At 41.7% G+C, this 72,089-nt stretch overlaps 1 protein-coding gene across 1 annotated transcript; it reads right to left on the minus strand.

Moving 5' to 3' along the window:
* Positions 1–4,714: 4,714 nt before the first annotated feature.
* Positions 4,715–53,328, minus strand: LOC146772938 (uncharacterized). The gene is made up of 6 exons (XM_085638210.1): positions 53,161–53,328; positions 42,169–42,501; positions 38,742–39,056; positions 34,259–34,360; positions 5,760–5,797; positions 4,715–5,650 (listed from the first exon to the last, which is right to left on the minus strand). The coding sequence occupies exons 1-6, from the start codon at positions 53,201–53,203 to the stop codon at positions 5,627–5,629; spliced, it is 855 nt and encodes a 284-aa protein (XP_085494336.1). The 5' UTR covers positions 53,204–53,328; the 3' UTR covers positions 4,715–5,626.
* Positions 53,329–72,089: the final 18,761 nt, after the last annotated feature.

Below are 72,089 nucleotides of genomic sequence, written 5' to 3' on the forward strand. Positions count from 1 at the left end.
TCTTGAGAGAGAGAGAGTGACAGCTTATTTCTGAGGCCAGAAAGCTGCATGAAGTGAATAGTTCTGATAGGAACAGAGCAAGGGCAATGGTTTCTGTTATTATTGGTTCAGAAACTCATCCTCCAGATTAATTCTACTGTTGTTTTAAATTCACACAGATACCTGAGTTCCCCTTGCAGTTTGAGTGAGCTACAAAAATCCTCAAAAATCACTTTGTTTCTCTCTTTTTGTTATGCAATCAGAAATAATAGAGCATAATTATACTGATTATTTAAAAGCTATGTTTTTAGTACCTTCTTCAACATGTCAAGCTTAATATGTGTATTTACTTATGAGTTTAGCAGGAAGAAGGTACTCTCTCACATCATATCTAGCTCTAGCTATATTGTTTCCATGTGTTTATTTCTGCAGCACTAACTGTGTTTGAAATTATTTCAACTAGTAAACTTTATATTGGTTTGTAAATATATTTGGTTTTTTTTATCAGTGTATTTTGAGTTTTTTCTCCTTCATCACTTTTTCAGGGGTAACACTCTATGACCTGTCATATTACTTCCTCACTCTTACCAACTTAACCTGCCTCCTGATCTTAACTTGACCCTTTTTCGGGTCCTCCAGAGTTTTTATCTTTGACAAAAAAAACAGAGGGGCGTAAGGTCATTCATTGTGTGACAAAAGTGAAATTTTAATTTTAGGTCAGCCCAGAGGATTCAACTGCAGTGCATTGACTGGAAAGAGTCATTGAATAGCAAAGCAAGCCCATAGTTGTGCCTAAGCAGGGCCGGACTTGCTGTAGCAGTTTTCTCTGTGTACTGGAAGAGTGGGGCCATTTTTTGAGTGGTGGGGACCAGTTTTTGTTACTGGGGGCTGGTTTTGCAGCAGCACTGCAATATCGGCCCTCTGTAACAAAAGCAGCAGCATTGCTTCTCACTAGCACCCCAGACCCCCATCCCACCCCAAGGGCCGGTCCAACTGAATTGCCAGGGCTAGTTTGTGTTTCCAATCCGGCCCTGTGCCTAAAGCAGAGATTTAAGATGGTGTCACCTGTATACACTCAGCTTCACCACTCTCAGAGTTCTGTTCTGCGTGCACTCTTTAGAGCCCTGTGAAAGAGTTGGTTATCCATCGTGGCTGCCATGTTTGTGAGGGGCAAACTGCAGAGTGCCTGTAGTTTTCAACCAGCTCACCATAAGCGTGGTTGCTATTGTTCTGTGACACCCTACTTCTGCCCTTCTTGCCAATTGTCAAGCATGAACATACAATGTCGAACTGTCAACAGTGGGTCTCGCATAAACATGGATGGTGGTTAAAGGGTGGCCTTGTCAGCACGTCATTGCCTCTATGCCCTTTGTTACATAGTAGCCATGACACGAGCGGATGGCATGTGACTACTGTGTCAGACTTGCATTGTGGTTCTACGAGTCCCACAAAGTGCCAATACTTTGATGATCTGCTTCTGAGCTTCCTGCTGCATCAGCCTTCCTCATTCCACTAAGAACACCAATATTTGGGGGTGTTGCATGTTTCTGTCTGTTATAGGGATATGCAAATGGTTTTACGTAACAAAGTCTACTTTTAAAATGTCAATTATACATTAAAGTCAAATCAGCATTGTTGAACTGATAATGTTGTGTCCTTCATTATTCCCCCAACAATTGCATTTTAAAAGATGTTTCTGATTAAACACATTTTTAAATTCATCTTCCTATAGTTCAGTAACCCCTTAGTACCTCTGAACACTTCCCATCACTCAACCCCTAAATCTCCGACCTACCTTTTAATGGTACCCTTCCAGGAAGCCTAAAGAACATTACTGTTCTTTAATGCTATATTTCCCTGAACCCTAAAAGCCCTTATCCTTTAACACTACTAATCTCTGAACCCTAGCAATCCCATATTGCTATCCTTCCCTGAACCATATAAACCCCTTACTACACTTTAATACTTCCCTTCCTTTTACCTAAAAAACCATTACTTCCTCATAATGATACCCTTCTGTTAATACCAAGACTCCCCTGCTACCCTTTTAAGGTTACCCATCCCTGAACTTTAAAACCTCTAACCATTGTTTAATGGTACCTATTCTTGAACATTAAAAATCCCTCCTACCTCTTAACTCCGTATGCTTACCTTTTCCATTTCCAGCACAAGATCTTTTGATTTTTTTCTAGCCAAAACTTTTTGTAAGGTTTCAGTGGGTGTTATTTTTGACACCAACTTTTTTAGTACAGTTTTTTCCCTCAATATTGTGTACTGCAAACCATGCAAGCACTCTGCAAGACAACTGAAGTAGCAGGATATCTCAGACCTTCTGAGAGCTAAAGAGCCAATATCAGCCTTTCATTTCTTTGCTGAAACCAACTGTAGTGACCAGCTGCTCACTGTTCTAGTCTTTCAAGTTGTATACTTGTACCAACTACACTCTGAGGGCTGGCGTACACTAACACAAACACCCATTTCATCACATGTGTCACAGGACATATGACCCTGTCAGTAAAAGGGGTCGTGCGCATGTTTCTGGGGCCAGTTCCAGATATGGTACTTGTGTGTCATGAGTCATTATTGCAAGTGTATGGGGGCCTAGGTCCCCAACCCTTTACATTGGTGATGAGCGGGTGGACCCATGTGTGCATCCGACTTAATGTGTGGAAAGGGGAAGAGAGTAGCCTGTGGTTAGGGCACCCCCTGCCAGAGGTCCTTAGCAGCACCTGGTTACCCGCAGGGCATGTGGTGGGCCTGTGGGGTGAAGGAGGTGCTGCAGGGAGTGAGAGCCCCGTGGGGAAGAGGGCCTACGTTGTCACAGGGTGGGATAGACCCTGCGAACGCTGCCTGAGTGGAAGCAGAAGAGAGCGCCACGTTGGCATTGCCTTGAGGTACAAGGAGTGCGTCATCAAGTGAAGGAGACCTGTGAGAGGTCAAGGAAGAAAACCTGTGAGAGGTCGGTTGAAGAAGACCTGTGAGTAAGGTAATGTGGTAGCTCAGCACCATCTCCTTTACCTATGCCTGGTGAACTGACCTGGCATAATCAGAGGACCGAAAAAAGGATGATAAAAGGAAATCTTCGAGCAGATCATCGCAGTTGGACTTTGGACAAATTCCTTGGCGGACCTGAAGTTTTTCCTTAAAATCAGAACCAGTTAACGCCAGTGAGAATCTTCACCATGGCACTGGGGATGTCACATTGTGCCCTTTATAAGGAGTAGTAGTAATATCCTCAATGGGAAACAGGCAAAAGCCAATTGTGCAATTCACTACGCCGAGCCACCTATGGCCTCAATCTCAACATCCATGCCAATAGGAAAAGCCTTTCTATTAACCACTGCATGAAATATGGTGGGGAAGAATCCCTTCTCTTGTATCCAAGAGTAACTGAAGTGAAGAAAAGGCTGCAGGTAACATACTCCATCAATAGAGTAACAGCATTCACACACTTTAGGGGCAGGCTGGTGTCACCTGTCAACTTAACCCTGTTGGTTTTACTGAGCAGGGAGAGAGTGGCATGTGTGCAGGAGCATGACTCAAGCCCTGCAGCCCCTGTGGTTACTGCCTAGAATCTTTGTGGAAAACATGGCACCATTTGGTTTGAAAAAGCTAAATCAGTCTTGCTCTTCTGCGTGTTACCAAACAAAGTAAAGAGCTCTTTTGTCAGTCCTTTACATCATTCCATTCTTATACACGATACACAAACGTTTATAAGACAATTTCATTTTCAGTGGAGACTAGGGGCCGATTTAGATCTTAACGGATGGGATATCCCATCCTCCAAAATATGAATCCCATTATATCCTATGGGATTTCTATTTCGGCGACGGGATATTGTCACTGTTGTGATAAAGTAACCCGTCCGCCGAGATCTAAATCAGGCCCTAAGTTAGTAGTGAGAACTTGTAGCCATGGCTTTGAATGATAGGTGGCGGATGGTTGAGGTGAGGGGGGGGTGCATCATCCAAGGGGTCAGGGCCAATTCTGGTCATAGTGTTTGATAGGCAAGGTGAGCAGTATGTATCGCTTTTGACTTAATTGTACAATGCTCCAAATATAGCACACGTGTCCCAGTTTTCTCTTCATTTCGTCCGTAAACACCCTTTTGCGCCCTTGAGGGCTGAGGTGCTAGCAGCATTTAATGACCCAGGAGACACTGCAGGATCTTCCACAGAGGTCTCAACATTTGAGAGTAGGGATAAGTCACATCTAGCAGTGTCCACAGGAGGAGACAGAATTGGCTGTGGATAGGAAGGACACAGTTAGTTTAGTTTCTGCGCGGGTGATTGGTTGATGCCTCGGCGGGTGCACTGTCTGTCCTGGCCTGCGCTGAATGAATGTATGCATGTGTGGTGTGCCTATTGGGCTCCTGTCAGATGATCCTGGCCCTTACCTCCCTTGCCCAATCTTGCCCCACCCTCCCTACTACCTCTTTCTGTTTCACACATTCTAGGCTCAACCATTCTGAACTCACTGATTGTTTACTCATGGTGTTATTTCTGATTAGTTTTTGTTTTCCTTGCATTCAGTAATGTTATGAATCATTATTTGCTGTCAGCCAAAGTGCTGTCCTTCTGGCATGCTACTAACAGTCTTTCCTTATGTTCAATACTGCATTCCATGTGCCTATTGTTGTGCTGTTTCATCATGTGTACTGGGTCATTGTGATGTGGATCATGTTATTCCCACTCCAACTAAGACACAATGAAATCGAGCCAGACAGGCTATTGTCATGTGCGCAATATTTTTTGTTTATTTACTTAATAATGCGAATAAAATAAACACACTTTAAAAAAATGGATATGGTAATTTCTTAGTAAGACAGTCAATCAATGGAAATTATATGGTGATAGTAGGCCTACTAACACAGAATCCACCAGTGCAACTTACTCTGTGGAGGAGATTGTGTTACCACTTCTTTTCAGAGGATTGTACATTAGCCACTTCGTATTTTCTTATACACCTCTCTGGTACATAAAGATTTTCAGGGTAAGCAAAGGTCAACCTATGCATGTCAAAGTTAAATATGCTATTATTTCTTTATTCGAGCTTCTCCATACATTGTTTACATTTCCTTTACCACTTTGCCCTTAGTGGTTACATTGGAAAAACTTATATTTGTTGTATAAATGTTATTACATATGCTGTACAGTGTATACATATATATTTTTTTCTAACAACTGATAAGCAGACATTAGCTTTTGAATTTGTTTATTAAGTAAAGCTTTTTATATAATTCAAGGTTTGCTAACAACCACATTTGAAAAGGCTCATATAGGCTCTGTTCTATAGATGGTGTAAAAATATGTTAAATGTGCCATAAATAAACTTTTGTGTCATTGACAAGAAGTTTCCTTTACAGTAAATGATAACAACAAATCAAAACCACTGCAGTGCATTGAGAAATGTATGCAAAAGCTGATGCTAGCTTTATCACTGTAAAACAGAGGCGAACACCATTCCCACATGTTATTTGCCACTTAAATCTAAATTCACAGTAATATCTGGATTTACTCTTTCTTTTTTTCTCTTATTTTTTCATGGGTCAGTTCAGAATTCTTCACGCTGTGAAAAGAGATGGCATTTCTTGAGCAGAGCCTTGTGGGGTATATGGGTCTCCTGGAGTGGAATCAGGGCAGGCCTTCTATTTTACAGTTGCATAGGCAGTCTGAAATAAACGAAAGAAGAGGCATGAATATCTGATGGGAGCTTGACATGTGGACCTCTAACAGAGGAAATCAGTCCATGTGACTGTAATTCATTATATAGCACCATACCTCAGACATCTCCAATCTGATACTTGGCTGCTTTCTCCCTAGGCAGAAATTACAATAATATTACCATCTCATTGTTAAATAGCATTTCACACTGCACTTGAGACTTTTGTAAGCACAATCGACAAGAAAATATGTTATTTGCTCTGATGGTACTAAATCAATGAAAATCTTTATTCGATTGTGAATACAATCATAATAGAACGTAAGACCATAAGTACATTCATATATCAATTAAAATTCTTTAAAAAGCAACAAAAACCACAGCATTAAACAACAGATAAAAAATCAAGCACTGGGACCACAAAAAAAAATTAAACCAGCTCATACCGCCTAGCTCTTACAGCAGCACGCAAGAAACGTGAAGCTGCAGATAGAACGTACACATTAGGCAGTGCCTGCAGATACATACGCACCGGGCAAGCTTGGGAAAAGTCCATAGCGTTCAAAACTGGGAGGATGAAACGCTTCTTAGGGACACTAAAATATTTACACAACAATTCAAAATGTAGAGTATCCTGGGGGCCCGCCAGGCCGACTAATCCGAGCCAATGGCCTCTGTACTCTGCCTTGGTGAGACGATGCAGGAAGGCTGACGTGAACCCACGCACGTCGCCGTTGTGCTTCCTGTTCACGGAGCCCCGTCCCTTCTTGCCGCACGATGTCCGCCGATGGAAACCGCTGATGCTCTGCATGGTAGCGCTGGGAGAGTTGCGTGTTCGCCTGAGGCTTGTTGTCTGTTGTCGATGACCGGGACAGCCAGGACGGCGGGGGAGAGGGGAAGAGATGGTAGAACAATAGAGTGAAGCGGAGAAGCATTTGGTCTCACCAATGATGGCTCTGTTAACCCAGCCTCTGTCACAGGCATTGTTGGAGCCCTTGAAAGCCCATTTACACTGGAAGCTCCTCGCTCAGCCGCGCAGTTTAACCCACTTTGGCTGGTATCATCCCTTGTTGGGGTACTTATAATTCGCCTCGAGGGCAGAGGTTTAGAAAAAAGGGGGTACTGCTTAGGGCTCAATTGATTCTCGACACCACCTATGGTCCCGGCAATTGTGGCGGTATTGTCCATATTAACCAATTTATCCTCTTTGTTATTTACCTCAATTCTCTCAATTCCTTCAACTCTGTCTCCAACTAACAGTCCACTCAATTCCGCCAATAATTCAGATAGTGACTCTACATCCACTGCCTCATCATCCTCCTCCTCCTCGAAAAAATGGCATCCCTACAGAAGAAAAGTGAACAGAGGGGGACGGAAGTGGGTCATGGGGGGTTACCGTCCACTCTAGCGGGGGTGGGGGGGTGGGTTGGTGAAGGGGGTGTTGCAGAGAGAAAAAAAGAGAGTTCATATGCTAAGAAGTTACTTGATCAGTCAGGAGTACAACTACGGGGGGGAAAAAAAAAATCATTGTTAGCAATGGTCTGTTTTTTCCTAATTGAGTTTATCAAATTCTTTCTTTCACATGGAAGGGTGCCTCCGGATTTGAGTCGGGGGGTTCCTCTACAAGTGATGATTGGAATAGGGTTCAAACTTCCGATAGCTTGTTTATACTCGGAAAGAATTATAAGAATTATAAGATTTTGAGCTTAATGCTATTTGCACGTTTATTGCTGATTTTGCACGACTTTGTATGATTTTGCACGATTTTGCACAGCTGCTTAAAAAGGGGGTTTACATGTATGCATTTGCACTTTACTGTTTGCGTATTTCTGCACTAGAGATGGGTCATTTTCTAAAGTACCTGACAAATGGTCTGAATAACGTTCGTAAGAAAAATGCTATCGAATGTTGGTTAAGAACTCTCAGCCCCGATATTGTTTTCCTTCAAGAGACCCATCACAGATCCTCTTTACAATCTGATAATATCTTAAAGGGTTGGGCGGATCACAGGATTTCATCAGTAGCTGGATTAGCATAGAGGGGGGGGGTGCATTTTAATAGGAAAACACATAGGCTTCCATTTGGAAGGGTCATCTACTGACCCTGGCGGAAGATGGGCATTTGCTTATGGTAAATTAAATTACGTAAATATAATATTAGCGACAATATATGCACCAGTGATAGATGATCCGCTTCCAATTTTGCAGTTGAAACAAGCTTTGACTGGTATTCCCGGGCAAATAATATGGGGGGGGATTTTAAATTTTTACAGAATCCTGTAATTGACTCATCTAAAAAAGACCGGCGCCAGAATAAACCCCAAGTTGCCATCACCCTACAGAGTTGTAAATCGGATCTGGATGTTATCGATCACTGGCGTTCTTTCAATACCCTTAAGAGTCAATATGCCTGTTATTCTGCAAAATATGATTCTGCATCTAGGATAGATTTTTTTCTTTCTTCACATGGGTTAGAAGTTTATAAATGTGATCATCTACCGAATGCTGTTTCTGATCACGCTGCACTTTATATGGAATTAATAATAGGTAAACATGAATTGGCGTCAGCAAGAAGATGGTATTTTAACAAATTAAACCTTTCAGATTTACAATGGTGTTCCGACATTCAGGTAGAGATTGACGAGTTTTTCATACGGAATAGAGGGTCTGCTCCAATTAATATGATTTGGGATGTACTTAAGGCTACTTTAAGGGGATTAATCACTTCCAAAGAAATACCGAAGCAGAGGGCAAAAAGAGAGGACAAAAATATGATACAGACAAATCTGATACATGCGAACCAGGAGCATTACAGGGTAAGATCTTCAGCCTCGGCACAAAAAGTAGCAGAAGCAAAGAAAATGATGAAGGAATTTTATTACGATCTGGCTGACACAAACAGTAACCTCTATGCACAGAAACTTTACGAAGAAAGCGAATATACAGGAAAACTGTTGGCGTGGCCTGCAGATACATACGCACCGGGCAAGCTTGGGAAAAGTCCATAGCGTTCAAAACTGGGAGGAGGAAACGCTTCTTAGGGACACTAAAATATTTACACAACAATTCAAAATGTAGAGTATCCTGGGGGCCCGCCAGGCCGACTAATCCGAGCCAATGGCCTCTGTACTCTGCCTTGGTGAGACGATGCAGGAAGGCTGACGTGAACCCACGCACGTCGCCGTTGTGCTTCCTGTTCACGGAGCCCCGTCCCTTCTTGCCGCACGATGTCCGCCGATGGAAACCGCTGATGCTCTGCATGGTAGCGCTGGGAGAGTTGCGTGTTCGCCTGAGGCTTGTTGTCTGTTGTCGATGACCGGGACAGCCAGGACGGCGGGGGAGAGGAGAGGAGCCGCGGCTGGGCGGGCCGAGTGTCGACGCTGACATCCAGCGCTGGGCAGCTGGGGTGAGAGTTCTTTCAGTTTGCGGACTGTTGCTCTGAAGGACTGGATTGATGTGTCTGCTTTGCCCACGGCCCTCGACGACTCTGGCCATACTTCGACTTGGATGAGCGGAGCTGTTGTGGAGCTGTTTTGTTGGGTGAAATATTCGGGCCGAGCTGAGTCGGGGGCAGTATTGTAGAAAAGAAAAGAAATCTCCTATTTTCCTCTAATTCCTCTAATTGTTGCTGTCTACTATAATCTCCCTCCGCAGTCATGGCAACGAAAGCCAGAGGCAGACAGGTTAAAACAGACTTGGTGAGGGAACTCCTAAAATCTCCATCGGTGGCCACACCAGTACCTGTACCTGCCTGCAAAGGTGAGAAAAATCTACCAGAAGGGTGCAACAAAGAAACGCCCAAAAGCTTAAAGCAGCGGAAAAATATAGACAAAATAAACATCGTATATCAAATAAGCTAATGGGGGAGGATGATTTCGAGGAGGAGGAGGATGATGAGGCAGTGGATGTAGAGTCACTATCTGAATTATTGGCGGAATTGAGTGGACTGTTAGTTGGAGACAGAGTTGAAGGAATTGAGAGAATTGAGGTAAATAACAAAGAGGATAAATTGGTTAATATGGACAATACCGCCACAATTGCCGGGACCATAGGTGGTGTCGAGAATCAATTGAGCCCTAAGCAGTACCCCCTTTTTTCTAAACCTCTGCCCTCGAGGCGAATTATAAGTACCCCAACAAGGGATGATACCAGCCAAAGTGGGTTAAACTGCGCGGCTGAGCGAGGAGCTTCCAGTGTAAATGGGCTTTCAAGGGCTCCAACAATGCCTGTGATAGAGGCTGGGTTAACAGAGCCATCATTGGTGAGACCAAATGCTTCTCCGCTTCACTCTATTGTTCTACCATCTCTTCCACAGAACCAGTCTTCTCCAACTTGCTGCTCGTCTTTAATTGAGGGCGTGTCTCAACTCCATCAGACCCAGCATACCCCGGAGAGACTGTAAAGGTGGTGCAAGTTGTGGGGAAAGTACTATGTGTAAACTCTGTCTCCTCATCACCTCTCACTACCTTGTCAGTGCCAGACTCAGGTCAAGGATTGGGTCCATTACTGACCCAAGAAGAGGCAGTAAGTTTACTTCCTAATGCCAAAAAAATAAATTCGGTTGAAGAGATGCTGGTAATAATACTTCGTGAGATAAGGGATTTTAAAATCTCCCAAGCTGATGAGATATCACAACTTCATGAAAGGCTCACAAAAATAGAGGAGCATTTTGGAAACCTTCCTTTAAGGGTCTTGGAAGCTGAAGCTCGTATTTCAACCTTCGAGGACTCTTTAACTATAATTCAGAAAGACTTATGTGTGGCAAATAAGGAGAAATCCCAACTAGCGGAAAAACTGCAAGAATTAGAAAACTATGATAGACGATCCAATCTACGCCTAGTGGGCATTCCAGAAGGCATGGCGGATACGGACATGGTGAAATGGACAGAGTCCCTTTAAAAAAAAGCTATCCCCGAATTACAAGGAGACTTAACAATCAGCAGAGCACACAGAGTCCCTGCATATAAACCCAATAACCTAAAATATTCTCCTACAATTTTACTTAATTTCTCAGATTATAGGGTGAAAGAGAGAATCCTCAATACAGCCTTCTCAAGAAGAACATTCAATGCTGATGAAGTAAAACATTTTTGGATTTTTTCTGATATGTCAGCAGCATCTGCCCATAGACGCAGAGACTTTGTCAAGATGATCGACTCCTTTAAGGTTAAGGGTATCCAAGCTATGATCGTCCAGCAATCTAAATTGAAGGTGTTAGCAAAAGGGAGATTTTTTATTTTTACAGATTTACAAGAAGCTCAGTCATTTCTGGAAGGTCTGTGATTCAATCGGGTGATGGATAATTAATTGTTTCCTTGAAAAAGTAAGGGCCGGGTGGATGACGGAACAGGAAGCGCAAAAGGATGCAAAAAAATGGCATCCCTACAGAAGAAAAGTGAACAGAGGGGGACGGAAGTGGGTCATGGGGGGTTACCGTCCACTCTAGCGGGGGTGGGGGGGTGGGTTGGTGAAGGGGGTGTTGCAGAGAGAAAAAAAGAGAGTTCATATGCTAAGAAGTTACTTGATCAGTCAGGAGTACAACTACGGGGGGGAAAAAAAAAATCATTGTTAGCAATGGTCTGTTTTTTCCTAATTGAGTTTATCAAATTCTTTCTTTCACATGGAAGGGTGCCTCCGGATTTGAGTCGGGGGGTTCCTCTACAAGTGATGATTGGAATAGGGTTCAAACTTCCGATAGCTTGTTTATACTCGGAAAGAATTATAAGAATTATAAGATTTTGAGCTTAATGCTATTTGCACGTTTATTGCTGATTTTGCACGACTTTGTATGATTTTGCACGATTTTGCACAGCTGCTTAAAAAGGGGGTTTACATGTATGCATTTGCACTTTACTGTTTGCGTATTTCTGCACTAGAGATGGGTCATTTTCTAAAGTACCTGACAAATGGTCTGAATAACGTTCGTAAGAAAAATGCTATCGAATGTTGGTTAAGAACTCTCAGCCCCGATATTGTTTTCCTTCAAGAGACCCATCACAGATCCTCTTTACAATCTGATAATATCTTAAAGGGTTGGGCGGATCACAGGATTTCATCAGTAGCTGGATTAGCATAGAGGGGGGGTGCATTTTAATAGGAAAACACATAGGCTTCCATTTGGAAGGGTCATCTACTGACCCTGGCGGAAGATGGGCATTTGCTTATGGTAAATTAAATTACGTAAATATAATATTAGCGACAATATATGCACCAGTGATAGATGATCCGCTTCCAATTTTGCAGTTGAAACAAGCTTTGACGGGTATTCCCGGGCAAATAATATGGGGGGGGATTTTAAATTTTTACAGAATCCTGTAATTGACTCATCTAAAAAAGACCGGCGCCAGAATAAACCCCAAGTTGCCATCACCCTACAGAGTTGTAAATCGGATCTGGATGTTATCGATCACTGGCGTTCTTTCAATACCCTTAAGAGTCAATATGCCTGTTATTCTGCAAAATATGATTCTGCATCTAGGATAGATTTTTTTCTTTCTTCACATGGGTTAGAAGTTTATAAATGTGATCATCTACCGAATGCTGTTTCTGATCACGCTGCACTTTATATGGAATTAATAATAGGTAAACATGAATTGGCGTCAGCAAGAAGATGGTATTTTAACAAATTAAACCTTTCAGATTTACAATGGTGTTCCGACATTCAGGTAGAGATTGACGAGTTTTTCATACGGAATAGAGGGTCTGCTCCAATTAATATGATTTGGGATGCACTTAAGGCTACTTTAAGGGGATTAATCACTTCCAAAGAAATACCGAAGCAGAGGGCAAAAAGAGATGAAAAAAATATGATACAGACAAATCTGATACATGCGAACCAGGAGCATTACAGGGTAAGATCTTCAGCCTCGGCACAAAAAGTAGCAGAAGCAAAGAAAATGATGAAGGAATTTTATTACGATCTGGCTGACACAAACAGTAACCTCTATGCACAGAAACTTTACGAAGAAAGCGAATATACAGGAAAACTGTTGGCGTGGCAAGCCAAAGAAAATCAAACTCGCAATAGGATAGATCAACTTTTTGATCCAGTCACCAAAGTCAAAGTGAAAAACTCAGTATCCATAGGGGAGTTGTTTTTAAAACATTATGAGGGCCTCTATCAAACAAATACAAGCATAGGTGCTGTAATAGAAATTATTAGGGAATTTTTAGATACGCTCCAAATACCGAAATTACATCATGAGGAGAAAAAGTTGCTGGTCGAGGAATTCACAAAGGCTGAATTAGATGAGGTTATTCACTCTCTCCCCTGTGGCAAGGCTACTGGTGATGATGGTTTCCCGCGTAATTGTTTTAAAAATTTGAGGGTACCCTTCGCAATGAGTTTTTAATTTTAGCAAATTATATATTGCAAGGAGGGCAACCTCCAGACTCTTTTCACACTGCGGTAGTGGTTAGCATTTTAAAAAAGGGAAAGGACAAGGAGAATACGAACTCTTACAGGCCTATTAGTCTATTAAACACAGATTATAAAATTTTCATGAAACTTTTTGCGAACCGATTGAATAAAATAGTAGGGTCCCTTATAGACCCCGACCAATGCGGGTTTATAGCAGGAAGGCACCTCTACACGAATACAACATTTTTATTGGAGGCATTGGATTATTTTGAGATCAATAATGTGAAAGCACAAATCTTTTTTTTAGACGCTGAAAAGGCCTTTGACCTGGTGTCATGGGACTGTCTTTTTGCGATTTTGCACAGTTTCGATTTTCCTATCAATTTTATCTCCCTTTTGAAACAACTTTATGAGAACTCTAGGGCACAGATTATCATTAATAGTACAAATGTTGGAACTTGTCTAGTTAATAGAGGTACACGGCAAGGTTGCCCTTTATCGCTAATTTTATTTGCTTTATTTATTGAGCCTTTGGCGATTGCTATTAGGTGGATATCGATCGATACAGTACCTATAGTCGGAATGACAAATATAAAATTATACGCGGATGATATCGCCCTTTTTTTAAATCCAAAGTCCACAACACAAGTAGCAATTTAAAAAAAAAATCCGATTTTCAATTACTAGGAGGATATAGGATAAATGTTAAAAAAACGGAAATCATTTTAGTTAATTGCACTGTAGACACTTTATTGGCAGAATTTAGGCAGATCTATAATACTGAACCAAAGAGATACTTGGGAATTTTTATCTCTGAAAATTTGGAAGATTTATATTCGTTGAATTATACGCCTCTGTTAAAAAGGGTTGGTCTACAATTAGAGCGCTGGAATCAACTGCCATTATCAATAATGGGGCGCGTCGCTTTAATTCGGATGTCTATTATACCTCTGTTTAATTTTCTTTTTAGTGCAGCCCCTTGTGCAATTCAGACTTTGTTTTTTTTTTTAAATCGATGCCATGTTCTCTTCTTTTCTTTGGGCAAAGAAAACTCAGAGATTAGCACTTAGCACTTTACATTTTCCGTTTACACAAGGTGGGCTCTCCCTCCAAAATATTAGAGAATATTATCACGCTACTTTCGCACATCACAGTTTTAGGTTTTTTTTCACAGAAGATCACGAGGCAGACAATTTCTTCATGAGGAAAATGCTGTTAGAATCTAAAATTATCGATCCCGTAAGAATTACAAAAAATCCAAAGAAGGTCCGTTATAAGTCTCTCCAGTGGCTATTTAAGCAGAAAACCCAATTTATGAAATGCCATAATATTGCTAGTGTAAGTAAGTCAACGAGTTTAGTCAACTTCAATATAGGGGTTGCGGGTTCTCTGGATAAAAATATTTTGAGTCTCTGGAAAGAGAATGGTTTTGAGAAAATTGAGGACTTTCTATTAGGTAACAGATGGAAATCCTGGGAGGAAATCAAGGGGCAGATCCATCATTCAAACACTATATTGAAATGGTCCTTTTTCAATCTCCATGCCGTGTTTAACGAGGTAGATATGGATAAGCTATTTCATAAAAGCGATATAACAGAAGAGTTGAACAATCCAACGCAAAGAAAGATTAGTTTTTGGATACAAAAATTAAAAGCTGATAATTCAGCGGAATTGTATAATAAAGTCAGAGACAGATGGAAAAAGAGGGAAGATATTGAAATTGATAGATCAATGTGGAATAAAGTCAATAAATTTAATAAATCTATTTTTCGAGGCTCTAACTTTACACGCGTGCAATTCTATAGTAAGTGGCTTATCTACAGAACGGGGAACAACCTTTACAACGCAACTGTTACAGCGCACTACACTTACAACGCATGACACTACAACGCATTTTTAAAAAATACCTTTACAACGCATACCATTACAACGCCTACCATTACAACGCATAATATTGCACTACACTATCCAACACTTACCCTACTGTTGCACCCCCTGGAGTTAGAATAGTAATTTTTACCCCTATACTATCCAACACTTACTCTACTGTTGCACCCCCTGGAGTTAGAATAGTAATTTTTACCCCTATACTATCCAACACTTACCCTACTGTTGCACCCCCTGGAGTTAGAATAGTAATTTTTACCCCTATACTATCCAACACTTACCCTACTGTTGCACCCCCTGGAGTTAGAATAGTAATTTTTACCCCTATACTATCCAACACTTACCCTACTGTTGCACCCCCTGGAGTTAGAATAGTAATTTTTACCCCTATACTATCCAACACTTACCCTACTGTTGCACCCCCTGGAGTTAGAATAGTAATTTTTACCCCTATACTATCCAACACTTACCCTACTGTTGCACCCCCTGGAGTTAGAATAGTAATTTTTACCCCTATACTATCCAACACTTACCCTACTGTTGCATCCCCTGGATTTAGAATAGCAATTTTTACCCCTATACTATCCAACACTTACCCTACTGTTGCACCCCCTGGAGTTAGAATAGCAATTTTTACCCCTATACTATCCAACACTTACCCTACTGTTGCACCCCCTGGAGTTAGAATAGCAATTTTTACCCCTATACTATCTAATACTTACCTTAAATGCAATTAAATATTATGCGTTGTAATGGTATGCGTTGTAATGGTAGTTTTTAAAAATGCGTTGTAGTGTCATGCGTTGTAAGTGTAGTGCGTTGTAATGGATTATGCATTGTAAAAAATGCGTTGTAAGTGCATGCGTTGTAAAAGTGTGCGTTGTAACGTCATACATCCCTACAGAACACCCTCATTCCTTCACAGTATATATCCCCAGGTTAAGGATAAGTGTTTCCGCTGTGAAGAAAAAGGTACATGGAAACACATAATCTGGGAGTGCCCTAAAATACAGGAGCTCTGGAAGGGGATAGGGAAATATCTCAGTAATATCATTAAAGCCACTATTACTTTTGACAAACTAACTTCAGTTCTTGGTTGCTCCTCGACCTCTACTCCTAACGATGAGGCCTTATTTATTGCATCTCTGATAGCAAAATCGCTTATTTTGCAGTGTTGGAAATCAGAGAAAGTACCAACTTTACAAGCATGGAAGGCAAAATTATCCAAAATTCAGAGAAGGGAAAGAAAATATGCGTTGAGATCAGGGGCGCTGCGGAAATATGATAAATATTGGAGTATGTTCGAGTGTTAGATTTCCTCTGCTGGATAAAGATTTTAAGGGTTTTTTCTCTTCGATTGTTAATTGACTGCACTATGCACATTGCACTTTATGAATACTTGTTTTATATATGTTTGATTTTGAATATATATATATTTAACTGTAGTTAGCTTTAGCTGATCAGGACATGACTTGTATTTTGTACCTTCCTAACTTTATTGCTAGGGGGGAAAACATATATGATATGTTTTGTAATGTTTATTTTTGTCTATGAACTCTCAATAAAAAAATAAAAAATAAATAATGTAGAGTATCCTATGGAGACACATTGTAGCAACCACAGGGCCCTAGGGTGCCTGAACTTGACCATCCACTCTAGGAGGCGAGGAGGTAATGTATCAAATTAAACCTAAATCGAGCCACCACAAATGTGTCCCTTTAGTTGGATAACAGGGTAAGATATGGCTCCATCCACCGAACAGATTTTAATAAAAGATGACCCAGGACCATAGGTTTCCCAAGTTCTAGCTCGTCACGTTGATTGTACTCAATTTACTGACCTCTGAATATTTTTTTTCAATGGTGCGTAAGTAGAGATGGACAGTGTTGGGACATCGGCTGTCAATCAGCAAGTGTTCCGCTCTGCCCACCTCATGGGTCCTCTATCTCAATTAGAGTCAGCAGAACCAATAGGTTTTAATGGTGCAGCCTGGTGTGGGAAATTATTTGCCAGACATTCAGAATAGTCGTCTTGATGCTGATTCTCCTGTTGGTAACCCACCCACCCGTGTACAAGAACAATTTTAAGATGTCCCCCGCACGATTTTTCAAAAGGAAAAACTAATGCCAAGGGGCCCATCACCTCCAGATTGCAAGCTCAACATTACAATCCATCGGGAGTGCTCCTGCTGTGTTGGCTGTTTTTTGTTCTTTAAGTATAGCTGACAGTGTCCTCAGCAGAGTGAGGACTATCTGCCACTTCTTAATTTGAGCTGGTCATTGCAGGTGGGGCCAAGCGACGTTCATTTTTGGGGACAGATTTATTTTTCCTCATCCTACTTTACTCAGAAAAAGAGAGAAAAAAACACAAAAAGGGGAAAGATGAAAAAAGTGAAAAATGGAGACGCCATGGATGAAAACGAGCCTGCAAGAGTGACTGAAATAGACAAGGATTTATAGGGCAATAGAAAAAAAGCCCTGTGGGGACAAGAATTTATAGGGCAATATAAGAAAAGCCATGTGGAGACAAGGATTTAAAGGGCAACAGAAGAAAGGCCATGTGGGGGAATCAAGAGTACACAACCAATGGAATTCGGCACCACAAACTTCTGCAGTGCTTCTGAGCAAAGGTTTGGGCTCCACCACTTGTTATTTTACAAATCATACTGGAAATGACCCCTGAAGTCTTGTACAGGACACAAAAAATATATTGTCAGGCAGCAGTGACGTAAGAGAGACACTGAACAAAAACCCTGAGAGACATAGAACAAAAACCTTGCCTGGGGCGTGTTAGAGGTATGCCTGGAAAGTGGTGAAGGACATGGGATATCATTGAGTATCATTGGGGTATATGGAAGATTAAATACATGCTACGTAGAGCACATTGTGGTAATTAAGATAGTTTTAATTAAAATCAATTGCAAAGAAAGCACTAGCTAAATTACAGTTTTATCTCATATGCTTGTAAATGGTCCATATTGCAACTCAACTCTCATAAAACAGGGGGGAGGTGCCAAGATGGCGATCGGGACGGCAGCGTAGGCTCCCGGCTCCGTGAACCTCCACATCCCGCACAGATATCCTGCATGAGACCCTTAGCCTGCGCTACATGCCCGTGTTGGTGGTTGAGAGTGGCGACCGATCGTGTGATTCTGAAGTTTCTGGCGGCGGTACCGCCGGAGAAATGTTCATTTGAAGTTTGCGGCCTGTGCAACCCTGGAACCGGGACCTCGGGTGGACAACATGGCCGGGTAGCAGTTCAATAACAGCGGCCATTGGTGACTGGGTGGAGTCGGAATACCGGAGCGGTGCGAATACTGGCCTGAATTTCGCTGTGGTCATTCCTGCCACTGAGCGTAGCGGAACGAGTGCATGCCCGAGGTGGCAATTCCAAGATTCTTCGGTAATTGCCTGAGCCCTCGCCAGTGAGCTGCTCGGACGCTGCCTGTAACTCGTCCCGATTTTCGCGGGCTACTACCGAATTTTCACGGGTACTGGTCCAGGGTGAGGATGGCTGTTACCTGTGACCACACACTGGACACATATTTTGCCTGCCCCCGGAACCCTGTTTGCAGTGACATGGAACTGGATGCGCTTGTGCCTGAGTCCCGGTCCCAATCTGGGGTGGAACTACCCTGCGGCCATCTTGATAGGATGGAGTCTATCATCCTGTATACTGGGTCTCAGCAAGATTGGGAGTGTGTGGCGAAGAGGAGCGTAGCGGAGCGGGCACGGGGAGCTGTGCTGGGGTACGGCGACCTTCTCGAAGCTCTCGGTGCCCTTCATTCCACCCTGGTTCACGGCGCCCGGGTATTGGGGAGAAAGCTTGATGGTATCGCGTCAGCGTCGGAACAGTTGCGATCTGCCTGTCCCCAGGTACACAAGGACTTGTTTCACTTTACACAGGAGGAAAGTGTCGTGGCCGCCCCTGTGAATAAGGGAAAGCTGGAAACTTCGGACAATGTGGCAGCGTGTGGTCGGCTGGCTGTGGGTTTGGTCTGTTCCGGAGGTTTTAGATTTGAGCAGAAGGTGGTGACTTTGTCCCGCGCACGGCCTCCGGCGACCCAGGCAATATTCAAGCAACGGTCGCCTGCTCTGGCTGGTTCCTCCTTCCTGGACCTTGTGTGCAACGCATGTCCTGGGGCAGTACCGGGAAAGATGATCCTCCATGATGATGACTGTGTTGGTATTCAGCGACATCCACACTACATGTGTGTGTCGCTTTCTGGTCTTTTTTGGACGCTCCTCTTCCTCGTCACATTAGACATGGCAATGGGTCGAGGGGTATGCATTGGTGGATTCGCAAAGAGAGGCCAAGGATAAGGCTGATCCTTCAGAGGTTGTCATTTAATAGGCGGGCGGGCACGGGGGATGCGTGCTCCCACGGCATAACTAATAGTGTAGTAGGTGAATAATGCTCCCCATTTCTCTTTGACATGGTCGATTTTTGTTGTTTACTGTTTACCTTGGGGAGGAACATATTGTGCGGGAGGGAGAAGCCGGGGGCATGTTTGAAGGCCCTCCTCCAGTTTATTAATAATCTCTCCATTTCCCCGTCAGGTGGGGTTTCCTTTCTTTCTCCTTTTTCTCTGTTTCTTCTATATTTCGGGTCTGGTTCTGGGGCGACAGGCACACTGCTGGGGGGGGAGCCGTAGTCATTTGCAGGGGTGCAGGGTGGGGGGTTGGGGGAGGGGATTTTTTAGTTTTTTACTTTGTTTCTATGGCCTCCTTTTTCTTCTCTTATCCTTCTTTGTCTTTTCTTTTCTGGGGTCAGTACGGTAGGTTTCCTTCGCTGTCAATCACTGCTTTTTCATCTGTGCCTCAATTTCCGTGGTGTTTTCTGGGTCTTAGGGCAGGGGACTGCAGGCGCAATTGCTCGTGATATTCCTCCACATCCTGAACCTCCTGTTTCAGCGCCATTGACTTGATCGATTGCTGTTTATTGTTGACGTTTACTATTCTGCCTGCCATTTTTCGCTCCTGGGAAATTGTTTGGCACCTGACCCTTCCATCCTCTATTATAAAATGAAAACCTTTTATATCCTGGTTTCCTACTAGTGCTGTTCAGTGGCCAAGAGTATACTAGCATGGAGAATCTGCTCCCCGAGGTGCTGCATGTGATTAAACTTTGCTTTCTGTTACTCTAACTGCTTAGCGGCCGGCCCCGGGGGTTGTAGGCCCATACTTGTCTTTGGTTGAAATGTCAATAAAGGTTTTTAAAAAAAAAAAAAAAAAAAAAAACTCTCATAAAACAGCTTCAAAGCATAAATCTAAGGCATCACTACCCGCTCCTTAACTTTTTGGTTACACCTCATCCGCTGCAGCTGCATTATTCCTGTGTCTACTCAGGAGGGTACTTGGACAAGTGAAAGACAGTGAGAGGAGAAGACAGTGCAAAAGCACGAAGCCAGACATTTGAGGACACAATGTGGAGCAGACCTGCCAACTTGATCAATAAAATTTGCATTGTGAGAAGGGGCAACTGCCAGAGAGGCTGTGTGCCCCCGTCTCCTGGCCCCATTGACCTCCTTCTCCCTCCCAAAAACCCCCAAAAGGTTGTTGCAGCTGCTGCCAATGTCTTGGGGTGTTGCCAACCCCCTTAATGGACATCAGCTACTTACAGCCTCCAAAGACGAGCTCACAATCCACTCTTTGCAGTGGTTTCCAGCTCACAGTCCATGCCACTGTATCATTTCGGCCCCTCACTGGATGAACGTGTGAAGGGAGCCATTATCGTGTGACACACATTGTCACCATGTGAGTTGGCAGGTCTCATGGAGTGCAGAAAATAGGAAAGCAATTTATAGGCAGAACACCAGGAGTGGATGCAGAGTTTAACGTGTCTTCTCCATTTATGCTAGATGAAGGGTCAATGATTAAAACATAAGTAGGAAAGCAATGATTATTTAATTATTGCAGGCTTATTTTCACAACAATATATGTCAACAAATGAGTGAAGGGACGAAACATTTGCGTCAAACTAACCTCACTTATTTAAGCTAGTGTTATGGAGACAAACAGAATGACTTCCATCGTGGTTCAGCTGATCTATATTTCTGCCAACAGATATGTATATCTGCATGTCCTCAACATAAGACTCACACTTCGAGTTCCTCCCATTTATTAGCCTCAAAACCAGAGGACCATGAATACATAAGAGTGGACGAGGAAGTGATACTATAAGGACCCAACAATCAACTCTGTTCGGAGGGGTGAAGAAGGAACCAACTTTGGAATGAGTGTTGAAGACAAAGTGGAATTTTCTAAGGCCCGTCTTACTTACATGCATCCTTCTCTAAACCCTTCAGCCCTTCAGTTGAGGTTAAAATGTTGTCCCTCATGCAAGACCATATGGGTCACCTCATTGGGACCGAAACCAGACGTAAAAGGATGTAGGATGTTGCCTAGTTCCAGGAGATGTGATACCTAACAGGTTTTTTTTAGGATTCTGGACAGCAACAGCAGAATAGGGAACAGTTGGGGGTCTGATTCACAATAGTAAACTTACACATTTGTGTAAGTTTATGATTGTTTTCTATTCACAAAGGCACTTACAAGTAGTATATTTATGAGTATGAAGTCTTTCCACATAAAAAGATATGACTGTCCTAAGTTTACCTCTGTGAATCAGCCTCAATATTTCATTGAGTGGATCCAAATGAGGCTTTTTCGTCAGTTACTCAAGGCAGTACTAACCAACAGGGAACCACGTCTATTGAAGACTATTACTGCCAAGTCTCTGGCGGGATACATGTTGGATTCCCTTGCCATCGCCAATGCAAGCACCATAGTCTCTGGTACCGCACCTGAAGCTATAGGACGAGCCCAAAGCACCAGTAACTCTGTCCGACGTGTAACCAACTGTCACCAGTCCTGATCTCGTTGGCATGATCCCAGGTCTTGCCTCTCTAGCTTGGCATTCAGTGCATTCCCCTCATGGATCCATTCCCAAGCCTCTTCCTTGCAAGAGAGCTTGTTTGAGGGAACTGTGCACCGGTCCAGAGCTCAGCAGTGGTTCCCACATGGACCTGGGTACTACCAGTTGATAACCTGTTGTAATTGACAAGGCTTTTGCGATTGAGATCATCTCACCACACCAGAGAATGAGACATCTGTGCCTCAGTAGGAGTAACAGTTTACACCACCAAAGCTAGCTATGGACAAAGAGCCTTAGGGTCTCACACAGTCTGCCATATTTGCCAATAAGTGCAAGCCTTTAAAGAAATTAAGTCTCCTAGGAGACATCCAGTGTTAAACTCTGGGAATTCCCTATTTGTGGAATAGTGTCAGCCATCAAGGATCATGTGATGTCCTCACGTGTGGACAAGAAGGCCAACTTCTTGGAGATATTTGGCAAGTAAATGTACCAATTCTGTCACCTCGGCCTCAGCCAAGCAAGTGCTAATGCCAATATATATCGAGTTGCAGTCTCTAACTCTAGCAGAAGTTGAATGATACACCTAATTGTTCCAACACTATTCCCAGAAGGAGTCTAGCTTAATTCTCAGCCAACAGAAGTAAGCAGAAGAACATAAATTTAAGTTTAGCCATATGCCAGCAATTCTGACTCAAGTCAGTGGACATGAAGCCAAGACCCTGGAAAAGTAACTATCCACCATATTTAATGCATGTGAGTCAATTTAATTCTGGGCTTATGGCGACATCCAAAGTCACAGGTTGCTACAGGCATATTGGAACTAATTATTGGCATAAGGGCTCCAATGGCAAAATACAGGCTCTGACATACTAGAAGTAATTCATAGAATGGAGGACCATGTGCAAAAAATGCTGGTGCTTGCATACTGGAGAAAATTCTTGGCATAGGGACACTCGTGGCAAAATGCTGGGGCAAGGACATTTGGAAGCAAACTGTAAGAAAAAGCTGGATCTGAACTACCGAAGGTAGTTTTTCACATACAATCCACCCACATTATATGGGCAGTATCAATGGCAACATTCTGGTACTGGAGTTCTTCACATGGAAAACTCTAAAAGCAAATTTTGAGGAAAATGGGATGAACTCGTGGCAAGTGTTACGCCCCCCACTTAAAAAAATGACCAGCCACCACTGGGCTCTTAGATTCCTGAAGCTTAAGACCTCAAGGTGCTTGAGCTATTAGTAGGCTTCTTGTATACGTGCAGGCTGCGTTTGGACAAAATATTGAGTGCGAAATATCGAATGCAAAAATATAAGAAATAAATATCGTGACACAACAGTATCATGATGCAGAAATATAATTTTTAAAATATTGTTTTTTTTAGGAAATATTATTTTCAAGAATATCATAGTTGCAAATATCGTTTTCAATAATGTAGTTGTAAACAATGTTTTTTTAAAGTATCTTTATGTGTGTTAGTTTATATATACATTTTTGGGGTTATTGTTTGTATGATTTTTAATAATATTTTGTAAGTGATTTATAATTTTTAATGTAATTATAATAGTAATTTATTTTGTTGTAGCAGGTTGCTAGGTTTGTAGGGGTGTAGGGTGGGAAGTTAATTAAGTATAATAAATAATTTTTTTTGATCATGAATTGAATATTGATTATTTAATTAATTATTAAATATGTAAATTGTGTAATAATTCGATTTTATAAGAAATTTGTTAGGTGTGGGATGCTGGGTTTGTAGGGATATAGGGTGGGGAGTTAATTAAGTAATAATTATTAACCAACAATGAACAATATATTAATAATTATGTAATTGATTATTAATTATGCACATTTTGTAATAATTGTATTTTCTAAGCAATTTGTTAAGTGCGGGTTGTTAGGTTTGTGGGTGCAGATGGTGCAAAGGTAATTATTAATTAATGCATTGATTAATACTTAATAATAATTAATTGCCTAATTAATAGCTGATTAAATATTATTTCATCAACTAATATTTAACTCGAAGAAATTTGTGCAGGACCGGATGGCCACTGTACACCACGCCGCATAGCCACAGGTGACCTGACCTTGCCTTGGCCACCCCCCCGTCAATGGAGGCACACAACGGGAAAGTCACGGATGGAGTAGAGTGAAGCTGCTATGCGGCGGTTTCATTCTTGCTTCTTTCCCTCTCGCATTAAGTCCCGTTTTTTTTTCTTAAAAGATTTTTTCTTACCGATAACGGAGCCTACAAAGTAAACGGAGGAGCCAGGGAGATTTGCTTTGTGCGGGTTCACCGAAAAGAATGCGAGGAGTGCGGAGATGAAGAGGCTGTTGCTACTGCTGCTGTAAAACGGGGAGAGAAGGATTCAAGCCTTCAGCCTGCTGCTGGACAATCGGTCACACTCGTGGAGGGCTACAGTAAGATTATACAGATATATGAAGTCCATTTACAGGATTATCCTATAAAGTAAAAAAATATATATATATGGTGGTACAGCGGTGCCTTCTGGGAGCTGGAGTCCTGGATAGCTCTCAGGGAGTTTTGACTGCATTTTTGAGGCAGACCGGGGCAGCTCCAGGGATATCAAGGCTATTTGGCATAAGGAGAAATAAGCAGTCTCAAGGAGTGATAAGGCTTTAACCCTTTCTGGAGGACTATTAGGAGGAATTTGGTGAAAAGGTTTGGAGCCAAGTACTTTGACAGTGAGCTCCTAGTTATTCTTTGGACTGCTCCTCTCTGTGTGGGGTAAGATACCTGCGGGGGAGTTGTGCGGGTTATACAGCGCAGATATGGGGAAAAATCTGCAAACACGCCCCAAAGTAAAAAAACGCATGTTACTTGCCAAAGTGACAAGAGAGCTAGCTCGCCTGTCGAATAAGCAAATTTCGTCAAAACTAATGGACCAGGACTCAACATTTGAGAGCTCGGATGAAGAGATTGAGGTGAGCTTGGGCCAGGTTGACAGTTCAGATAGAATTGGTAAAGATGAAAATATAAATATCGCTCAAACTGCACTGTCCTCGCAGCGATGCAGATAACGGGGAGAAAAAAAAGAAAACAACCAAAGAAACTAGAGAAGCAAAACAATTCCCAGTATTCTTGAAGAAAGTGCGAGTATGTCAATTTCCCCCTTCCCCGGCTTCGGTGGTAGCTTTGGCCCCAGTTTTGGCCTCCACCAAAGGCTGTTTTGGAGTGTATGCGGCCAAATCAGGGCCATCATCCAATGTAGCTGCGAATTCTATGAGTCAAAAGGGGCCACAAGATAATCTAAATGCCATCCTCGAACAGGAATCAACTTTAGAAAATGCAAAAGGATTATCGCAACAGCAGCAGGGTGGAATCAATAATAACGTGTCTTTCCTGGCTCCACAACCACCTAGTAAGCCGTTAATTTCCCCACCTCCTTCACACCCTGAAAATTGTACTCGAGAGTCTTCATCAGAGGTGGAATCAATTTCAATTATGGGGGCGATGGGAACTCAGCCGGTAGCCATATTAGATACCTCAACCTTCCTGCCTGATCTTAACTCCATTACGGAACCAACTAGAGAATTGCAGATGAATATAAAGGATATGCTACACTTAATCCTACAAGAAATTCGGGATCTTAAACAAAATCAAAAAGCGGAGTTGACCTCCCTTCATCAAAGGCTAGGTAAAATGGAGGAGGTTATGCTGAATTTTCCCGCAAGACTAAATGAAGCAGAAGTCAGAAATTCAACTCTTGAGGATCAAATGGTTATCGTATCCGAAGAAGCAAAGCTAGTGGTCAAAAATAAACAAAACCTGGAAAATAAGTTGGAAGAATTGGAAAATCATTCCAGGAGATTGAACCTCCGCATTGTTGGTATTCCCGAAGGATTGGAAGGTTCACAGCCCCTGCAGTGGATTAACTCCTTCATGAAGCAAAAAATTGTCCCTGAATTTGTCGGTGATTTAACAATTACCAGAGCCCATCGGGTTCCTGCCCGCCCGTTCCCCAACCCCTCTAATCCACGGACGTTCCTTCTGAACTTCGCAGACTTTCAGATCAAGGAGATGATCTTGACCAAAGCAATACAGCAAAGACAGTTTAATGTCAATGACACTGCAAAATGTCGAATCTTTTCAGATATGACGGCTGTGGCCGCAAAAAGGAGGATGGAATTTGTAAAAATTCTTCATCTTTTTAAGGCGAACGGGGCACAAGCATCGATTGCTCAGCAATCCAAGCTTAAGGTTCTGGTTAGGGGGAAATTCTTCATGTTCTCTAGTTTAGAAGAAGCACAGAACCTTCTTAAAGAAATCTCCCAGGGTCCCCCCACAGTTTAAAGGCTGATGGCCTCTCAACTATGTTATTATGATAGCTGGGGAGCTCAGGGTTAGCCTTGAGAGGTTCGAAAATATAAAAATATAAAGGAATGGGGGGGTGGAAAAAAAGTCTTTTCTAATGAATGTCTATAAAGGAAAGAAGGGGAAGAAGAAGGGGGGGAAATAAAGAAAACGAAATTCTTAGGCCTCTAGGACCTTAAAAGCACGATCGATTGATAGCTTGAGGGGATCCGTCGTCATCCCTCCTCCCCCATATTTTTTTTTTGAGAGAAGGGAGAATAAAAAGAGAAGGAGGGTATAGGAAAAAAAAAACCAGGAGGGTCTTAATGAATTTTAAAAAAAATAAAAATTCTATTTCTGTTAGTAGATGACGGGGGGGAGGTCATAGATTAGGTCACCAGGGTGTAATTCCATGACACCCAACTTAGTAGGGAGGGGGCGATGTGGATGGTGTGGTGCTGGGTTAGGGGTCCACATTTTGGGAGGGGTAAGGGGCAGTGGGGTAGGGAACGTGGGGGGAAAAATGAAGTCCTGGTTAAATTCCTCTGTTCATCAAATTCAATCAGATATGATACTTGATATGTGGTATTTGACTTTTTTTGTTCATCTTTTGCAATTCAATATGTTATTTGAGGTGTGGTACTTGAGTGTGAAGTGGTGTTATAGTCGGCAAGTGCCCTGGCGGGATAGGTACTATGGCAAGTAAAGAAGTATTTAAGGTCGTTTCATTTAATGTAAATGGTCTTAATAATGGGAAAAAGATGGGGGCAATCGAAATGTGGATCAAAACTGAAAATCCTTCTGTTATATTTTGTTACAAGAGACACGTATCTCTACTAGTCGACTGTCTGATTTCTCTATGTTTAGATCATGGGCCTCCTATCGGGGTTTTTCCTCATCCACTGCTTCACATAGAGGGACAGCCATATTTTTTAATAAGAATCTACAGGCCGAGGTAGTGAAATTTGAAACAGATCGAGATGGTCGTTGGTGTTGGATAACATTCACCTTTAAAGCAAATTCACATTTGTGAATTTCTATGCACCTATTGAAGATCAGTCACAAATTTATGAAGAATTGTTTCAGTCCTTAATCCTGGTCTTAGGTGACATCATAATGGGGGGTGATTTTAATATTCTTATGAACCCCCTAATTGATTCTTTAGGGTCAAGAAAAGGCAGATGAAACCTAGATCTTTTAAAATAGTACAGCAATATAGCGCAACACTAAACTTACATGATCCTTGGCGGGTGGCTTTTCCTTCTAAGAAATCCTTTTTGCGTTAGTCGGGTAGATTTCAATCCTCATCTCAAATTGATTTTTTTTGGGTCTCCAGTAGGCTTTGTTTTAACCATCAGGCATTCCTACCCAATGGCTTTTCTGACCATGCTATGCTGAGTTTACAGATGGAAATAGTTGAAGATGTCAAATGTCCTAAAAGGTGGTCCCTGAACCGGCAATATTTGTTGGAAGAAGACTGGATTGGTTCCATGGCATTGGAAATTAAATGTTTTCTGACACGAAATGTCGAGACGGCATCATTAGCTGTAATATGGGACACACTCAAGGCCTTTTTTCGGGGCTTAGCTATCGGGAAAGAGGCCGACCACATAAAAAAGCTAAAAAGGTAAAAAAAGATCTGGAAAATAAAGTTCAAACTTTATATGCTTCTGTTCTGAATAATCCTTCCCCGACAAATCAAGACCTTTTGGTCCAGGCGAAATATGAACTTAGCTCCAACTACTATGCTCAAAGTGAGGTGTTGTTCCAGAAATCTAATCAAAAAATCTACGAGCAGAGTAATTTTACTGGCAGGTTCCTAGCATGGCAGGCTAAGGAACAAGCCGCTTCCAATCTGATTAAAAGATTAAAATGCCCTTTATCAGGTACATGTTTCGAAGACCCAGCTAAAATAGCTGAAATAATGGTCCAACATTATGGCTCTATTTATAGCTTCGAGCAAAATGTAGATATGAGTTCTCTAAAAAAACATCTACTCGAGAATGATCTACCAAAACTTTCTGAGACCGAAAATCTCGGTATGGAAGGACCCTTTACGATGGAAGATCTAGAAGGCGTAATTAAAAATCTGTCAGATGGAAAGGCCTGTGGCCCGGATGGACTTCCACCCGAATTTTATACGTTTTTTTAAAGTTAATTTGCAGAGTTTTTTCTCCAATTATTAAATTCTATGTTAGAAGGTGGCGAGGTGCCAGAATCCTTCCGTCAGGGGAATATAGTGAATTTTCCAAAGAAAGGGAAAAATATTGAGGATCCAAATTCCTATAGGCCAATAACATTACTTAACTCGGACTACAAGATTTTGACCAAGCTTCTGTCACTTCGATTTAATAAACATGCAGTGAATTTGATACATAGCGACCAAAATGGTTTCATCGCAGGGAGACAATTAGCCACCAATACGCACTATCTTGCGGAAGCTCTTGATTATTTCGAGATACATAAAATACCTGCCTTGGTGATGTTATTAGATGCCGAAAAGGCTTTTGACTTAGTGGTATGGGAGACTTTATTTATGACCTTACACCATTTCGGCTTCTCCAGCAAAATCTTGTCCCTGATCCGGCGACTATATGGCAATGCGGAAGCCAATATAATTATTAACACCTTAATAGCTGGTCAGGTTAAAGTGAAACGTGGCACGCGACAGGGATGCCCTTGTCGCCAGTTCTTTTTGCATTTTTTATTGAGCCCTTGGCGGCTGCAATAAGGAACTGCCCAGTAATTTGTCCCCCAATTCCATCAATGTCAAAACTGAAGCTTTATGCTGACGACATAATGCTTCTGATTAAGCCAGAAATGGAAACCCAAACTAGAGTTTTTCAATTGTTTGAGGCTTTTGAGACATTAGGGGGATATCGCATTAACAAAAATAAAACTGAAATTATTCAATGTGGTGGGGTGACCAGTGATCTATACATAGATATTCGATTTTGTATTAATTCTAACCCGAAAAGATACCTCGGGGTGTATTTTTCGAATTTAGTCTCCGATTTGTACCACTTGAATTATGTGCCATTAATTCGGAAAACTCAAGCTCTGCTGTTGCTCTGGAGCTTTCTTCCCATTTCTATTTTAGGGAGAGTTACACTTATTAAAATGTCAGTCTTACCTCTTTTTAATTTTTTATTCTCGACTATTCTATGTACTTTATCAAGTTTGTTTTTTACTAAAATAGAGTCAATGTTTACCACTTTTCTATGGGCAAAGAAATCTTCACGCATTGCACTAAGCACCTTATACGAGAAGGAGGAACAAGGAAGACTAGCGCTTCCAAATCTCAAGGATTACTATTATGCATATTTTGCACAATATTTATCGAGATTTCAGCCTCCTACACAAGTAAATTTTTTTATCAATAGTTTTATGGATCTTATGCCTAAAGAAAATCAGATTCAATCACTGCTTGCAATTTTTAAATCCCCTAAACTGGTTAGGTACAAGTGCCTCCATTGGGTATTCAAAAAACGACAAGCACTGTTTAAATCCCGGCCATTAACTCAGGTATTCTTTTGGCTGGGATATTCCCCTTAATAAGGGATCGCATCCTCTACTGAACTTACGTTAAAATGGGCTACGATAGGATTCCGCCAAGTAGGTGATTTTCTGCAAAATGGTCAATGGTTATCTAAGCATGAAATGTTACAACGAGCTCCGAGTGATTTTATTCTATTAGGATCGTATAACATGTTATACAAATTCTTCTCAGACTTAGATATTTCCCAATTGAGTAGGTCAAGCCAGTTAGTCAATGATTTACTATTAGTAGCATCCGACAGGAAACCTGGTGAATGGAAACAATGCTTAACCTCGGTTAAGAGTTTGGATCTTGTACAGAAAGCAATCAAAAAATGGTCTGATCAGGAGGATGTTGAAATTTCTATGAATGCTTGGATGACGATTAATAGATTACATTTTAATACACTTAGAGGTGCAAATTGGCGTAGGATGCTTTTTTTTGGTAAATGGCTATTATATCGCACACCTTCTGTTTTGCAGAAAATGTACCCTAATTATTCAGCTCATTGTTTCAGATGTATAAGTCACCCGGCAGCTAATTGGACTCATACTATGTTACAGTGCTCAAAAATGCAAACATTTTGGGAAAATGTCTTTGGTTTTCTTGCAATTGAATGTGATTTACAATGTTTAAGATATGATAAACTGATCCTTATTGGTTATGACCCAGATCTTCTACTCCCAGACCAGATGGTCAAACTGGTATATATCGCAATGGCAGTAGCTAGATCCATTTTATTACAGAAATGGTGAACAGATTTAGTCCCCTTACTAATGGAATGGGTCAATAAGATGCAGGCGGTTAAGCGAAGCGAACGCATATACGTTATGAGAATAGGGGGTCTCAAAAAATTCCCGAAAATATGGTCTTCCTATTTTGACTAAAAAGTTTTGGGATCTATCATTATTATCATCCTTATATAAATCGGTGTCTCAAGAACCAGTGAGTGTGGAGGTAGGATTGGGTCTAGTTTTATGTACATGGATATATATCCTGGGGGGATTTTATTGGCAGCTGAGCCCTGGTTTTAGCGATCCTTTCTTAAAATCTGGATGTATTTTACTTCTTGTATATGCAATGTGTTTTGAATTTCTTGTTGATATTTTTATTTTTTCATCTATCAGATGTGTAAAGGTAATTTGCTTTTGGACTTCAATAACAAAAAATAACAAAAAAAATAACTAATATTTAACTCACTATTCATTATGTTAATTGTGTTACATGTATTTATGTTAGTTATATTTTAAGTGTGGGAGTATAGGTTTTCGAGGGTACAGTGTGCTAAGTTAATTACGTAATAAAGAATGGCCAATTTGTTTTAATTGATAATTCATTATTAAAGTGGTTAACAATTATGTTAATTGTTATTTATTTTTTTATTGTTAATTAATAAATTTTATATTAAGAGTTTTATATTTTTATTAAATGAAAAGGGTTATGTTTCATCTATGTTATGTGTTTGAAGTGAAGTACTTTTCCTACTGTTGCATGGACAGGAGCCGGAAGGAATAGTAAATGTGACCTCTCCAACGCTTCTTTTACTGTTGCACAGACTGAAGTGGGAATAGTAAATTCTACCCTCCTGAACTCCAATGCTTTTCCTACTGTTGCACAGATTGGAGTGGGAATAGTAAACCTTACCCCTCTGGAGTTCAACGCTTCCCCTATTTTTGAACAGACTGGAGTGGGAAGAGTAAATGTTTCTTTTCTGGAGTCCAATGCTTTCCCTACTGTTGCACAGACTGGAGTGGGAATAGCAAATGTTACCACTCTGGAGTACAATGCTTTCCCTACTGTTGCACAGACTCCAGTGGGAATAATAAATGTTGCCTCTCTGAAGTCCAACACCTTGTTTATGTTGCACAGACTGCAGTGGGAATAATAAATGTTACTCCTCTGGAGTCCTACACATTCCCTACTGTTGCACAGATTGGAGTGGCAATAGTAAATGTGACGCCTTCGGAGTCCAACGCTTTCCCTACTGTTGCATTGATTAGAGTGGAAATAGTAAAGTTAACCCCTCTGAAGTCCAGAGCTGTTTCAAAGACTGGAGTGGTAATAGTACATTTTTTCATTCCGAAGTCCATCGTTTTCCCTACTGTTCCACAGAATGGAGTGGAAATAGTAAATGTTACCCATTCGGAGTCCAGCAATTTCCCTACTGTTGCAAAGACTGAAGTGGGAATAGTAAATGTTACCCCTCCGGAGTCCAATGCTTTCTCTACTGTTGTTCAGACTGGAGTGGGAATATTAAGCTTAACCTCTCCGAAGTCTAACACTTTACCTACAGTTGAATAGACTGGAGTGAGAATGGTAGATGTTATCCCTTCGGAGTCCAACCTCTTCCCTACTGTTGCACAGACTGGAGTGTGAATAGTACATTTTACCCCTCCTAAGTCCAAATCTTTCTCTACTGTTGCACTGAATGGAGTGGGAATAGTAAATGGTGCCCTTCCGGAGTCCAACGCTTTTCCTACTGTTGCACAGACTGGTGTGAGTTAGAATAAATTTGGCCCTCTGGAGTCTATCGTTTTCCTACTGTTGCACAGACTGGAGTAGCTATAGTATATGTATTACTCCTAGGTTTTAATATTTTTTAATGTTGTTTAAATATATATAATATTATGTGTTTAATTTGATACTATATATTTATATGAATACATATATAAATATATATATATTTATATATATTTATATATATATAAATATATATATATTTTTCTTTTACCCTAACAAAGGCCTCAGGCCGAAAGGCGTTGGTCTCCCTTTTCCTCCCTACTTACACTTGCACTTTACTGATAATCGAAAGAGTATAAAGAATATAAACGTTTTCAAAATCACAACAGATCCTGCTGCCTTTCTGACCTGATCGGTGCTGCTTTACTATACCCTTGGTAAATGGTGAATGATTTGAAGGAGGGTTAGCATGGGAAACAAGTATTCATATATTTAAATATATATAGCAATATATATGCTTTGTATAGTAGCAAATAAAAACAGATTGTGTAAAATATATTTTTTAATCATAGTGTTTTATTATTTATAAGTATATATAGATTTATATATTTATATTTATGTGTCTATGTTTATATAATACATATTTATATATAGTATTAAATGTCACTTAAATGTATTTAATTTACATTATATTAATATTAAATATGAACATATTTAAGATTTAAAATTTTAAACTATATGTATTAAAAAGCTACATTTGTGTATGACTATACACGATATTGTTGTCAAACGAAGTTTTTTCCCAATTGTTTTGTACTTACCTCTATACGTATGGGGAAACAATATTTTTGGAATCAATATTTGTGACTCGATATTTATGTCCCTTGATATTGTTGGATTTGATATTCCGTCAAAGATCCTACGCAGGCTGCTAAGAGATTATGGGCCCCATGCATCAAACCAAAAGACGGTCGCAAACGGGTAGATGTGCAGAATCTAGAAGGTATTTTTGCATTTGGGAGGCATAATCCCAAACGCAAAAATCACAACTTAAGGAATCGCTAAAATTGTGATTACTTAAATTGCGATTGCATTTAAGGAATCTAAAATTGTGATTACTTAATTTGCGATTGCATTTAAGGAATGGCAAATTGCGATTCCTTAAATGCAATGCATTAGGCAAAAAATTATAGCGATTTCGCTATTAGGAATCGCAAATTACCATCAAACTAAAGTTGATGGTCATTTGCGATTGCGTTGAAAAATGCACTAAAGTGCATTTTTCAAAGTCAAATTTTACACACACACATGCCCTTGGGGCATGTGTGTGCACAACATGTGGAAAAAGGGGAATTTCAGGGGTGCAACAGGGTATCCTTTTGGAACCCTTGTACCCTTGAAATTGCATGCGTAATTTGTGAGTACCTATAGAGTACTTGCAAATTGCGCATGCAATTCCCATTGATTCCTATGGGCCTCTAGGCCCATAGGAATGAATAGGAATCAATTCCTTAATTGCGACTCGCAATTTTCGAGTCGCAATTAAGGAATGTTAAGGAATCGCATTTTTTGCGCATCCTACATGCATTGCATTTTGTGATTTCTAAATAGCGAATTGGTAAAATTCGCTATTTATAAATCGCAAAATGCGGGCTTGATGCATGTACCCCATCATGAGGTTATCAGCCATTCTTAATATGGAAAGTATGTCAGAGGTGCAAAACATCATCCTCCTAGGAGACTCAAGCTCCATGGTCCTTTCCCAATTGGTACACCTGATCTCTGTTCTGGCAGTTCACATTCTATGGTGAAAGAACATGGTACGCCAGATATCTGTTCACGCAGTTCACGTTCTATGGCAGTACAACTTGGTACACTAGCTCTCTGTTCAGGCAGTTCACATTCTACGGTGGTACAACATGTCATGCACTGGTATTCCATAGATTTCATGGGAACTAGTAGCATCCCTAGCCACTTGCAATGTTTTGCATGACTGCAACCAATCATGAGTTATAATTCCTTCCAGATTAGAAAAATAACCACTCCTCTAACACTCACTAGACATTCCAAAATTTTGCTTTGTTTGAAGACGTCAGGTGGGCGCTTTACTGTGTGACATCCTTCATCGGATGTCACCTTTAAGATCTCTTCGGGTATATCACCGACAGTCCAAACATAAACCTACCAATGAGTCTTTTTCTGCAGACCACCAACAGCAGCAGCTGGATCAACAGAAGGGCGAGGCAGCAGGGAATCCCATAATACATTGCAGGTCCGCAGGCCTCATCTGTAGAGAGAAAAAGAGGATGGGATAGGGGAGAGATGTCATGTATGAGCCTACAGCGCTTCCATGATAACATGTGAAGCTCGGGACATTTCTTATGGCGTATGTCATGGGCCGAATCCTGGTGCATTATGCTGGCGCCCCCCAGAGCCGAGCACATCTTTCTCTGAGTTTGTGCTTTATTTTTCCACAGCACAGATCTGAAACAGCAAAAAGCAGTAACTCAGACAAATTTCATGCTAAATGAATTCACTTTATGCACTAAAGGTGCATTAAACAGGTACTCGACTCTGTGCTGAGCCAGCAAAGCTCATAACGCCCATCAATCTAAGGCCCCAAGTCTCAACTTTCTGTTTCTTTCCCATGATGGAATATTTTTTTCTATCCGGCTTGTGTTATGAGTCTACTTTACCTGGCAATTTAAGATGTAAAGAAGGAGAAAAACACATCCAATCCACTGTGCATCAGTAAACAATCCTGGCAATGTCTTTCAGCAGAGGATTAGCAGGTGTTATCCACACTGAGTAAAAAATAACAGAGGCATTTCACAATTGCAGGCACAGTAGTACAGCTTTGGATTGATAAAATGCTATCCAAGACAATCTGTAATAAGAAAAAGCTGCTCCCTGCACAGGTTTTTGCTCTTGCAGAGAAGCATAGATATTTGTCAAGACACAAGGGAGCACCCAGTATAAGTCCAAAAAATTTCCTGACAGGCTTAGCGTGCTGCATACATTGCCAAAGAATAGCAAGACGCTTTGTCAGATTGCTTGCTTGGCATGGAAAGTGAAAACAAGAAGACAAGCCTTTCTCCGAAAATACCCCCGGGGGCTGAAACCACATCTCCTCTGAAAACTCACCTTTTCAAGGAACACTAACCCAGATATGGTGACTTCTCACCCTTCCACAAGCTCTACCTGCCTCCTCAACCCACTCCCCAATATGAATCTCAAATGAGGCTTTTCCCCTGTACAGTGCTCTGTTGCTTGCAAGCTAGATTTGAGTTTTAAAAAAAACATGACCATGTATATGCTACATCTCAAAATGTTGCCACACCTCAACCTTTGCCACATTTTAACAGCGCTAGATCTCCATATTTATCTCATTTCCACAAGTGCCACATTTGCACGAATATTGTATCTCCACGAGATCCAGGTCTTCATCTCTACCACTCCTCTACCAGAGCTGCCGCTCTACAAGTACTACATCACTACCAATGCACATCAACTCCACCGCCACACTTCCACTGCTTCCACATCCCCACCACTGTCATTATCTCCAACAATGCCACACTTCTACCGCTTTCACACTATTTTTACAAGTACCACAGCTTCGCTAGTGTCCCCTCCCCACCAGAGCTACATCTGCACGAGTGCCAGACAGCCACCATTGCTCTGTCTCTAAAAGGTCCACATCTTGATCAGTGCCACATCAACAGAGTAATGTCTCCAACAGAGCCACGTCACTACTATTGGTATATTTCCAAAAGTACCACATCTCCATCTATTAAGTATTTTTACCAGTGCCTCCATGTTTCTTACTGTGCCACCCCTCCACTAATATCACATGTACACAAGTGACACATTTTTAACACAGCCACGTCTTTATCCATGGCACATTTCCAGCAGTGCTTCAAGTCTGTGAATGGCACTTCTCCACCAGTACAGAATTTCCACAATGCTGCCACATCGCTGCCACTGCCACCCTCCATTAGGTATATACATTAACTAGTGTTACATCTACATCAGTGGCAAGCATTTACCAGTGCCACTTTCCAATTGTTGCCAATGCTACATCTCAGTCAGTGAAACATATACACCAGGGCCACACCTTCACCAACGTCACATCTCCACAAGAGCTAAGCCCCACCGCCATTAAAACCTTACTGAGCTCCACAAGTGACACATTGCAACAGTGCCACAACTCTACATTTACACCTCCACATGGTGGAAAACGCCACCTGTTCAATATCACCACAGCGCGACATCCCCACCAATCGGCTACCTCACTGGTATCAGATCACCATCAGAGCAACATTCCCACCAGCACCATCACTAGACTATTGACACATTTCACCAGTGTAAATTCTTCCTATAATTCTGCATGAAGCTATGGATGCATTTCCTCCACCAAGGCTTTGACTTGCTTCCACACATTCTTGCTAGTCTTGCGTTTATTGCCCTGAGATTGCCTGGCTTCCCATCCCTCTTTTGGTACTGCACCTTTCCAGTAGGTATCGCGGTGCCTTTACAAGGCATCATGAACCATACCCAACACGCTATACAGTAACATCTACTTTTTGGTTCAGCGTTGGTTCGTATTAACTTTTTTGGGCCCAGTTAAAAAATATCCGTATGGCCAGTTTGACAGCAATTGGGACACATCACATGTAAACTGTTCTCGAGACACACCTTGGCCTGTGAATATACCTGATATACAGTAATTTTAATGCTAGATGACCATATTTTAGGGACACATTAACACTGCTTTAGGAGCATGTTTTGAGGTCCCTTTGACAGTACATTTTGAACCACATTACCAGTATTTTTGCAACTAAATAAGGAGCCATTTTGTGGCCAATGAGGTCAATGCTAGTTCTAACAGAGGAGACTGTCGATATCAATGAGTTGGTTGTTCAGGGCATAAGTCATGGTGGGCGGCCTGCAGCATGGTGAGATGTCAGATATGGTGGGGATCTTACCACACAAATCTAAGTCCTCTTCCTTCAGCTCTGGTTACTGTCGCATTATTCTGTTTATCCCGTCCTTCTATGTGACAGATTTCAAGGTGACAACTAACAGCCGACAGGGGCGTAATACAGGCCCCTGCAGCCTCCCCGGTGTGGCCCCGAGCTATGGGGGGCCCCCTCAGCACAGTACTCAGGCCTGAGAACTCCAGATTAAATCCGAAGCGGAGGGCCCTCCGTGTACGTTGCAGGGGGGCACTCTCAACGTTTGTTACTCCACTGACAGCTGAAGCACTGTAACTCCTCCCATTCCTTTGGTGTCATTGTAAGTAACGTGTGTGTGGCTCCAGGTTTCTAATCTGTGACAAACTCCTCTCTGGACAACAAAATTCAATTCTCAACTGACCCAGAACAAATCGGTTTTAGAGTATGTACCAAGAAGCAGGTAAACAGCATAGTAGGAGCTTAGTTATAACTGAAGCATTTCCTGATCAGCTATTTCCCATGGGATAAATGCAATGTTAAAAAGTGTGCACAAAACTCCACAGGGAAGGGTATGTCACTACGGGTTCTTACATTTGGAGTCCTGAGTTGAAGTCACTGTTCCTCACAGACATTGTCTCTTTTTTGGGCCAAATTGTTTCCTTCGCTTCCTCATTATTTGATTGTAGAGTAGCGTTTCTAGATCCTGGTTGGGGTTTCCAAACCAGGATTTCGGCCCCATTATATTCCAGATATCTCATACATATTCCCTTGAATACAGAAAGTGATTTCTTTACATTGGCATTGCTGGTGCAATTTTGCACCAGCATTTCCGAATTACATGAATTGTATTAGTACCAGTGCAATTTTACACCAACACTTTCACTCCCTGAGAAGTGACAATTGATATTTGCACAACATATCTGGTGCTAAAAAGTAATTTTGCACCAATTTAATGTTGTTGCTGAATTGCAGCAGTACAATTAATGTAATCCAGCGCCTAGATCTGATAGAACCACAAGAGGTGGCCTCAAGCTCAGACTTTCCAGTCTGACCACATTGTGTGGTCCTGGGTTTCATAACTTCATTATACACAAGAAAAGGGGGAGAAGGACTGAACCTTACCTCTTCCTCCTCCAAGACAATATATATATATATATACATATACACAAAAGGAAGTAAGGTCAATACCAGTCGCAAAGTTTTACAAATGTATGAAGATATGTTGGGAGCACAGTCACTTTGTAAAAACTGCCCTCACCCACAACAAGTTGTGGCATGCTTCATCAGAGGGCTGCTACTAAACGCCTCTGCACAGACCAATGCTAGAGGCGGAGCAATAGGGAGGGGTAGACAATACAAACAATTAGAAACAGGAAAAGAAAAGGATCCTATACAAGTGCAGACAAAATAGTGTTAAAACTGACTAAGAGATATCATAACAAATGACTCAATTCCACCAGAGAGATGTGGAGGAGTTGCCAGAGCGACTGACTCCGGAGCGCGATGATCATGATTCGATCACTGCCGGCTGTTCAGCTCAGCATCATGTGACTCCGGGCAATAGCTCACTTAATTTCACCGACCACCCCAGCGCCTTGAAACCTTAAAGGGTGACATATTTGCGCTATTATTTATTCTTCACAAGCTAAAACTGGAAGTATTGTCCCTCAATATTTTGCACTAGTTAAAAGAATGAATATTTACATCTCGTACCTATGTGTTTAGTATAGACTGCAGAGAAGGTCTGTCCCGTGGAGTTGCTTGTAATCGAACAGGTGCAGGACTTCGCCTGGTCCCAGATCTTCTGTGGAATCACCAGGGTAGCGCTCATGCTAAATAGCCCTTCAGCATCAAAAACTCCCCCATCTGTCTGCCCATGGGATTCACGACCATTGACCTTCCACAGCACAGGACCCCACTCTTCTGAGACTCCCGACGCCACACAGAGGATTACTCTTGGTTCTGGAAGAGCAGGCTCCTCCCCCTGGCCTGGAACCAGAATGGAAATGAGGGGAGCTGATGTGGCATCTGGAACGGAGATTTGCAGAAAGAAGAAGATTTACAATGTGTAAAGCCTACATATGAATTCTGCATTGAGAATGAAAACATAAAGTGACAAAAACATTCTGGTATCAAGCATTTGAGAAAGTGCAGCAATGACATATTGTGTGATCTGAAATATGGGGCTATTGACAATCTATTAACAGCAGTACAAAATGGCTCCATGATCCTATGTAGGCTTTACAAAACAATAACAAAATGCATACGCACACACCTTTCTTCCCCAACATAACATTTTAAACTAAAAAAAACACTGAGATTCACCAGTTATAGTTATCTCCACCCACTATAACTTGTGCCCTAAGGTAAATATAACTCACGGTCCTACCATGCAGTCTTGTCATCAATTATGTAATTTCACATGTATGCACTGGGGTTACCAATGATGTCATAGAACATGTCATGGGTGATGGAATATGGGAGGTAATTAGAGAAGGGCGAGGGCACGTGTTATAGGTCACCTTAGGGCAGGAGTTATAGTTCTATATAGTAACTTATATAAATATAAATCACCTTAAAAATAGTTAAAGTGCAGTTGTTGTTATGAATTAAAAGTGAAAAATGGTGCAGATTATTTTTCAAAACACATTTCTTAACTTGCAGAACAACAATGCATACCATAATTAGTAACCCAGATGTAAATTGTCTGGGTGGCTGTCGGGCCCCACCTGCCATAGATGCCTTAATCCTGCTGCACACGGCCAAAGGTCTGTGGCCTCACCCCTCGCCCAGCACGCTGTGGACGACTGACCCCATCCCTACTCATCCACCTTACCCACGGCCTTTGCTTGCATGGCCCACGATGGGGGGCAACCCACAGCTGTACATGCCATTTGGCTGTATGCAGTGGGGTTAGGCAATGCACCCATCATCTCTTTTCATATGAGTCAAGTCGCAGATAACGGAGTCATCATTTTTGGATGGCATGAGAACCTCCTTCTACATTCCTCCCCATTTGCGACATTGTCAAACCAAGAGCCAGGCCTTTTGCCCATGGCACTCTAGGCCCATATGAAGTGTTCCTTGAGCACAACATAATTTCCCTTCTAGCGCACGGCTAGGTCGTAAGCCAGTCACTGAACCCAAAGAGGGCCAGTGGATTAGTCTAGTGGGTCTGTTTCTTGTCCATTCTATACATTCGTCACCAACCAAAGCAAGAATATACTTTTGGTCTTTTGCACATTCCAGAAAGTGGCTACTGGGAGTCTCCTTCCAGGATGTCCCTTGCCATGTTAGTAAAGTGCAACAGCTAACTTCCTTTTCTGAAGAATGACTCTTGCCCTCAACCAATCACAAAGTACTCGTTGCAGTCAGCCTGTACTTAAATCTTCAAAACAGACTTTATCTTGGAATCTTTTCACCAGCCACGATAATTTGCTGAATCCTGCACCATTTTCCACCTATACCAGACAACTTCCTTGCTGAAGAACTCCGTAATGGTGAAATTTAGTGCATCATTAGTGCATCATTACAATGCCGGTGGGACAGACTTCGACAGGCCGTCGGTGGTGGTCCCACCGACAGACACCCCTTCAGGCAGACCGCCATATTATGATGCAGGCGGTCGAACCCTTGACTGTTGAGTGACAGACCACCGCCTCCAACAGGATCTACTGATCCTGAGTGGGGCAGCAGTTGGAATTGTGATCCTGTATGGAGGCGGTGCCTGCGTGGGCACCGCTGTCAGGATTACGATGTCCATTTCCGACAGCCTTTCCATGGTGGTCCCGCCGCGATGAAAAGGCTGTCAGAAAGGGACTTTGAGGCTCCAAGCTGGTCCCCTGTCCCCTGTGGGCCACTGCCAAGTGGCCTGGGGGCAGTTGTAATGACCCCCCACACATCCGTGCACCGTGCGCCAGACACCACATGGTGCCTGGCACACAGTGCATGAATGTCAACAAACTGCCTTTTTCTACTGCGGCTTCAGGTGCAGCCTTTTTTCTGGACCGCAGCACAAGCTGCAATAGAAAAAGGCAGTTTTTGACTGCATATATGGCAGTCATCGTAATATGGCGGGTGAGACCGCCAACTCTTTGTGGGGCAGTCTCATTCCAGCTGCAATGGCGGTCGGTCGCCCGACCAACCGCCATCATAATTAGGCCCTTAGGGGCACATTTACAATGAAAGTGACTCAGTGAGTGCTGCAAGGTATTTGGCTGCGCCACGCTGAGTCACTTTCAAAGCACAGGAATACGACATATTTACAACAATATTTCGCATCTCTGTGCTTCCCCCTGCGCTGGTGCACAAACTTCTGCCATGCGCATTCACAGGCACCCTTGCACCATGGTGCAAGGATGCCTGCGTCGTGGGGAGATTGTTTTTGTTCAGGAAGGAATCCCTTCCTGTACAAAAACAATCATTAGAGGTGATTTCCTCTTTCTATGTGTGCTGCAGAATGCAGCACTCATACAAACAGGAATGAGGAGAAATGAATACATTTCTCCACGTTGCACCTCCCTACACCTCCCCTGGGGAGGCTTAGCATTCACACGCATTTCCAGATTTACGATTCCTCGTAAATCTGGAAATGTGTCTGGTTCCATTGCATGGAAACACCCACAGCAACACCCATGGAACACCTCTTTCACGCAAAACGCTGCATGTAAAGGGACCATATTTACAAGGACAGGGAAAGTCACGCAGGGCGGCTTTTCCTGTCTGTAAACATGGAGCAGTAACATGCGCCACCGGTACGACACAAAAAGTGACGCACCGGTGGCACAAGGGGCTTGCAAATCTGCCCCTTAGTTGTGACTTTAGGTTGTAACTCGAATATGGCTTATTGAGTTGGCATAAATATGTGAAAAATTGGCAAGTGAAGACCCATTAAATGCTATTATTGGGGAAGAATGTTTACAAGCAAGGCACTCAATTTAATCCAGGATAGATAAATATATTTTAAATATACTGGATACCTATGTGCTCAAATTAGGTAGACAGAGCTTGCACACCTTTATACAAAAGGTTACTGTATTATAATCTAGAAACAAGCATTGGTTACAATAGCCTTTTTTTGTTGTGCACATGGAAATGTATGTTGCACATTTCGGCGGTAGCACCTTAGTTTCACTCTCACCCGTGACGTAAAGCTTGCCTTTGCCACTTAAGAAAGGGGTTGTGCCGATGACGATGGCGCAGTAGTAAACTCCCGAATGACGTCGTTGAGTGTTGTTAATGACCAAAGACCTGGTATTGTAGCCACTCGGGGGTTTCCTTGAGGATGTTTCCGCTACTGTGCCTACATCGTCGCTTAGATGAAAAAAGATTAAGGTTCCGTCCAGCTGCTCTTTGTACCAGTAAACGCCGAATATCGCCTTTGTAAAGGTGCAGCTCATCTCGGCAACCCCTCCGACCTCAGTGCGCAAAGTGTTGGGGGTCAGAGCTATAACAGGACCCTCAGTATGAGTGACTGTAAATGAAGAAAGAAATAAAAATCAAACACAAAACTTAGAACGCTTGTATCCACCTCCACAAATGTACAGAACAGAATTATTTAAATGAGCAGCAGTGCTTCGAAGCGGTAGTGGCCCCCCCATGAATTATTTATTTGCCTGACTTAATGTTTTGTATAGCGCAGCTGGCCGATGTACATGGGTGCATCACATGAAACAAGAAACAATAAAATACAATAAATAACATATACAAAATGTAAATAACAATACATATAAAATAGATACAATACATAAATAAATAACGAAAACAATAAAATATATTGGTGGGAGCTAGGCGTTAACAGGTCTAGCATATGGATTAACAACAAAAGGCGCAGCAGAAATGTGTCAACAGCTGAGCTATCTGGGTGGATTTTCCTGCTAGTTCGTTCGGGATTGTCAAAGAGATGAAGTAGGTGAGTTTAGGCCCGGGCGGTGAACTTCGCTCCGTTTACGGAGTTTGCGGAGTTTTCTGCACTTCGCACTCAGCGGAGTTTGCGAAGCGCAGAAAACTCCGATTCACGATGTGCAGCGGAGATTTCCCCCGCTTGCGATCGTGAACAGTAAGTTTGCAAGCTGCCGCTCGGGTAGAATTTCTACCCGAGCGGCAAGAATACCAGCACAAACTGCAGTTTGCACTGCACTCCGCCACTCGTGAAACTTCGCAGAGTTTTTTTGTAACTTTGCAGAGATTTGCGTAGCAGAACTCCGCGACTACGCCCAGGCCTAGGTGAGTTATTTTGTGCACCCACTTCTCGGTTGTGGTGCTGCCACCCGTAAAAGATTGTTTGAGCGCAAAGCACTTCTGAGGGTTGGACACACCTGAGGTGGAGGGAGCACATCAATGATGTGCGAGGGTTGCTGCCATGTACAGTATTATAAACTGTGCAGGAGAGTTGGAACCGAATTCCCTTCTATTCTGTTTTCCCTCTTCCATCAGACTATCGTTTTGTGACAGACTTATTTTTTTCTAAACCTTTAAAAAAATTCTTAATTATGCAGTAGCTATGAGTTAGGATCATTGTATATATCTTTAGGATTTAATTCTAAGCAAGCATCATTGCTCTTGTTCCTAAGCAGTATTACCAAAATAAAATGATTTGACTGAGAATAGTATAATGAAGGTGCAGTAAAGTATGGAAGCTTCTAGAAACTCAAAACAATACAAGCTACAGGGAAAAGTGGAAGGCATTTCACGAATGCAGTGTGGGTAAGGAACATTCAGATTTCCTTGTATCCATCCATTTCTCCAGAATGGTTTCAATATCTGCCTTTCCGCAGCTACACACTGCCTTCGGTGGACTGCTAGTACAGACTCGATCCCCCCTCCCCCACACACCCCCAGGGAAGATGGTGTTTGAGAAACCAGGATCCCTGCTATCTTCACAGCTTTACTTCAAACCGACAGTGGGTCATCCAGGGCTTTAAGTGGGATGAAAAAACTGGAGGGTCTTTCAAAGGGGCATGGCCAATGTAATTAAGGGCGTGGCTTGAAAACACATAAGCTAAAAATCTGTGCTTAGCATAGTGTGCTGCCTGACTTGTATGTTGCTGTTTCTGTCAGTGCATCTAGATATATGATACAGCAAGTAACATCATACCTACAACAAGTCAGGACTGTTGGCTTTATCAGTGGTTGTTAGTTGCATGCTCCTGAGTTTCAAAAAGAGAAGGGAAATCCAGAGAGAAAATGTCTCTCTTTAAAGGATTTCCCTTCCCCTACAACGCTTACCTGGCATGACGTCATGCCCTAACTTCTCCAATATTGAGAAGTGAGCAGTGTGAGCACACGCACATCGATGTGCCTGCTCTCACTGCAGTCCGGAAAAAAATGGACTGCATGAGCCAGGGCACAAAATAGAGCCAGATAGAGACCCATTTCGAGGCCTCCTTTAAAAAACTGCTGGGGCTCAGACCCAGTGAGACCCGGCCCACTTAAAGCCCTGGGGTCAGCCCTTGGTGCCTTCTTTCCATCTTGTGCTGAAAGCGAGGCAAGCCTCTCAGATCTGATGTAGCATAACATTTGTCTACAAGGAGCCTTTCTGGATGATGTCATTTAAGGGAAAGAGGAGGTGAATTTAGGCCCTTCACCATAGAGGATTCTTTTTGTGCTTCATGATGGCTTGATTATTCTGTTAGAACCTTTCTCTTATTTTAAAGTACATTCATCCATCACTATTTATTACTAGAAAGTCACATTTTCTACCTTTTTGATCAACTAATGTCTGTGTGGAAAGAAAGCATGGCTCTTGCCACATGTTAGAATTTGTATCTTGGCAGGTCCTGTGTTTTCCACAACTTGCTTCAAGCCGAGGATGTAAAACCACTCCTGTTTACCTTAGACAGTGGATAGGATTAACAATTACATAAAAGTGTTCAAAGATCCACCTATCTTACGTATGTTCGCGAGGGGAATAGCCGCACCATGAGCAGAGCTACCTGTTACTACTCTCAGTAATATTTGTAGGGCTGCAATGTGGCCATCTGTGTTTACTTTTGTTAGCCACTAATGACTGTGGCTACGGAAAGAAGGTTCCTAGTATTCATGACACGTATGTTAAAATATCAGTGCAAGGATGCCATCCATAAAATGGCACTAAGAGTGGCAGTAATGTTACACCTTAAACTGGGTTTTTACATCTTGAAAGCTTGCCTGGTTTGGTCTACGTCATTACGAATAAATGGCGTGAGGAGGAGGAGCCTGGCTAATAATGTTCAGAATACTAACAGGTAATATTCAATATTATTAATCCTACCGTTCCTCATCATAGTCCTAACTTACAACCCCCCCAAAACTATTGCTCAGTCTTTGGGCCTGATGGTGAAGGGATATTCTCGAAGGATTTTGAACCCTCCTGTAGCACCCACAGTTTCCAGGATAAATCTCTTCCTACAATGCCCACTTATACCCTTGTTTCTCTTCTCTACTTACAATCAGACATGGTTATGGACATTCTTAGATTTTCATTGTGAGGCATGATTGATATTTGTTGCTTTAGAGACAGGCACTAATATATACTCATTCACTTAGTGGTGTTAAAACCTATCATATTTCAGCCTGTAGTCCATATCATACTTGCAAAATGTTAATCTGAGATGCTTAATAAAAGCTCACTCTAAAGATTTCCCTCTAAGGGACATGCATTGCAGTATTATCTATTTTTGAGGCTTTACATTGAATGAACAAGGCTGGGCGTCCTACTTAAGCCGGGAGTGCTGGATCTATACAAGGTGTGGAGGACACTAAGGGACTAATTACGATGTCCGCCCGACACCGTCTTGGCCCTGGGAAGGACCGACTTCTGGTCGGCGGGCCCGACCGCCTAATTAGGATGCGACCGAACATTGTCCGGTCGCATTTCTACATTTCCCTATGGGAGCATGCATTAGGGCTGCAAAGTGGCCTTACTGCATGCTCCCATAGGGAAATGGGAGGGGTTGTTCATCCCTGCACCCCATGGCAGGCACCTCAAGTTGCCTGCCACGGGGTGCAGAGTTCAAAATGGGGGCACCCCCAACCGGAGGCCACACACTCAAGGGGGCCCTGCTGGGGGCCCCCAAACACGCTTTCCGACATGGTTTCCATGTCGGACAGGCCTGCATGGAAACCATGTCACAAACCGTGCATCATAATTCCAAGAGTGTAAAGGCCCCCCCCCCTTTGGGACTACAAGCCGGTTCCGACTAGCTGACTGGCTCCTTGAGCCCGTTGGAATCCAGTCAGAATGACCAGCCAGTTTCAATTCCGAACGGCTGATACATAATCAGCCGGTCAGTATTGAAACCGACAATGGAGGTCGGTCAGTCGGAGGCATTCCGACCTCCATCATAATCGGCCCCTATATAAATAAGTCTCATTTAGATTAATACTATGTAACTATATCTTGCATTAAAAAAATCTGATCGTTCCATGAAAAGGCACATGTAATTATTATACTTTAAAATCTGAGTTTTTCATTTCATAAAATTAATTCTTCATACAAAAAACTTTTTAAATGTTTAGACTTTAGCACCAATATTTATGTGCGTCAATGCAGTGTTCATGAGCACTCTTTTCTGAGTGTTGTGCGCAACTGACACATACCACGAGCCACTATGCGCGCAAGTGGGCTATTTCTCCGGCACCGAGAGACAACATATATGTTACATTTATTTGAAGGAAATGGGGTTAATGTTAAATGTAAATCTTTTCATTCAACTACATTTGCTAGAAAGCCATATTTTGTAGAGATAGTAATATAGAAAGATCCAGAGCTCATGAAATAAACCAACCCTTAATACATGCCGTCATAGCTCCATGGGTTTATGCATCTGCTGTAGGAATGCACTTTGCAAAACACTGGTCATGGCTTGAAATTCCCTAATGGGCTGTCCCAGCTTCACATCCTTCCAAGATTAATTTAACAATTACCTATAAGGATGAAAGCACAGTGCATCCTATCACAGTTGTACTCTTCTGTGACGTTATGCTTTTAAAATGTGGGTGTCTGGCATCTGGAATTTTTCTCATGGCCCCACTGCGTGACAATTCTAAGGTTCTACCGAACAAAGATTAACTCTACCTGTTGAGCAGCACCCAAAGTGCTCCCCCTTTTAACTTTACAGATTAATCTGGTTGATGCCAGTATTGATTTGATAGAGACTCATCCCTTTCTTGTACCACAAGAGAGCGATCTACTGTATCCCAAATGTAAATGCAGTGTGGTTATCCTAGCATTTGGTTCTTGACCCATCGTGGATTAAAGGGCTGGCTGTGATTCTATACAAACATTGGTACTGGAAGCGTGACTCGACTATAGTGTTGAAATACTGGGACAATGATGTTATTGGTCTGGCAGTCATGCATTACACTATAGTCTGACGGTGGTGCTTCGGATACTGAAGAAGTTCTGACTTACTAAGATGCGTCACATACAAATGCAATGTAGATAATTGCCATATTTTATAGTGCTTCAAATACTGGACCATTATTGACCTGACTCTGGTGCTTCACATATTGTAAAGTATCGGCCAGGCTGTGGTGATGTACAGATTGAGCAGGTTATGGAAACTGTCTAAGGTGTGGTGCTTCACCTTTTGGTTTAATACTGGCCTGGCTACAGTGCTTTACATGCAGGGACTCACTGACCTGGCTATGGTGCTGTGCATTCTAGACCATTACAGAAATTGATCAGATTATGGTGAAGCTTTACATACTGGGTCATTGGCAATTTAGGCATAATTATGGTGCTTCAAACACTTTGCAATAGTTAAAACTGCGTTGCTTATGGTGCTTTATACATGGGTGCAATGGGGAAATTGGCAGTTGTATGACTTTACAATGCATTCCGTTGTAACGCATGCCTTTACCACGCATGTGTTACAACGCGAATGCCATCACCACGCATATCCTTTACCACGAAAATTCCTTTTACACGCATACTTGTACCTCTTAAATGTACCCCTCCGCGACACCACCCCCTCATTCCTCCTTACCTTTCCTCTCCTTGATCTTCCATGGTGACGTTGTATTAACAGCTACTTAGGCCTGGCACAAAAGCCTTCCCCAGCTCAATGAGCAGCAATGGCCCAAGTATTAATGACTGTGCCTGATTGGTTATGGTGCACAGACAGAATATCAAGTTTTTGTTTTTTTAAGTACAATAATATCGAGTTTTAAATATCGAGGTACAAGAAAATCGACTGCAAGTATATCGTGGTACAGAATATCGACAGTAAGGTAAGAAATATCTTTTTTTTAATATCGAAGACAGTAATATCGTTTGTAAAAATATCGTTGTTAATATCGATGTTTATATTAGTGTTCTGTATTTTAGTATGTGTGTTAAAAGTATGTGATGTCATTTTTTTGTATAAGTATAGCTTTTTATTTTAATGTAAGTGTTACATTTTTTGCAGTAATTAATTTTATGTTAATTAATTTGTGCGTATTTTAGTTCTGTAGCGGGTTGTGGGTTCATAGGGGAATAGGGTGAGAAGTAATTTAATTATAATAACGTAACTAGTAATTTTTATTTATTTGTATTTATAATTAATTTATTATTGAATAATTATTAATTGAGTAATCATTTTAATACTTATTTATTTGATAAATATGTTAACAGTGTCATTCTTTTGAGAATCAGGTTGTAGGTTTATAGGGGAATTGGGTGGGAAGTAATTTAATTAAAGTTAAAGTAATTCATATTTTTTATTTATTAGTATTAGTTTTATATTTCCATTTTATAGTGTTGTTTGTGGTAATGTATGTATTAATAAATAATAATTAATTGTTTGATAATTAATTATATAATTAATTGTTAAATATGTTAATTGTGTCAAATCTGTAGGAGTTGTTTGTGTGTTTATAGGGGAATATGGTGTGAACTAATTTATTTAAAAATAATTAATAAATATTTTTTTGATTATAATTAATTTATTTTAAAGATAGTTATTTGTTTGTAAAAGGCTGTTTTTAAACTTTTATAAATGAATGTTTGTAGTTAATTTTTAGTACTTTTTAACATCAAATTATTTTTCTATCTTTTGGAAAATATTTATATTTTTATATGGTTTTTATTTTTGTGTTATAACAAATTTTGTATTGTAGTTGCTATTTCTTATTTTAATTTTTGGGAAATATTCATTTGAACACTCTGCTATCTAACACTTTCCCTACTGTTGCACTGTGCGGAGTGGGAGTGGGAATAGTAATTTTTACCCCTACGCTGTTCCAACACTTTCCCTACTGTTGCACTCTCTGGTGTGGGAATAGTAATGTTTACACCTCCGCTATCCAATACGTTCCTTACTGTGTCACTCACTGGAGTGGGAATAGTAATTTTGACCCCTCTGCTATCCAAAACTTTCCCTACTGTTTCACTCACTGGAGTGGGAATAGTAATTTTTACCCCTCCGCTATCGAACACTTTCCCTACTGTTGCACTCTCTGGAGGGGGAATAGTAATTTTTACCCCTACTCTGTCCAACACTCTCCCTACTGTTGCACTCACTGGAGTGGGAATAGTGATGTTTTACCCTTCGCTATCCAACAGTTTCCCTACTGTTGCATTCATTGGAGTGGGAATAGTCATTTTTACCCCTTCGCTAGCCAACACTTTCTCTACTGTTGCACTCGCTGGAGTGGGAATAGTAATTTTATTCCCTCCGCTATCCAACACTTTCCTTACTATTGCACTCTCTGGAGTGGGAACAGCAATTTTATCCCCTCCGCTATCCAATATTTTCTCTACTGTTTCAATTAATGTAGAGTAAAATGTATTTTAAAAAGATTAAACATATTTTAATTTATTATATATATATATTTTATTTACATTTTTATGTTATCGGTGTATGTATATATATATATATATATGTATTTATGATTTTTAATATGTTTCTAACAATTTATAATGTATTAAAATAATTATTTAGCAATATTATCAAGTAAATATATATATTATATTTTATATATATGTATGTTTATTTTTTTTAACATTATCTGTATTACTTATAATTGTAAACATTTTCTAACTATTCTAACAATTTTACTTTATTTTACATTATTATTTATTAAACATAAAACTATATTTTTAACAACAATATTTTTAACAACGATTTCTTTTTCTCAATATTTTTGTGCTTACCATTATGTAGATATGACTTCGATATTCTGGACAACAATATTTTTGCTTTGATATTTTTGTACCTCGACATTTTCAACGTCGATATTCTGTCAGTGATCCATTGGTTACATATTGGACAGAAACACTAATACTTAGCTATCACCCTTATAAATGTGGACACATCCTTGGATATTCGAGAACCACTGCTTCATTTCTCTTGGCATATGCCATTTGAGGGTGTTTTTCACCAAAGAAAACCATCCAGCACATAATAGGCACTTCTTTTCCTTCAGCACACATTTATACCTGATTATTCAGTGGTATTTTTTATTAAGTACATAGCTTCTTTATAGACACATCATTTTCAGTAGTGATGAGGAATGCTTGCTTTGTTTTGTGGCAGCTCTTGAAATAATATATTATCTCATTACTTGCCCCTCAGAGCTGCCTGTGAAATCCATTGTTTTTTTAAACCATGTGTTTAGAAAATTCACCACATTGCCCTCTTCCTATCCAAAACTTCCTTGAGAAAAGTATTTTTAACTCTACTCCTTAGAGAATGTCAATCTCACACATTACGTTGACTTGGTAAAATCCAGAGTGATGTACTAAGTCACATTAAAAGTATTAGTTGAACATAAAAACATTGTCAAAGTCCTCCATGCAATTATGATAATACCATCAGTGAACAAAGAGACACATCTGACCGGCCTTCACACTCTAGATACACAAAACATTGGTTTTATATATGGAATAATGTTCTTTTTTTTATTATACCATACATGTGAGGTTTTTGTAAAGCATACCTCATGAACTGAATTACTTAAAGTTGTCCTCAGATTTGGCGATGATCATGAAAAATGAGGAACAGGATTTGTCTAAGTTCACAGGTAAAGTAGGGAAGCTGGCATTTGGCATCTAGTTTACCTTTCAGATATTGTGCTATTCAGCTTTTACCTGAATATCATTTTTTTTCTTAATTTTGACACAAAAGAAAACACTTGGGTTTTGTTATTTCCCCAGCAGGAAATAAAATAAATGAGTATGTGTTTAGAACCTCACATGTTTAATTACCTTAACATAAGAAGTCTTTCCAAAGAACAAAGTTAATTCCAAAGGAAAGTAAACTATGCTTTGTATTGAAATCACCCGGATTGAAACAGATTGATAAGGAAAACTGGTGTAGTACTTGAATATATACATTAGCAAAACAATGACATGTAAAGTGATCTCACTGCATCTACGTCTTGTAGAAAGCATTCTGAGTGATACGTTTGTTTCAGGGCTAGAGACAGACCACACATCTCATTATTTGAAAAAATAACCAAAACAAGATAAACCATCAAAGCACCTCTAATGTGGGGGCTGACTGAAAAGCGTAAGGGGCTGTAAAGCAGTGTGACTGCAGAGTGTAAATTGAGCTATTCCAAGAAGCAAGTGCTTTTTATAGATGTTGCAGATGCTGAATGCCTTGATCCTTTGTTTGATCTGTGTGCTCGAGCTACACTTAGCACATGAGAATGACCCTTTGTTATGTGCGCTCCAGATGGGTCTCCTGCGCGAAGAGAAAATGCAGCCTGCGTGGATGCCCAGACACACACCTTACAGGGAACTGTGTGGAGCACCATCCCACATTGTATAAAATGTACCTTTACTCTGGATTACTTTCTTTTTTTCCGGAGTTTTATATAGCATGAACTTGACCCGAAATCAGGTATCAGAGCGCTTTACATGAGCACCAGTTGTGTTACATGAGGACACATTCACTTTATTATGCTAGAAAGCAGTTCCTTTGCCAAATAATCTCTACCCAGCCTAAAATGCTCTGAGGGGAGGCACATAGGAATATTCGCATCCCCTTCATTTTGAAGACCACTGTCCTATGTTAAGTGAGAAGGCTCTTTAGCATACAAGGTATTGCCTTCATCTATTCCCAAGTTGAACCACATGCTCCAGTGGTTTTTAATGCCGCCATTAGAACTGGTATTTCATCTGTTTATGAAGTCTTTGAATGTGGAACAAATAAATAACTTACAGACTTGGAGAAATAGCAATTTGCCTACGATCAAACAATTGTTGGACAAGCACAAAAGTTAGGACTAAAACCCTGTTTTTTACGTTCCATGTTTGTGAAAATAAACATCCGTGTAGTATTAGTAAAGTACAGGAAACTCACCAAAAGTTCAGCAAAATTAACTTTAAACCAAATTGACTTCCTTTTAATTGTCAGAAAAACGTACCAATAAATAAATACACAGTTACAGTCTAGGGATCTTCTGGCATGTTTTGTTTAAAAATTAAGCTCCTTGTTAGAACTAAGTTTTTGATCTACAGATCGACTTAAAGATAATTCGTGAAATAATTAGCAAAATGCAGCATATCATTTTGCTATGCAGATTGATATCCTGTTTGGTGTCATGTTTTGTTGTAAACATGAATATCTTAAAAATGATATAATAAATTGTGTACATTTTGTAATAAGTATAACACTTTTTTAAATCTACCTGAGACATTGCTTCTTAGACACTATGATAAATTAATCAGCAAAATATGTCTGCAGCACTGAAAAAAATATCATTTGGGAATATATATTAGGAACAATAAATTTACTGCAGTTGATACTCATAAATCAGAATTGACTTTCATCAAAACAGATTGTACAACTGACTATTGAGATACAGGAAGATTGTGGACAAAGTATCGAAGACCAAAATATCAAAAGGTAAATGCTTATAGATGAAGTATAGATTTACTGTTCCTAACTCCACATCCAGGTACCTTTGTAGGTACTTTATGTCGTCATATATATTTCATGGTACATATACGTGGAGTTAGGTAGTGAATATCTGTACTTATTTACTTTTTGAAATTTTTGATTCGTTATTTGGACGTCAATAATTTGACCTCGATATTTCCCTATCTTGATATTCTGGTTTCGATATACAAGGTGCACACATTTAAAATAGTGGTCTACAGATGACGTCCCGGTATATTAGGTGAAATAATAATGATAAACTGAGAAAAAGCTCTTACTTAGTAACTGATGCAGTAGAATCAATGCTCCAATGATTACCATTTTGTTCGCTTGCAAACCACAATAACAACCACGCGCTAAGCAGACTCTTTGAAGACTGCCTGGCCCGTGTCAACCTACGGCTTCATTTGAAAGCTCAGCTACTGCTATCTAGAATGTCAGAAAGCGACAGGGGAGTGGGTGGACACCTGCAATAGCCCCTTTCGAACATACCGGGTGCAGACCTGCGGAATCTGTAATCGTTCCATAGGAGCTTCTACGCTCTCTTCAATTCTTTCTCTTTCAGCAGTACACCTTTCACTCCATTCTACTGCGCCAATTAATATGTCAGTGATATTGTGTTCAAGCTACCCCCAGTCCTTTTTAGAAGTACCATAAAGAAGTAGTGACCTGTATTCTCAGCTCGGGACACCAGATCATCAACTAGGGTAGTGCTGTGCCCCATGAAGTAACACCGCAGCTATTATCAACTCAAAATTATCAGAGCCTGGTCACCAGTGATACTTGACAAAATTGTTCACACATATTTTCATCTTTCTTTCTTTGTTGTAACTTGATTTGCTGACAGTGTACACATTTTATGTTTTTGAAAGCGCCACAAAAAAAGCTGAAGTGCCTCTACTTTATGATACCCTGATTTAGTTTGAAACTTTGAGCCTGGGTTACTCAGTCACAGGGGTGACGGATATCCCGTCCACCAAAATATAAGTTTCATAGGATATAATGGGATTTATAGTTCGGCGGGAGGGCTATCTGCAATCGTCATCGAAATCGAGATCACAGTCAGGCCCTTAGACATGAATCCGCAATTGAGGGCCATTATCTATATCTAAGAATGTACACATCAATTTCTAAAGGAGGCCCATCTCAAAAGTGAATCTCTTCTGAAGCTTGCACTATTTCCTTTTACTCTCCATGCATCTTTCATAGTCAAAACCGACTTCCCTGGAGCTCTTGACCCATGGTACTGATGGGAATTGCCATTCTAATCCAAGTGTGGCAATGTTGTGGGGTTACAAGCAGCTCACACTGCACATTACATGGACAGAACTGCATTTAGTGATCTTAAATGCATGTTTCAGTGTTTCAGTGTTCGCCTACCCTTGCCCCACAAATACTGCACCTTCCACACTCCTCTCCTTCCAGAGCAGGCTCGTTTATTCATGCTTCCCCTTGGGTATTGTCACACCCCTATCTCACTTCATCCATCGCATTATTTTTTTATCCTTTACTGCGACTACCCTGCCTACTGCCCCACCACTCTTGCCTGCAGCGGCCGCAGCTGTATTTATGCTCCATTTTGTAAGCAAAGACCACTGGGGCCGAATACAAGAATAAAAACACAAAACCATGTATTTTTCCCTATTGTGCGGATTGCGTCATTTCTATACATTGATTACATTCCCAAACATATAGCTGAAGATTTTATCTCTTAAGACAATCCTTTTAAAGAGGTACATGCAGAAAAACGTGCAGATAACTTTGATTCACAAATTGCTTTAAAAATGTGGGATTTGAAGTCAAGAAAATGTACAGAGTACATATGGAAATTAAGAATATATTGTTTCTCAATGCTTGAAAGGGAGGCTTCACCTAATGAACCATGATAGAATGCGTTTTTTATTAATGTTATTCGTGATATTATAATTTTATGTATTTTATAATGGAGAACATGTAATTAATCACAGTAACTAGTGTTGCGCAAACCCTTTTCTCAGAAAAGAACTTTGTTTTCTTGGAGTCAGGTCAGTTTTGGATACCACCACTCGATTGCGCTTTCTTTTTCAGTTACCTTTCACATTTACCAACATTTAAGTTTCATTTCCATTTCAGGCGTTTTTCTGTGACATACATTTTGTATTTTTGTCAAGGTAAAAAAAAAGTGAAGGCTTTACATATTTATATATATATATATATATATCTATATATATATATATATATATTATCTATTGGCGGTCGCCAGTAAATAGTTACAGTTAGGACCTAGTTTCTATAGGAAACTCATTTTTTGTTTTCGCAATAACTTTGGTGCGGTTGGCGAATCTTCGCGAAATTTTCAAAACTTATGGCCCTTTACGGTCAGCTCCTATCCTGAAAGTTTTGCGGTGATTCGTCAAGCGGGGTCCGAGCAAAAAGGGGGATCCCAAAATGTGTTTTCTCCATGTTATTTCCCATAGGAAACTTTATACACGGCTACAGCTTGAACTGTTAGCAGCTCCCCATGTGGAAAAGCAATGCCAGCTCCCGTCCTCCTTGTGGGCAACCTTTTGTTTGGATTTATGTGGCTGGTCCGGTCGCGGAAGACGCCCGCCGCATGGAAGCGGTTCCGCGGTTGCCTGTGATGTGAGCAACCGCTATGGAACAGATGGTAACACTTGGTGAGCGGTAGTATGGGAAGCTCGCCTGGCACCTACATTTTAGCAATCCACTTGGGTATGTACATGGACTATTCTTTAGTGATGACACATCCCACTGTGGTTTCAATTTTACAGGACTACCTCGACCAGAATTCCTTCAACCCAGTGGGTGGAGCTCATCAAATGTTAAGGAGGGAACTGTAATTGTGTCGCTCGCTATTTCCGATGCCTGTGAACAAGGGCGGAAGAGCCCGAAACGTGTCAGGCCACTTATGAAGCTTTGATGTTGGATGCTGGCATGCTATCAAGCTCATTAAAGAAGTTGGAAATCCATCTGAGAGGCATCTTCCTTGTGGCCAACCTTTTGTTTGGATATATATATATAAGCTACAGGTCCACAAGCGGATACTCCAGCACATAAGGGCAATCAATAATGGGGATATTACTTACCCAGTTGCCAGACATTTTGATGAGAAACACTCCAAAAACTCTATGGATCTTAAATATTTTGTCTTGGACTCGGTCCTTCCATTGAGAAGACGGAGTAATCGAGAAGCAATGCTTCGTAAACTAGAGACAAAATACATTCTGGAGTTAGACTCTAAGACCCGCAATGGTTTAAATTCCAGTGAGAATTTTTTTACATATCTATGATGTTAGAGGTCTGTTTAAACTGTCTTAAGATTCGTCGCTGCCTTACTATGAATTGTTTTAACCATCTGTGGTTTTATGACTTAGCACGATTTTGCACGTGTGAATCCTCGGGTTCACTAGGTGATATTTTACATGCACTTGCACTTTATTGTAGACAAACAGTGATTATTACTTCAGCCCACTTGGGCAATATCATGAATGTCGTTTCAGCATTTGATCTGGGCAAAAAGATATTTGCCTACTAAGATGAGTAACATGCTTTCATTGTGACAAAAAAAAAAAAAGTTTAGATTGGTTTTACTTTTTTTCTTATAGCAAGTTTTTATCATCGTGTTTGGAACGTTTTGATTCTAACACTGAGTAGTTGCATTTTTTATATTTATATATTTAATATTTATTTATTTATATATATTTATTAGATTGCACATTGCTCAGTTTGCACATATTATGTGTAGGAATTGTTTACCATCAATGTTTATCAGGTTGAACAATGCGAATATTTTCACTATGTCTATTATTTCTTCGTCACAATTTGCTGTGCTGTCACTTTAAAAAGGTTATGTCTGCCCCCTTAATGTGTCATGTGATCAAGGCCCCACGAGGGCTGAAACACATTATGGCTGGGTGCACGGGTTCGAAATAAATTAACTGCACCATACCTGGGTTCGCTGTGTCTTTGTTCGAGGAAAAGAACGATAAAGAGACATTTCACGTATATATATATATATATATAATTGCATAATTGCATCAGTAATGCTGTTAATATTTAATAGGATATGTAGGCCAATCGACGCAAAGCTTTTTGCTTTTGATAATAGCGTGACCTTTGTTTTATCGAAACCATGTCAGTTTTAATTGCAAACACACAGTTGCATTTTCACTTTCGGTTACCTTTCACGTTCCCCCACATTTAGGGTGGACAACGGGCATGGGTGCAAGTTCAGGACAGTGAGTGTAAAAACTCAGGACAAATGGTCACCATTCAAGACAAAAATTCAGGACAGAAGGTCAAAATTCAGGACAAAAATTTGCGACAAAGGGTATGTTTTACAGACACACCAGAGGAGGTCGCGCAATAGTATATGAGTAAGTAAATAGACAAACAAACATAAGTACAAGTCAAAATAAATTTATATTAGGTTGAGGCAATCATGTACTTAACGGTTTTTCAGTATGTGCGCAGCTTTGAGCAACTGTGCAGGTCTTTTTGTGCTATTTCATATGATCCCAAGCTCTTTATATGGTTACTGCACTGGGTTGTCAAGTCTGATATATTGCTTACAGTTTATGGACCTGAGCAGGCATGTTTTGTGAGAGAAGTGGCCAGGAAGATCTGCTTGGATGGACTTTGTTACTAGCATCTCATATCGGAGTGCCACTGTGATATGTAAATGCAAACACAACAGTTGATGGACAGAATGCAGAACAATGCCATACATTCACCCCAGTACAGAGATCTGGGCCTAAATCCATCGTTTTTTTGCTCACCATGCCATTCCAGTTTGAACCCAGCCATATGCAAATCAGTCTTGACCGTGTGCCTCATGGGAACAGTCCAGCCCGAACTGCCAAGCCAGGTCCTCCCTGGACTGGAAACAAGCATCCTAGGACTGGTTTCGAGGTTTCACCCCTCTTCAGCCAGGATAGCTTGATTCCAGTGGCATGGAGAGCACGGGACCCACGTCTGGGCATACCCTTCCCACTCGGGTGACAAATGCAAAAACAACAGTTGATGGACAGAATGCAGAACAATGTCATACATTCACCCCAGTACAGAGATCAGGGCCTAAATCCATTGTTTTTTTGCTCACCATGCTGTTCCAGTTTGAACCCAGCCATATGCAAATCAGTCTTGACCCTGTGCCTCATGGGAACAGTCCAGCATGAACTGCCAAGCCAGGTCCTCCCTGGACTGGAAACAAGCATCCTAGTACCGGTTTCGGGGGTTCACCCCTCTTCAGGCAGGATAGCTTGATTCCAGTGGCATGGAGAGCACGGGACCCACGTCTGGGCATACCCTCCCACTCGGGGTGACAAATGCAAAAACAACAGTTGATGGACAGAATGTAGAACAATGTCATACATTCACCCCAGTACAGAGATCTGGGCCTAAATCCATTGTTTTTTTGCTCACCATGCTGTTCCAGTTTGAACCCAGCCATATGTAAATCAGTCTTGACCCTGGGCCTCATGGGAACAGTCCAGCCTGAACTGCCAAGCCAGGTCCTCCCTGGACTGGAAACAAGCATCCTAGGACCGGTTTTGGGGTTTCACCCCTCTTCAGCCAGGATTTCTTGATTTCAGTGGCATGGAAAGCAGGGACCCACGTCTGGGCATACCCTTCCCACTCGAGGTGACAAATGCAAAAACAACAGTTGATGGACGGAATGCAGAACGATGTCATACATTCACCCCAGTACAGAGATCTGGGCCTAAATCCATCGTTTTTTTGATCACCATGCCGTTCCAGTTTGAACCCAGCCATATGCAAATCAGTCTTGACCCTGTGCCTCATGGGAACAGTCCAGCCTGAACTGCCAAGCCAGGTCCTCCCTGGACTGGAAACAAGCATCCTAGGACCGGTTTCGGGGATTCACCCCTCTTCAGCCAGGATAGCTTGATTCCAGTGGCATGGAGAGCACGGGACCCACGTCTGGGCATACCCTCCCACTCGGGATGACAAATGCAAAAACAACAGTTGATGGACAGATTGCAGAACAATGTCATACATTCACCCCAGTACAGAGATCTGGGCCTAAATCCATCGTTTTTTTGCTCACCATGCTGTTCCAGTTTGAACCCAGCCATATGCAAATCAGTCTTGACCCTGTGCCTCATGGGAACAGTCCAGCCCGAACTGCCAAGCCAGGTCCTCCCTGGACTGGAAACAAGCATCCTAGGACCGGTTTCGGGGTTTCACCCCTCTTCAGCCAGGATAACTTGATTCCAGTGGCATGGAAAGCAGGGACCCACGTCTGGGCATACCCTTCCCACTCGAGGTGACAAATGCAAAAACAACAGTTGATGGACAGAATGCAGAACAATGTCATACATTCACCCCAGTACAGAGATCTGGGCCTAAATCCATCGTTTGTTTGCTCACCGTGCCGTTCCAGTTTGAACCCAGCCAAATTCAAATCAGTCTTCACCCTGTGCCTAATGGGAACAGTCCAGCCCGAACTGCCAAGCCAGGTCCTCCCTGAACTGGAAACAAGCATCCTAGGACCAGTTTCGGGGTTTCACCCCTCTTCAGCCAGGATAGCTTGATTCCAGTGGCATGGAGAGCACGGGATCCACGTCTGCGCATACCCTTCCCACTCGGGGTGAGAAATGCAAAAACAACAGTTGATGGACAGAATGCAGAACAATGTCATACATTCACCCCAGTACAGAGATCTGGGCCTAAGTCCATTATTTTTTTGCTCACCATGCCGTTCCAGTTTGAACCCAGCCATATGGAAATCAGTCTTGACCCTGTGCCTCATGGGAACAGTCCAGCCCGAACTGCTAAGCCAGGTCCTCCCTGGACTGGAAACAAGCATCCTAGGACCGGTTTCGGGGTTTCACTCCTCTTCAGCCAGGATAGCTTGAGTCCAGTGGCATGGAGAGCACAGGACCCACGCCTGGGCATACCCGTCCCACTCGGGGTGACAAATGCAAAAACAACAGTTGATGGACAGAATGCAGAACAATGTCATACATTCACCCCAGTACAGAGATCTGGGCCCTAATCCATCGTTTTTTTGCTCACCATGCCGTTCCAGTTTGAACCCAGCCATATGCAAATCAGTCTTGACCCTGTGCCTCATGGGAACAGTCCAGCACGGACTGCCAAGCCAGGTCCTCCCTGGACTGGAAACAAGCATCCTAGGCCCGGTTCCGGGGTTTCACCCCTCTTCAGCCAGGATAGCTTGATTCCATTGGCATAGAGAACACGGGACCCACGTCTGGACATACCCTTCCCACTCGGGGTGACAAATGCAAAAACAACAGTTGATGGACAAAATGGTCCTAGGATGATGGTTCCAGTCCAGGGAGGACCTGGCTTGGCAGTTCGGGCTGGACTGTTCCCATGAGGCACAGGGTCAAGACTGATTTGCATATGGCTGGGTTAAAACTGGAATTGCATGGTGAGCAAAAAAACGATGGATTTAGGCCCAGATCTCTGTACTGGGGTGAATGTATGACATTGTTCTGCATTCTGTCCATCAACTGTTGTTTTTGCAACTGTGATATGTAAAGCAGAATGCATAGAATGAAGCTAATTGGGACCTGCAGTGCTGGACCAGATTGCAGTCCTCCGAGTGGCAAGATTTGTGTCAGATCGCTTCCGGTATTCCATGTCTGTTCAGCTGGTGATGACTGTTTAAGGGGCTGATACAGTACTGAGTGATGGATAAGACCCATAGAAGACAGGTCATGTTTAAGGGTAAGAGCATTAAGCAGGAAAAGGGAGTTATTAACCAGCCTGTATGAGCTATAATCGGCTGCACACTGCTGAGTGTTATGGTATAATAGTGGGCCAGAATGGGTAGATAGGACTTGACATTACTATATAATGCCCTGGCTAGCCATATATCAGCCCTCCTTATTTGACCTCAATATGGGAAATAGTATACTGATAGGGCTGTTTCATTTCTGTGAGGTGTAAACTGCAGGTTTGTCATTGATGCACAGAAGTGTGCTACAGACTAAAAACTGTATACGTTGTTGAGGCATTATTTTAGGTAAGAAGGAGGCACAGTCTTTTTCAAACAGAACATTTTCCTTGGAAATGCAAGCAAAATACCAACATGTAATTTTACTGATAAAACTATAGAGCACACAAATAATAATGTGTGGAAATGTGGTTTCAGCAAATATGTTTCATTTGAACCTCTCCAAGTAAAGTGTCTTGATTGTTTTGATCTGATTAGAACTCGGTTTCCAGCACACTTCTGCATTACAAACAAGTGGTCCATTTGTGGTTTCCTAACTGATGATATGTTTTGAAACATTTGCACAGTTAATGTACAGGTATTTACAAGTTTGTGTGTTAAAAAAAATGACATCTTACAGCCTTTTGATTTCACACACCCTGTACCACCACAACAAGACTGTCAACTAGTCCACTTTACTATCATGTCTTATGTACTGTGCCTGCAAAGTTAGAGAATTTTGTAAACACCAATATACATGTTTAAGAAATAAGCAGACATTTGTCAGACGATACAACCTGACATTTGCCTTCTGTTCTTGAACACATAGCACTTGTAACAAACTGAAAACAACATTTAAAGTCATCTTTCTTGCCCATTCACCTTCTCAACTCAAACTCACGATAAGGCTGGGATATATGTGTGATAGTTTGCTAGACTTTGTGCACTTGGTCCTAGGCTGATTGTGCAAGGGTGTGAAGTTCATACATTTAGGGTGTCCTTGTAGGTGGTGCTGTAGAGGAGATACATGGTGTTCTGTTGCTCATTATCTCATTAATTCTGTTAAAGAGGAACATTTTACCATTATCAGAACCCATTTTTTTACGTAGGAAGGGTGCAGGCTAAAGGAGGCATTAGCAGGATTGATGCATATGTCCTAAATTGCGATTTAGTGAATTAAGTACATGGTGGTAGGTTAATGGGGACTTATTGAATGAAAGCATCTGACCAAGTTTAAAAGCAGAAACCTACCCATAAAAGTGGTTGGAGTGACAGCAGTGTTGGCATGCAATAGCAGCCACATCACACTGTCAACCATCATACAGTAGCCTGGTCACATTTCACCATCAGACAGCTCACTAAGACTAAGTAATCCTTCGGACAGAAGACAAGTCACACCAGGAAATATCATAAAGTAGCCTAGAGAGACAGAATCATCATATACCAGCCTGATCAAACCATGAATCATCATTCAGCAGCTTGAACACACAGGGGCCAATTCCGATCTGGGCCGGAAAGCTCTCCGACCGAGCCAGATCTGGAGTGTTTTCCGACCGAGCCGGACTCCTGCAGTCCGACCGAGCGAGTACGATGCGGCCGTATGCTGCCGGACTCGGTTCGGTCGGACTCCCATAGAAGTCAATGGGAGTCGGTCGTATGGCGCATACATGTGCTCCCATTGACTGAATGGGTACATCTCGCACAAGGGCGCCCCCTACAGTTGGTACGCGTTGGTGCCATCCGCACCTTACATGCCTGTGTTGTGGAGTCCCTTGGGTCTCCCCCTGTGTCCGAGTCGTAAGGCTGCGGGTGACGGTGGGTCCGACGCGGACCCTTATAGGCAGTTTCCCGGCCGTTTTGCGAGCCGGAGCCTTCGACTCGATCCGGCTGTCCGAATCGAGCATCGTACTGGCTCGGTCGGGAAATGTCTCCATTGCGCTGTACGATTCGTGTCCTTACGGGTTGGATGGAGCAGTTCGGAACTGGATACGGGTCGGTTGGCGCTTATGCGTTCATTTGCATCATACTTGGACGTCCGGGCCTGTGTATGGCTCGGTCGGAAAATAAGCCTCCGAATCGGATCCACTACTGCCGAATCCGATTCGGTGCCCTTCCGACCGAGATCGGAATCGGCCCCACAGTGTACCATTTCCCAGCAGCCTTGACACAAGCCTCCGGACATCACCCTGGTCACTCAACCACTCAACCAACCATATGAGAGTAGACTGGCAATGCTATGGACCAAATGATCATCCGAAATCAGCAGGCAAAATAAAGTCGGTGGCTTGCGGAGCCATGAAAAAGAAACATGACCACACAGTGGACATAATGCTTCACGTTAAAAAATGTACTTTTCCATCCATTGTAGAATACACTAACATCGCCAAAACTCTACTCTACATAAATTGTTGAGGCAGTGGTTGGGCATTTCTTAGAGCAAAATTATTTGCAGAGTTTTTTGTAGCCTTGCAAACACAAGTACTCCGATCCCTGGTTCCTCACCAAGCTAGCATTCCAATTACAAAAACTGAGACTGGAACTGCAAAATAAAGATCAAGTCCCACATCTTTTAAGGCTGACAGAGCTAACGTAATTCAACCAAAGTTGTGGCCTTCATTTTAATATTCTCAGCCATTTATTTGGTAAGGGGACATGAACATAATATTGAAGAGTAAAAAGATTATAAAGAATAAACTTGCAAGTAGATCGAGGCATAGTATGAAGGGGAGGGCAATCGGAGTGGGAACGAGGAGAGAAAGAGAGAGGTGATGGTCCACATTATACAGACACAATGGCTTGCATAAGTGTGTAAGTCAATGTATAGGAAATGTAACCTGAGACCAAGGCCACTGGAATTATGCAACTGACCGGCCGCTGTGATTTTCGCATAATTATAGATTTTTTGCATTTGCCACATAATCCATCATCTGTTGCAAATTCTGCAGATTTTAGCTCAAATTATTCAAAGTTACTAAAAACACAGCAACAATGTTTCTACGCAGTGGAAGGCCCTTTGCAAAGGGTGACTGGTCACTTTTCTATTGCTTATTGCTATATTTGGTTGTTAAACTGGTACTAATGAGCTGCAACCTACACCAAGACAGTGTTAAAAAGTTTTAAAATGGCAAAATAATCAAGTAATATTATTACAAAATGTGCTGCCTTGTGCCATATAATTTGCCTTACTTGCTGCATAATTTACTCAACCCTGCCTCATAATTTGGCCCTCCCTGGATGCATAATGCTAGTGGCCCTGCTTTAGACAATGAGGACTACAACTTTGTCGGAGTCACATGTCATCAAAATTGGAAGACATTATAGGCCTAATTTCAATGCCGGTCAGAAAAGCCTTCGACCGCTGGTTACAGGCTTTCTGACCGACATTGTAGGTTTTAAGTCCGACTGCAAAATTACGATGCTGACTGTTGGAGTTTAAACGGGCTGAGGAATCCAACTCAATTCAGATGTCGCCAGTCGGAAAAGCCTCATAATCCCTTAAAAACTGTGTTTCTGCCGTTAAGATTATGATGTCAGTTTCCGACAGCCATTCCATGTCAGCCTTTCTGACATGGATGGGCTATCGGAGACTGACTTTGGGGGCCCCAGCAGGGCCCCGTTCCCCCCTGGCCTTCCGCATTTGGCCCTGACGGGCACCTATGGTGCCCTCCTAAACATCCATTTTTCTATGTGAGTTTATGCTGCGGGTGCTTTCCACCCGCCGCACAACTTCCCATAGAAAAATAGATGTTTCAGACCGCACTGTGTGCGGTCGCATCCAAATGGTGCGGTCGGTACTGCCGACCTGAGGTCGGTCGGTTCCCATTCCGCAAATGTGTCCGACATAGTAATCAAGGCCTATATGTTAAGACTGCTTATTCTGGAAAAGTCCAAACTCGGAACTTAAAACAGAACATAGTGCTTAGGGTTGTGTGTTACTAATAAGTAATGATTATTATCCAAAGAACCCTATTTATGAACCTTAGAATAATGAAAGATTAGAGAAAAAAATATGGCTGTAAATCCATTCTTGCAGTTTCTATGCTGCTATTTGATTTTTGTTCATAGCTCACTGTGCTATATTAGGATTGCCTCTTACGAAATGCAATTAACAAAATGGTCCCTGTGGGAAAAACAGTAACCCATTGAGCCCTCGACATAAAAAACAATTCTTTGATCTGCATGTTACACATTGTGCTTCACTGGAGGTCACTATCCTGCAGCGCTACTTTATGATGAGTCACAACTCAGCCAAGACACAACTCAGATCTCTTAAACAAATACATTAATCACCAGAATTAAACTGACGTTTTTAGCCTATAAATTGCTGGCACACAAGAGATCTGAAGTCTTTCCCTGCATCCCTTTTGTTTTAGTCCTGCCTTTTTTGAGTAAATTACTGAGCTTTTCCAGTGTGGGAAGAGATTGGAGAGGAGTTGGTGAATACTCTTAAATATGTCAGTTTGTGGGTGAGCACAGACCTGCAGGGTATTCCAGTCCTGGAACTACTGCCACTGTATGTATATTTGCAAAAAGACAAAACCAGAGCCTTGCTAGAACCCAAGGTCTGATAAAATATGGGCCCTGACACTATCAGGGAGGCTATTATCAGAGCTTGGATATGATGAGAAGCTGCCATAATTTGACACCTTACTGCATCACACCAAAAGGTACAAGAGGCTTTTTTTACAGGAAATGTTGATTTTTGAAGGTACCTTTCCCTTGGACAAGGAGATATTTTAAACAATTCAACATCCAGGTGTTATTGATATGCAAAACGTTGACTTTGGTCCTTCCTTGTTGACCGCTTTAGGCTGACTTGTGATAGGCCTGACATGTTCTGTAAGGTAGAGTGAATTGTAAGTATATCTGGGCAGAACAGAATCTGTTGCATATTTGGACGGCAGGAGGTGGGCCACTATAGGAAATATTTGAGCTCTGTGGGATGTATACCAAACGGCTTCCTTACATCGATGATGGGCTGCGCACTGTTAACAAACTAAATTGTGCGAACAATCACTCAATCTTTCTTTATAAAGAAACAGATCAGATTGCAATTATTTAGCAACAACAAACCATTTACCATAATAAGTTAATTCGCTATCTGTCCTGTCTCATTAGAACAGGGGAGATGAGAGGATGTTTTGATACTGCCACCAGTGAATGGTTGCTTTCTTCATCAATCAATCAGGATTTATAAAGCATAGCTAACCACCTGATATCTGTATCTGTTGCGTATCACTGCTTGGCTTGTGTTTCCAGGTGAGAGACCTGCCATGTGACAGGGAAATGAATCCAGGGGCTTCAAACGGAATGACCAAGGGGCCTTTGATAGTGGAGCAAATACATAGAGTTGAAAAGGATCTTTAAGACGTGGAGAGAAGCCTGCATGAAGATAGAATTGCGTTCAAAGTCTAACATCAATAGTTATATCTCCCTCTCAACACTCAAACCCAAGACCTGAACCAGATACCTGCGCCTCTAACTCCCAGACCATGAGAAAAAGGGCCAAAGTGCCCCTTAAGTGACACAAACCACACAGAAACAATTCAAAGTTTCTAATTTTAATACTGCTGTAGAGCATGGTTGTGCTTGTCTACTGCCATTTCAGGCAAAACTGCACCTTACCAGTAAGTAATACACAGTAGCCAGCCTTCTGCCTTGGAAGTCAATATAAGTGTTCTTCTACAAAATTATCTGTGTCTGAAACAAAACAATTCGTACAATAAGGATAACGCTTGTTGTGGCAAGATGCATATCAAGTTAGGCATATGGCTCCCATCACAGGCTGTGCCAGACCCCTGTCAGTCATTCATGTGAGAGATGACCCCAAAAATGCATTTGAGTCCTAAGCTTTCCAGATGTGATAGTGCAGTGGATCCCGTTTTGTCCCTCCTCTGTGAAAACCCACCACAGCAGCCCAGGAATTTGGCAGCAAATTAAATAAACACTATCACCACGGGAGATCTGAATTCTACATCAAACTTGTATAGCTATGAAGTTGAAACACTACTCTAAGTGATTTAAGGCTTCTCCACAATTAAGTATCCCTTCGGGGCACATATTACAATCTGCTAACAGCAGGGGGCCCACCTACACAACACCCAAGACACCTATCCGAGGAAGGGGCATATAGGAAGCTGGGTTGCAATGTTGCTCCATTGTTGGATCTCCCACTACTTGCAGATCAACTAGCAGCTGCCAGCAAGATCTGGGATCAGATCATCCAGATCTGTAAAGAATTAAATCTATTTAATTCTGGCTCACAACAGATCTGTTGTGAAAACACATGAGTGTATGTCTCTTATGAAGTGATTCTATAAAAATAATTTCTTCCAATTCAAAACTAATTTAATAACTTCTGTTTGTGTACACTGTGATTTTTCTCTGTATTAGGCAAATCAGAATTTGCCTTGTTTGATATCTGCTTGTTTTGCTTTTGTCCAAATAACTCACTTTGTCCCAATTAGTATCAGATAAACAGATTTAATAACAAACTTTTAAGTGTTCCAGTCATGGTTTTTGGTTAGGATTTCCACCTGTGATCTATCTACTCCAATCCATTTTAAAGAGACCATTACTCGCTCATTCCCTGATCACACCCCCCACACCAGCCTGTCTTCAAGTGTGCAGCCCAGCAGCAGGGCAAATGGTATCCACATTTACACTCCCCAGAACTCTGCTTTTGCTTTAGTAGATCCAACTACAAAGTTGGAGCCTTAAAGCCAGCTCTACTTAAACATTAACATTGTTCATTCAAAATAACTCACCTTTCATGAATTCCAACAAGGGTGTACATATTTCATCCTGTATGGGATTTTCATGGTAATGCAGTGGAAATGCTTTAAGAAGGTTGAAGCTCTAGGTAAAGGCAAGGCTAGCACCTTTTAGGCAACGGTGGTTATAACAAAAATAAAACTATTGACAAAATCATCTTCCGAAATATTTTGCAAAAAAACTTTTACAAACATCTTCTTACAACCGACCTTGCACCATTTTCCCAAGGAATTCCACCTACAGTACTCCAGTAAATCAAGACATTATGTTTGCTCTCTTTCATCCTAACTGGGGAGATAACCTCGCTGCTATATTACCTTGATCTTGAGTTTTAGAAGTTATTTTGGCCTGTGGGATTTGCTGAAACTTTCAGTGATAGGACAACTTGGGCAAAGATTAATGCAAGAAGCGACTATAGTCAGTAGTTTTACATGCAATTGTGAAATGGCACGCAAACTATACAATGGATGTGCAGCTCATGGGGCAGAGAAATATATTGGATCATCAGGTAGAGAAATGGAACTTGTTGGTGGAACATTTTCTGCATTACCTTTTAGATGCAGAACTGAATATGTTAAAAAAAAAAAATCAGCCCTTCTGTAAACCAATAGCATCAGATGTTTCAAAATTGCGTATGTGTGGTAATCTGTTATGCTTGTGACTTGCTTTCAAAACAATGGAGCTTTTTTTGCTTGCTGTAGTATAAAACATCTGTGAAAGGCCTTCTTAAGTTCATGTTTAAAACAAATCACTGCATTGCTTCATTTAAAGTAGGACATCCAAACTGAGAACCCCAAGATAGCCACAAGAAGCAAGTCAGAGAGCTGAATGTAGGAGGTGCATGGGCAGTGAGTGGGCCAACATAGCAAACCTTTTCTAGATGAGCTTCCGCATTTGCAGTTACAAGAGAAAGAAGAAATGGTTCACTTCAGACAACTTAACGTGTACTCTAGCAATTAACGCCTATTTCACATTCAAGCAGCCTTTACATGCTCAGATTAACCAGTTGCCCGCATTTACATTTCTTTGAGGCAGTCCTGCACCCTGCTGCCTCTCCCTCTGAATCACTGTACAGGAGACCCCCTTCCCTTTTGCTTCAGCTGAGCCATCTCAACTGCTGAACATTTGTCCTTCAGCTCAAATGCAAAAATTATGGACAAATGCAGTCCGTGCATACTTCCTTCATGGACAACGGACATTACAGTAAATTTACGGACATTCCGTGAAAATTACAGACGGTTGGTCACCCTACCCACATTTAAGTTCCATTTCCTCTTGAACCATTTTACTGTCATATAAATGTTGTATTTTTGTCACGTTGAAAAACAAAGTGAAGGCTATATATATTCACTGAAAAAAACATAGGTTTCAGGGATGTTATAGTTAGTTGGACATTTCACTCATAGAAAACCATAGAAATTCCCCTGTTATAGTTAGTTGAGCTAACTATAACTTGCGCCCAGCAATGCACTGCTGATGACGTCACATATTACATCATTCATGACATGGTCAGTGACATCACTGATGACATCACTGATAACATCTCAAATGACATCACTGATGACATCATCCAGTGAATGTATGTTTCTATAAAATGTAAATATGTTTTATATATATATGCCAAGGTGTATTGAAGAATGAATGGGTGTATGAGAGTCAGGATGGATGATTAAGAAGGTGTGTGACTGACTGTATAAGTGTGTGATTAATTGTATCTTGCTTAATTCATGTGTTAGAGACTGATACAGACATTCACACAGTTTAGGTTGTCAGTTGGTGTGTAAGCAGTTCCATGGTTTGGTTAGCAACTAAATGAGGATCTATATGAGCTATTGATTGATTGGGTGTGACTCTGTGCATAGATGTGTGAGTGGATAATTCACTGGGTATATGTGTTCAAGTCTGTATCTGTGAAGGGCTGTATGGTTTGGTGAGTGTGTGTATGAGTGTCTTGGTTAGTAAATGGATGCCTCAGTGGTACATGTGTGAGTAACTCCATATGTGAAAGGCAGTATGTATGAGTGTTGGACTGTATAAATGACTATATGTGAGAGTGAGTGATTGTGAGAGTGCCTGTATGGATCAGTGTGTGCTTGTATTAGTTATTGTATTAGAGTGTAAGTATGTGTTAGTATATGTTTAAATAAGTGACGTGGTATGTGTTTAACTGTACAGGTGAGTAAATGAAAGTGTGATTGATTATTTCCATTACTGACTAGGTGTGTGAATAACTCTATGAATGAGAGGCGGTGTGTGAGTGTCTGTATAGATATGCGACTGGATATGATAATGCTGTATTGATGGCTCACTGTATGTATGAGTGACTGTATGGGTAAATTCATGGATGTGTGTAGACCTAGGAATTAGTGAGTGGATATGTACTAACTGGTATTGGTGTGTTCATGGTTTCGAATATTATAGTCTGTATTTTAGAGTGGGTGTATCAAGTGTTATATTAGGGTCTGATAAGGTGCATCAGATTTTGACTTGGATGATGTAATCAGTGATGTCATCAGTGATGTCATTTGAGATGTCATCAGTGATGTCATCAGTGATGTCACTGACCATGTCATGAATGATGTAATATGTGACGTCATCAGCAGTACATTGCGGGGGTGCGAGTTATAGTTAGCTCAACTAACTATAAGAGGGGAATTTCTATGGTTTTCTATGAGTGAAATGTCCAACTAACTATAACATCCCTATGGTTTTTGAAGTGAATTTCAGAGGTTTTTTAAATGCTAATTTCAAACTATAACGTGCCTGAAACCTATGTTTTTTCAGTGAATTTCTAAGGTTTTTTAAATGCTAATTTCTAACTATAACGTGCCTGAAACCTATGGTTTTTTCTGTGAATTTCTAAGGTTTTTTAAATGCTAATTTCTAACTATAAAGTGCCTGAAACCTATGGTTTTTTCTGTGAATTTCTAAGGTTTTTTAAATGCTAATTTCTAACTATAATGTGCCTGAATCCTATGGTTTTTTCAGTGAATTTCAAAGGTTTTTTAAATGCTAATTTCTAGTTATAATGTTCATTAAACCTATCTTTTTTTCTGTGTTTTTTAATTATCAATCCATTCTCAACTTGGTGAAAACTGCAAATCTCACCACTCTTCCATCGATACCTTACGCCAACAAAATCGCCACAAACGAGAGCCACAACTAACGCTAATGAAGTGCAAAGTAGGCGTTCCCGTGCAAAAAAAACACGAAAACACCACTTCCCCATATTTTCAACGACCAGCCAAATCTGCAATGCGATCCAAAAAGCAGGCGATAAGCTGAGTTAGCAGTAACAAATTAACATCAACCTTTAACTGGTGTAAGGAGTTCGACTATCTACTCCGTGAATTGGACCCAACTCACAGCCACATCTAAAGACTAACACGTGATAGAGCTACTGATCATGCAGGTCCGACACGCAACAAGACCACAACACCCAGAGCCACCACCACCAGAACCTCCCCCCCCGCACCACACCCCCTACTACCACCAAGGCAGCGCAAAACAGGACAATGGACCTTCCCAAAACACCATGCCCCTCAATAGCTGAATGTTGGGAGATGTGGCAACCAACTATATATGAAGGAGGCAAGTCATCCTTCAACAATAAAGCACACAATGCCAAGTGTAACGCAGATGTGCTGCACAGACCTCACTATGCAAAGCACAAACCTCTCCATGTGGAGATATAATGTTGATACTTGTAGTGTAGTGCACAGTGGACGCAACCATGTTACCTCAGGCAGTGGGGAAGATCTCGGTCATGTAGCTGTGTTGCCCCCCCCTGGAAGCGGAAGCGGAGTGGGCTGCTCCAATGTATGCCACTCCAGCGTAGCAGTATGAATAAATAGGCCAGGTCCTAGGTGTGGTTCACTTGAGGGAAGACCAACGAGTCTGTCAAAGTGGCAGCCCTCACCCTGGCACGTGGCTGCCGCCATAACCGCGGGCCTCCTCAACACAGGCCCCCTGTGAACCCAGAGGCAAAGCACCGCAGACTTATGTCTGTACCGACTACTGCCTTCGATCTACACTGAGGACAGCAGCGCTCACAATTCAGATGCAGTGGCGATTGCAGATGTCGCAGTCCAGTTCGCAAGACACTTTGCTTCCAGTGCGGCCCACCCAGACGACGCATCATCGCACGATGCGCACACGCTGTGTGCTTCAGGTGCTACTAACTCACTGCACCATAAATCATCGCCACATAGCTGTGCCCCCATCCTGACCGCTGCCTCCGCCCTACACTGGGGTTACACGGTTCACAATTTAAGATTAGTAGCGACGCAAATTGTGTAAGACACTATAATGGGTTAAGAAGACCACATGCTCTGTGCAGCTTAAGTCAACGTCACCTGCCTGTAGGCCTTTGCTGACCGTTGCCTCCGGCCTCCACTGTGGAAGACTGACAACACATGGTGCCAACTAACCCTGTTCAACACAAGCCGATCCCACATGTGTAAGTGTGTCCTGAGTCCTGAATTGCAGCAACCAAAGCACCAGACTCCCTTCGATCAGTGAGGGGTATTTCCATATGGAAGGCCGGCGACACGTGGTGCCACTGAACCTGCACTACGCAGGCCGGTGGGGCCACCAACGTATATACGTGGCTGTGGGCCCTTTCTCACCGCTACCTCTGGCCTACACTGTGGAAGACCGACGACAAATGGTGCCACTAACTATCTTCAACACAAGCCGATCCCACATGTGGAACTGTGTCCTAAG

Source organism: Triturus cristatus, chromosome 12 (assembly GCF_964204655.1).
Source record: "Triturus cristatus chromosome 12, aTriCri1.1, whole genome shotgun sequence".
Lineage (NCBI taxonomy): Eukaryota > Metazoa > Chordata > Amphibia > Caudata > Salamandridae > Triturus > Triturus cristatus.

What these genes read in the sequence shown, in the direction of transcription:
- LOC146772938 (XM_085638210.1), bottom strand. Translation starts at nt 53,203, where the DNA reads ATGGTAATCATTGGAGCATTGATTCTACTGCATCAGTTACTAA. An exon ending in AGGCAAGCTTTACGTCACGG is followed by an intron (nt 39,057 to 42,168) that starts GTGAGAGTGAAA and finishes TCTCCGTTCCAG; the next exon opens with ATGCCACATCAGCTCCCCTC. An exon ending in CTGCAGAAAAAGACTCATTG is followed by an intron (nt 5,798 to 34,258) that starts GTAGGTTTATGT and finishes ATTTCTGCCTAG; the next exon opens with GGAGAAAGCAGCCAAGTATC.